Source organism: Triticum aestivum, chromosome 2A (assembly GCF_018294505.1).
Source record: "Triticum aestivum cultivar Chinese Spring chromosome 2A, IWGSC CS RefSeq v2.1, whole genome shotgun sequence".
Classification (NCBI taxonomy): Eukaryota; Viridiplantae; Streptophyta; class Magnoliopsida; order Poales; family Poaceae; genus Triticum; species Triticum aestivum.
In genome coordinates this window covers 175,144,418-175,216,506 of record NC_057797.1, presented here as the reverse complement: position 1 = coordinate 175,216,506, position 72,089 = coordinate 175,144,418, and the positions used below count along the sequence as shown (strand labels likewise).

Here is a 72,089-nt window from a genome sequence, read left to right as displayed (position 1 = left end):
GTCGTCAAGACGACACCAGAGGGCGAGACCTCGGCCGTCGAACACATGTGGGAGCAGATCCCCATGGAGACCGACGGTGGGGGTTATGTCCAATTCGCCCCCTAGCAGAATGTGGTCCCGGAGACCTATACGGCTCCGGAATCCGGCCAGCAGCCTCCTTCACTGGAAGGAGGTGTGCCCCTTCCACCGGTGACCTCTGTCCAACCAGAGGTGTCGGATACTCTACTGGAGGCGCTTCGAAGCGCTTCCATCGTTGAGGAACACCGTACCCTCATGGGTGCGATGATTGAGAAGATCCAGTTCACGAAGAGTGGACTGACTGAAGCCTGTGCAAGCCTTCTAACAGGCTTTGAGGTAAGCACTGCCTTTGTGTGAAAAGAAAGTTACAGTATAGACAGTAGCCCCTGAGACTATGTCCGGTGTTTGGAAAGAAAAGTCGAACAGAGGATCAAATAGCTATTCGCAGGAAACTAATCATACATGTCTTTGTGAATAAGCAGGCGTCGCTTCTGGCCGCGACTTCTCATGCTGCCGAAGTCTCCGGACTGAAGCGGAAACTAGAACGGACCGAGGAAGAGCTCGGCCGTGCGAAGAACCAGCTGGAGAATACCCAAGGTATATAATGATATTGTGTATCTCCGGAAGGGATGAATAATGTAAGCTGATCACAGTGCCATGACATGTATTAGGGGCGGGGACAGGTAGAGGCCCTCAAAAAGGCGTTGGGCGAGGCCGAGGAGAGAGCGGTAAATGAAAAGGCTGTCCGAGAAAAGCATGAGGCCAGGGTTGGTGAGGTCCATCAGGAGCTCCAGGATGCAATGGAGAAATGTGAGTCCTTGGAGCGCCAGAATGCGGACCAAGAGTCCGAACTCTCTAAGGCCCACCAAAGCGCGCAAGAGGCCCGAGACGAAGCCCAAGGCGCCCTCCGGGAGATCCAGGAGGCCAAGAAGATCGCGGCGGGTAAGGATTTCATTATGCAAAGCAAGTATGTGAGCCCGAGTCTTACTGACTCGGATTTGGAGTTCTCCAGGGGCGTTTGCGGATTTGCCCCGCAGTGTTTCTGACGCTGCGGAATTCTTTCGGAGCGAAGAGTGGAGCTCGATGGAGAAGTTGTTCTGGTCGCAATACCTTGCACCAGAACATCCAGTGCCCTTTAGCGACCAGCTAAAACAGCTGGTCGAGCTGCATAGGGTGGCCGAACTAGCCATGAAGGATGTAATAATCCGGCTGTGGCCTGCAGAAGTTATACCCGGCAGCTACTTCGGCCCCGTGAAGTGGCTGGTAAATGCCTGCCCGCGGCTTGATGCCATCAAACGGTCGGTCTGCATAGAAGGTGCGCGGATGGCCTTCGCCCACGTCAAGATGCAATGGGCGAAGATGGATGTCGTCAAGCTCACGACCAAAGGACCGCCTGCGGGCAAGGAGCACCGCATGCTCGAGCGGTATTTTGAAGATGTTCTAAAGGGATCCTGCATTGTGGCAGAGCAATGTGCTAAGGACATAATTTTTGAATGAATACATTCATGTAATCCCGCCCTGTATGATAAAAATAAGGCTTGATATGTAATATAATGCTTTGTTGTTTTGTTAAGTTAAAAAAATTACCTCTTGTGCGGCCGTTTTTATCAAATCTGAGAGTTGTCCAGTCGTCGGCTTCAGCCCCCACGTAGGTAGTACGGGGGTGTTCGGGATGAATCTAAACACGCTTTGTCCATGAGTTTGGTCCTCGAAGGAGGTGTTTAGCGCAATGAACCAGGCAATCGGACTATGTGGCTTTATTACCCTCACTTAGCCATAGGAGTTTGACAATGAAAATATAGGCTCAGCCCCTAGTGTCCAGATTAGGGTGTTGTAAACACCTGATGGGATGAGAACCGATTCGTCGCGTAATGCGGGAAAAATCGCTAAAGATTTGAAACCTCCGAAGAGCTGACCGGCTCACGCCGCTGACAGTCAGTCTTCGGCTTTCTTTACTGAGGTGCTCATCCGGGTAAACCGGGACACAATCGCAGTAGTTCTCCCTTTACTACCCTAGCCGATATAGCGGAACGTAAGGTAGTAAGCACAGGAGCCGGGCAACCCAACTATTGACCAAAGACATGATTCGGAGCCAATGCATATAATGCTAAATTCAGGGTGCTGAACTATACTGTAAAAGTGTTCGGGCTTGTTGCCATAGTGTGGGGCACAATAAAGCCCCTGGCGGATTATGGCGTACCAAGGTGTATGGATGCAAATTAAAATAGCAAAAAATAAAAATAAGGAAGAAGAAGGTGCCACGTATGTTGGGCCGCAAACTGTTTCCATTATAATTTTAAATAATACGTCAGAGCGTACGTGAACAAAAAAGTGCGAGAAGCAACAGTGGCTATTTGACATGCCAAGACCAAGGCGGAGCTGCGTACGGGTCCTGAAAACAGGTAGAGTGATCTCCATGAGGGACATCTAGAGATTCCCCCGAACGTCTGTGCTACTTGCCACCTTGGTGTGTCCGTTCTACGAAAGGACTGATTACAAGGCTGGGGAGAGGGACCTGCGGAAAGGAAACCTGAGGAGGGAAAAAATAAAAAGTGAAGGTATGTGTGTCCAGGGGAGGTCGAGCCTTATTGTGGATCACAATCTAGTTATGCCTCCGTCTATGCCCACGGTATTTTGAGTGCGTAGTTATGTACGTGTGGCGCGAACGCCGCCACTTGGTGTGGTCTGGGACGGAGGCCCAATTGCTAGTTGAGCTCTTGACAAGATGGGTTGTCCTGGCGCATGGTAATCCAGACTCGTTTGACAGGGTCCGGGAGTATGGCTGCCGAATTAAGGTTCTGTTTGCGGAGGGCGCTCTGTACTTCTGCTGCCAGGGTAGCGGTGTGCTCCCCGGTATGGAGAGAGCACTCTGTATTTCCATTGACTGTTATGACACCGCGTGGTCCGGGCATCTTGAGCTTGAGATAAGCATAGTGTGGCACCACATTGAATCGAGCAAACGCAGTTCGTCCGAGAAGTGTGTGATAGCCATTGCGAAAGGGGACGATATCGAAGATTAACTCCTCGCTTCGGAAGTTGTCCGGAGATCCGAAGACGACCTCCAATGTGATTGAGCCCGAGCAGTGGGCCTCTACAATTGGTATAACTCCTTTAAAGGTGGTGTTGGTGGGCTTGATCCTTGATGGGTCGATGCCCATTTTGCACACTGTATCTTGGTAAAGCAGGTTGAGGCTGCTGCCGCCGTCCATGAGGACTCGTGTGAGATGAAATCCATCCATTATTGTATCGAGGACCAGTGTGGCTGACCCGCCATGATGGATACTGGTCGGATGGTCCCTACGATCGAAAGTGATCGGGCATGATGACCATGGGTTGAGTTTTGGGGCGACTGGCTCTATCGCATTGACATCGCTGAGCACGCGTTTGGGCTCCCTCTTGGGGATATGGGTGGCATATATCATGTTCACCGTTTTGATTTGCGGAGGAAACTTCTTCTGTCCCCCTGAGTTTGGTGGATGGGGATCTTGGTCATCGTCCTTGATTTGTGAACCCTTCTCCTTGTTTTCGGCATTTAACTTACCGGCCTGTTTGAAAACCCAATAGTCCCTGTTGGTGTGATTGGCTGGTTTGTCAGGAGTGACGTGCATCTGGCATGGGCGATCGAGTATGCGGTCCAGGCTGGATGGGCCCGAATTGATCCTTTGGAACGGCTTCTTCCGCTGGCCGGACTTGGAGCCGCTGAATCCGGCGCTGACTGCCGTATCATCGGTATTATCACCGTTGTTTCGATGCTTGTGTCTGTTGTGTCAGGGTTTGCCGTTGCTATTTTTGGCTTCCACAGTGCCAGGTTCGCTTGCATTGTTATTGCTATGGGCTAGCCAGCTATCTTCACCCGTGCAAAAGTGGGTCATAAGTGTCGTAAGGGCTACCAGGGTCTTCGGCTTCTCTTGGCCGAGGTGTTGGGCGAGCCATTCGTCCCGGATGCTGTGTTTAAAGGCCGCCAAGGCCTCGGCATCAGGGCAGTCGATGATCTGGTTCTTTTTAGTTGGGAACCTAGTCCAGAGTTTCCTGGCTGACTCTCCGGCCTGTTGAATTATGTGACTTAAGTCATCGGCATCCGGAGGTCGAACGTATGTACCTTGAAAGTTGTCAAGGAAGGCTTCTTCCAAGTCCTCCCAGCAGCCAATAGAGTTTCCAGGCAGGCTATTCAGCCAGTGTCGGGCTGGCCCCTTGAGTTTTAGGGGTAGGTATTTGATGGCGTGAAGATCATCGCCACGCGCCATGTGAATATGGAGGATAAAGTCTTCAATCCATACCGCAGGATCTATGGTTCCATCATATGATTCGATATTGACTGGTTTGAACCCTTCTAGGAATTCATGTTCCATTACTTCATTAGTGAAGTAGAGGGGGTGTGTGGCGCCTCTATGTCAGGCCAAGTCGCGACGTACCTCGGATGGAGTGCGTCTGCAATTTTCGGCTCGGACGTGACTATACTTGCCACGTTCGGCTCGATAGCCGTCGTCGCGTGTCGGGGCAAGCCCCCGTGATACATAGATCAATCTGGCTAGACCTGCTTTATTCTTCAGGCCCTGTCGGAGATCATATGTGTATCTGTGAGCAGTTTTGTCTTTATGATGAGGTGATACCGGCTAGAGTTCGGCTTGGGTTGCAGCCTTGTCCGGACCACGTGGTGGTCGGTCAGCCACATTGTGCATTGATGGCACGGGCTCCAACGCCTCGTCATTGAATTGAGGTAATAATTTGCGCTTCGGGTAACTTCTGAGTGGTCGCTTGAGGTCGTACTCCTGAGCTTCCAGGACGTTAGTCCATTTATCATTGAGCAGGTCTTGATTAGCTTGAAGTTGTTGCTGCTTCTTTTTCAGGCTCCTTGCAGTGGCTATTAGCTGGCGCTTGAAGCGCTCGTGCTCGAGAGGTTCCTCAGGCACGATAAAATCCTTAGTGCCGAGGCTCACCTCATCCTCGGAGAGCGGAAGATAATTATTGTCCTTCGAGTCTTCGTGCGTGGCCTGTTCACCAGGGCTAACTTGCCCGTCTTCCCGTTAATTTTGTTCGGCAGTTGCCTTAATGGGGTCTTCATTCTCTTCGGCACCGTCTGGAGTGTTATCTTCTCATGTGTTGTTGTTGTTGTCTTTGCTGCGGCGTGACTTAGAGCGGCGCCGCTGACGCTGGCGCTTTGGTTGTATCTCGGGAGGTTTATCCTCAACTGGATCTTCCTTGTCATCGCCGCTATTCTCTTTTGGTGCATCCACCATGTATACGTCATACGAGGAAGTGGTCGTCCAGCGTCCGGTAAATGGTGGGTTTTGGGCCTCTTCTTCTCCGGCATCGTCGTCCATACCGTCGATGTCGTCGGAGCCGTAATCGAGCATGTCAGTTAAGTCTTTGACAGTGGCTATTAAGTGGGAGGGGGTGGGAATCAAAATTCGTCATCAGCCTTCAGTTCGAACCGGATATAATTCGGTCGTGAGTCCCCCGCTAAGGAGAGTGTTTTTAATGAGTTTAGCACATCGCCTAAAGGCGAGTGCCAGAAGATGTCTGCGGAGCTGAATTCGATGATCGGCGCCCAGTCAAGCTCGTTGTGCACGGATGCACATGCTTCAGATTCTGTAGTCGAAGGCGTGTCTGAGGTTCTCGCAACACAGATCTTACTTGTGGTGGGTCTATGTGCGGCTCCAACGCCGCTGAGTCTGCAGCCTCCGTGGCGGGGTTGAGCCTCCCGTCCTTAGATGGCATGACCTGCTCTAGATTTAGAGCTGGAGCAGTTGCGGGTTCTATCCCCTAGGTGTAGTTCCATGACAGATTTAGGCCATTTTCATCGTGGTGACAGGGAGCGGCTACTGCCGCGGTCTCGAATCCGTCGAAGATCAAGTCTCCGCGGATGTCCGCGACGTAGTTCAAGCTTCCAAATCAGACCTGATGGCCAGGGGCATAGTTATCGATCTGATCTAGATGGCCAATCGAGTTGGCCCGTAGTGCGAAGCTGCCGAACACGAAGATTTGTCCGGGGAGAAAGGTTTCTCCCTAGACACTATTGTTGTGGATGATTGACAGGGCCATCGAACCTCTTGGCGACGGCACAGCGGAACTCTCAATGAATGCACCAATGTCGGTGTCAAAACCGGTGGATCTCGGGTAGGGGGTCCCGAACTGTGCGTCTGAGGTGGATGGTAACAGGAGACAGGGAACACAATGTTTACCCAGGTTCAGGCCCTCTCGATGGAGGTAAAACCCTACGTCTTGCTAGATTAATATTGATGAGTATGGGGGTTACAAGAGTTGATCTACCACGAGATCGTAATGGCTAAAACCGTAGAAGTCTAGCCTATCTGATTATGATTGTCTGTCTCCTCTACGGACTAACCCCTCTGGTTTATATGGACACCCGAGGGGACTAGGGTTGTAAAGTCGGCTACATAGAAAGGAAATAATACATCTGGCCGCCTAGCTTGCCATCCACGCAAAGGAGAGTCCTATCCGGACACGGGAGAAAGCCTTCAATATTGTATCTTCATGGCCCAAAAGTCCGGCCCATGTCAACAGTCTGGACGCCCGAGGACCCCCTTGTCCAGGACAACCTCAGTCACCGCCTCCAAGGGCACCAATAGTGGTATCACGGCATCTCGCATTGTGTGAGGGCGTGAGGAGAATACGGTGGCCCTAGTGGCTTCTTGGGGAGCATTGTGCCTCCACACCGCTCCAACGGAGACGTACTTCCTCTAAAAGGGTAGGAACTTCAGTAACACATCATTGTCTCAACCGGCTCCACTTTTGGTTATCTCTTACCTCTACTTGCCCAATCTTATATTATGTTGCAGCCCTTGCTTCCTTGTGTGCTAGTTGTGGTTGCATCATATAGGTTGCTCAGCTGGTTGCATATCTAGACAACCTTTTTTGATGCTAAGTTTAATTTGATAAAGAAAAGCTAAAAATTGTTAGTTGCCTATTCACCCCCCTCCCCTCTAGTCAACCATATCGATCCTTTCGGAGGTTCATGAAGATAGTCAACCAAATAATGAAGAACCAGACAATGATGTTGAGATGGAACCTACAGTTGATCTTGATAACCCACAACCTAAGAATAAAAGATATGATAAAAGAGACTTTGTTGCTAGAAAACACGGTATAGAAAGAGAACCGTGGGTTCAAAAACCTATGCCCTTTCCACCTAAGTTAACTAAAAAGAAAGATGATGAAGAATTTGAACGCTTTGCTGAAATGCTGAGGCCAGTCTTTTTGCGTACTCGCCTGACTGATATCCTTAAAAAGCCTCCTTATGCAAAGTACATGAAAGACATCATCACCAATAAGAGAAAAATACCGGAAGCAGAAATCTCCACAATGCTTGCTAATTATACTTTTAGAGATGGAGTACCTAAGAAACTTGGAGATCCGGGAATACCAACTATACCTTGCTGCATCAAAAGAAACTATGTGAAAATTGGTTTATGTGATTTAGGAGCTAGTGTTAGTGTTATGACTTTCTCTTTATATAAAAGAATTGATTTGAATAAACTCACACCTACTGAAATATCTTTGCAAATGGCTAACAAATCAACTGCCATACCTATCTGTCTCTGTGAGGATGTGCCTGTTGTTGTTGCTAATGTTACTATTTTGACTGACTTTGTTATACTTGAGATGCCCGAGGACGACAACATGTCAATTATCCTTGGTAGACCATTCTTGAATACTGCAGGGGCTGTTATTGATTGCAATAAAAGCAAGGTCACTTTTCATATCAATGGTAATGAGCATACGGTGCACTTTCCGAAGAAACAATTCCAAGTGAATGGTATTAAAGTTACTGAAAAATCTCTGACAATCACTATGGAAGTTTTCAACGACCTCTACCTACTGTTAAAAATAAATATTAAATGCTTATTGTTGGGGATATTCATATCCCCATTGAGGTAACTTAGTGATTTACGAAAGTTCTTCGGTTTCATGCTAATCGAAAGTGGTTCTTAATAAGACTTGATCAACCTTATTTATGGATCATTTTTGAGAGGTATGGAGTTGATGAATTGAGTAAGCACTACCTTCTGTCCCTAATTTTTGTTTTTTGTTTGTATTAGTTAAATAAAATAAAATGCAATGTTTTGTCTGTTTTCTGAATTTCCCGTGCAATAAAAAAATGACCCAAAAATAAAAGTTCTCAGAATGCTCTGAAAATGTAATACGATTTTTTTCTGAATATTTAAGAATTTTTTGTGCACATAATATCAGAGGGAGGTGCACCAGGTGGGCACAACCCACCTGGGCGCGCCAGGACCCCCAGGCATGCCCTGGTGGGTTGTGGTCCCCACGTGGGCCCCCTCACTTAACCCTTCATACCACTTCATCACCTACCTCTAGAAAAAAATCACCATTGCTCTCTCTCTCCCGTGTTCTTGCTCTCAAACCCGCGGATTTCGATCTCTTTGCTCGAAGCTCCATTTCCAAAACTGTTTCGGGGGATTGTTGCTTGGTATGTGACTCCTCTATTTTTTCCAATTAGTTTGTGCTCTAGTGGTTGATATTTTGAATAATTAGCTACTCTTGGTGCTGTTGTAGATGAGCTTGCATGTTGAATTCTTAGAGTTCTAAGTTGTTTGAATACTTTGTATGGCCTCTGTTCATCCCTATGAGTAGTTGCCATCAATCTTGTAAAGTTCTATTGAGAAAATTTTGTGGACTAATTTTTTTAGAATTCTGTTCATAGGAAAAAGATAAGTATCTTTAGGAAGTTTGCTTCCAAGAAGAGCTCCAAGGGAGTTATTGGGGAGTCGTCTGACAGTGATCTTCATACCCAGAGATTAGCAGAAGTACGACCGTGTGAATGGCCACATGCCCCGTTCATCGAAGGGGCCGGAATCCTTCAAGAGTTTACACAATATGATGCTAATGCCGGCCTCACCGATTTCATCGCAGCCGAATGTGAAAAATATCATCTCCTCACAAACACCTTTGTGCAAAGTTTTAATTTTCTTCCTAGGAATAATCCTCCTGAAGTGCAGTTTAATTTATATGCCGAACCCCATCAGATACCACTTACTGAATTTTGTGAAATATGCTTGCTTCCTTCTGATGGTGGTTTGGTAGAGCCTAGGCCTGCAGAGTTTGAAGGCTTTTATCGTACTCTGACAATTGGCGATGAGAGAGGGGTGTTGAGTATCACTATCACTGGCTTGCATTTTCCTGCTGTTCATTATTTTGCTTTTTTATTACAAAATGCTTGTTCGCTAGAGAGAAGGTGGGTGCACTTAGTGCCCCAGACCTTGCTATTTTACGTTGTGCACTTGAAGGCGACAACACTCATAGCTTGGGAGCTATTGTGGCATGTCGCCTCCACATTAATAAATCCAAGGGTAAAATACATGGTGGTATTTACGCTACTCGTTTGGCGGCTCGCTTTAATGTTGAGATATGCCTGCATGATTACCCTTTGCCCAAGGTTTACATAGATCGCGCTGCTATGGAATACCACCTATTTATTATTATCGATTATCCTAACATCTCTATTCCGTATAACCTGGTTTTCAGTGTGAGAACTCTTGATATTATTCCATTGCTTGAACCTGCTTTGTTTGATCCTATTGCCAGGGGTGGATACAGGATTATGCCTGCGGATATCATCGCCTACCGGAACAACCAGGGTGCAGCAGAGGAGGAGCCTCAGCAGTGGGTCCACAGGTGCCCGCTCCTCAGCAGTTCGACATGAGACTCCATGGTTTCTTCGACTACTGACTGATTACCAAGTTAGGCCAAAAGCCTAAGCTTGGGGAGTACGTATTCCCATCGACATTACATTCATGCTCACACATCTCATTCCAGTTGTCGGTTCCACCCTTTTTCATTATATTATCCATGTTAAATTTATTCCCTCACTTTCTTCTTGTGTGTTTGAAAAACCTTGAGAAAATCCAAAAATATTTCCTGCTTCTTTTTTATTTTCTTTCTAGAGTAGTTAGCTGTAGCACTAAAAACAAAACCCAAAAAGATTTACTTGTTCTTCTTTTGCTTGTTGGGAGTTTTCCCGTGTAAATAGTTTTTCTCGTTTTTGCTTTTCCCTTTTACTTGCTTGTTCAAGAAAACCAAAACTCCAAAAATATTTCAGTGTGTTTCTCTGAATTTCTTTTCCTTTTATTTGAGTCATACCGAGGAGAAGACCACGATGAAAATGTTGAGTGGCTCCCATATGCATAATTGTTGATTTAACAAAGAGCCCATATTACCTTGTCTTCTCCTGTTGAATAAAATGTTTGCAGATTCTAGCTTAGTCCACGACACTCTTGCACTATTATTACTTTCATATCGTTTGGTCATGCAAGTGAAAGGCAATAATGACGATATTCGATGAACTGGCCTTGGCAGAGAGAAACGGGTATGAACTCAACTTGTTCTATTTTTGTAGATATGTTTAACCTAGTATCCATGATTCAACCCATTATGATTAAACATGTTTGCAATGACAATTAAAGATTATAGTTTGTCATACCATGCATAAGTAGCTAGGAGTGGATAATGATTTATCCTGGATATCAACATTGCGTTAAAATGATTGTGATGTAGTATGATGATATGGTATCCTCCTCTGAATGTTGAGTGGATTGACTTGGCACATGTTCATCAATGTAGTTGAATCAAAACCAACACAGCCTCTATGATATTTATGTACATGGTGTTCATATCCTACTCATGCTAGTGTCCAATGTTACTTATGCATAATGCATGTTCATGACCGTTGTTGCTCTCTAGCTGGCCGCTTCTCAACCTATTTGCTAGGATTCACCTGTACTAAGTTGGAATTCTGCTTGTTCATCAAAAACCTTAAACCCAAGTAATTCCAGATGAGTCCACCATACCTACGTATATGCGGTACTACCCTGCCGTCCTAAGTAAATTTGCATGTGCCATCTTTAAAAACTTCAAATAAATAGCATTTTTGTGTGCCTGGATCATTCATGGAACGATAGGAGGTAGTCGGTATCTTCCATGCTAAGCGGGTTATTCTCAGGATGAGCGTTTATTCACTCACCATCGCACGAGAAAAAAGGGCGGTAATAGGGATGCCCAGTCCCAAACTACAAACAGAAAAGGCTTACAAATAATCAAATAAAAACTCCAAACGGGGTCATAACCTTTACTTTATCGCTTGGGAACCGCCACTAGCGTGCTTAGCATGGAAGATACATGGTCGTGAAGTAAACAAGAAGGGTGCATGTCTCAAAATATCATTTACCTCTATTTTAAAAACTTGAGCTCTGGCATCGCTACAAATCATTGCTTCCCTCTGCGAAGGGACTTTCTATTTACTTTCATGTTGTGTCATCACCATCTAAAATAAGCGCCAGAACCTGAGAGCATTGTTGTCATGCTGATGCATTTGTGTGTAGCTAATGTTGGGTGCATCATGAGTGGATCTTTTCTACCATGAATTACAATGTTTAGTCGATGCTTGAACTTTGGAGGTGCTCTGCATTTATGTTTTGCGGTCTCGGAAAGGGCTAGCGAGATACCACTATTGTCATATTATATCATGGCTGTTTTCATAATGTGTTATTGTTTGAGATATCTTATTATGCTCGCTAGTTGATTATGTCATTGATATGAGTTAATATAATTTTTAAGAGTTATTGTCGGCATAGTTAGTTATAATATTGGCTGAAAACCTGGGTGCTGTTTGAGCTTATTTATGCAAACTGGAGCAAAAGAGTTCGTAAAAGTTTTTTCACTTTCAGTTTATCAACTGAATTGCTTGAGGACAAGGAAAGGTTTAAGCTTGGGGGAGTTGATACGTCTCCAACGTATCTACTTTTCCTAACGCTTTTCCTCTTGTTTTGGACTCTAATTTGCATGATTTGAATAAAACTAACCCCGGACTGACGTTGTTTTTAGCAGAATTACCATGATGTTGCTTTTGTGCAGAAATAAAAGTTCTCGGAACGGAACAAAACTTTGTGAGGATTTTTTATATCAATAAAGAGAATATCTGGAGCCCAGATCCACCAGAGGGGGGCACTTGGGTGGGCACAACCAACCAGGGCACGCCCCCTCTAGGCGCGCCCAGGTGGGTTGTCCCCACCTGGTGGCCCCGCATACCCTGAAACTGACACTATAAGATCACATTTTTCCAGAAAAAACAGGGAGAAGGAATTATCACGTTCCACGAGACAGAGCCGCCGTCACCTCCTGTTCTTCATCGGGAGGCCAGATATGCAGTCCGTTTGGGGCTCCGGAGAGGGGGGTCTTTGATCTTCGTCATCACCAACCCTTCTCCATCGCCAATTCCATGATGCTCCGAGTGAGTAATTCCTTCATAGGCTCGCTGGTCGGTGAGGAGTTGGATGAGATTCATCATGTAATCTAGTTAGTTTTGTTAGGCTTGATCCCTAGTATCCACTACGTTCTGAGATTGATGTTGCTATGACTTTGCCATGCTTAATGCTTGTCACTTTGGCCTAAGTGCCATGATTCCAGATCTGTACCATTTATGTTATCACCATTATATGCATGTTCTAGATCCGATCTTGCTAGTTATAGTCACCTACTACATGTTATGATCCGGCAACCCCAAACTGACAATAGTCGGGACCACTCCCGGTGATGATCGTAGTTTGAGGAGTTCATGTATTCACCGTGTGTTAATGCTTTGTTCCGGTTCTCTATTAAAAGGAGGCCTTAATATCCCTTAGTTTCCATTTGGACCCCGCTACCATGGGAGGGTAGGACAAAAGATGTCATGCAAGTTCTTTCCATAAGCACGTATGACTATTTACGGAATACATGCCTACATTGTATTTATGAACTGGAGCTAGTGCCGTATCGCCCTAGGTTCTGACTGTCACATGATGAATATCATCCAACAAATTACCGATCTAATGCCTATGAATTTATTTTATATTGTTCTTGCTAAGTTACCACTGCTATCGTTACTGTTGCACTTGCTACAAAACTATTGCTATCATTGTTATTGTTACTATTGCTATTGTCACTATTATCAAAACTATCGAACTACTTTGCTACTGATTACTTTGCTCCAGATAATTAATCTCTAGGTGCGGTTGAATTGACAACTCAGCTGCTAATACTTACAAATATTCTTTGGCTCCCCTTGTGTCGAAACTATAAATTTGGGTCGAATACTCTACCCTCGAAAACTGTTGCAACCCCCTATACTTGTGGGTTATCAGATGCGGACCAAGAGGCACATCAAGTGAAGTCACCGAATGCTACATCGGCTGGACATCCGGGCCCCTCCCTGGATTTTCGAAGACCCCAAGTCCAGGCCAAGCGCCACGGAATGGTGCCCGATGAAGATAGAGTGGCCGGATATCTGGCGCCCCATCGACCGGCTAGACATCTGGTGCCTCCCCGTAAATTCGACCGTGAATGTCCAAAAGCAGTGTGAATCAATCGACAACCTGTCCGGACATCCGAATCCTCACGAATGGGCGGACATCCGGCTCCTCACGAATGGTTGAACATCTGGCGTCCGGGCAGACATCCGACGCCTGTGCGCATAGCCACGGACCAAGAGGCCATGTAACCTCTCTCTCTCCTCCCAAGCTCGCCCCAGACTATAAATAGGCCATCCCCTTCCTCTTGCTAGGGTTAGCAAAGTATATGTGATGGACTAAAGAGCTTTGCTCCTGACCTATCTCTCCCATGGAGATCAAGAACTCCATGTGAGAAGATCCCTAGTGGATACAACGCCCTCTAAGAGGACATCCCTAGTGGCTACAAGGCCCCTCTAAGGGAAGATCCTCCATGGATACAAGGCCCCTCCCCTCCTACAGATTTAGGAAGAATTGTGATGAGGACATCCCAAGTTCACCTCGTTTATCATCTTCTCCTCATGAAAATCTCAGCTGTCAAATGAAGCTTCTACAAAGAAGACCTATTTGGGTCCTATCACAAGGAGCCATGCCAAAGAAATAAAACAAGAGGTGAATGCGTTCCTAGCTAATCATAATTCAGATATCCATGAGAATTTTATACTGCCTAAATCTTGTGTACTAAATTTACTTAGGTGCAATGTTGAGGACGACCAACAACTTTCAGCACATGAAGAAACAAGTTTAGCTCATGAAGAATTCTGAAGACCATACAACAAGTTTGAAGAGAACAAGTTTCAACTATGATGTAAACCATGTTTTGGTGACAAGGGCAACTACTTACACCTCAAAGAAGAATAGCAAGTCATCTCAACCATCTACTTTTGCATGCACGGTTCCAGAATTCTGGGATCCAGAATTCGTCCCAGAACTTGCTGCATCATGCCACATGAATATATTTGTTCCCAACACGTGTGGGAGTACAAAATGGACAACAAATAAAGTATACTTTCAGGGAAATCAAACTGTGCATCATTTGGAGTCCTGAGTCAAAGGATATGATAGTTCCGATGCAATATGTCCAAAGCAACAATTGCTGCGCGAGGCTCCATGTGTTTGCTCCCTTGCCCAGCTGATTAGCACGAGTTTGGGCCCCTCTTTTGGACTGGTTTCACACCTAAATTAGGAGGATTGTTCCTAGTATAAATACCCCTTTCCCAACTTCAGCCACAACTCTTTGGCAATTTGATTTTAGAATAGGTTATCTAAGTGCAATGTTTGAGAGGTCACTTCCTCAACTCTTGTAATCCTACCTTGTGAGAGGGTAAACTCACTTTGTGATTTTACAAAATTAGCCATTGAGGCGGCGACCAGTTCGTTCTCCCAACTTCGTGTGTGGTTGCGTGGATTGGAAACTAAAAGTGTGGTTGGGTGAATACTTGTTGTTGTTTGTTGCATATGCAGTAGCTTGCTTCGGTCTCGTCAGGTTGCACTAGTTATCTTTACCCGACAACGTTGTTGGCTGGGATTGAGTGTTCCCTTTGTACCCTTCAGGTGGCATTGATTTGTTTCATCAAGCAGATCCTCCGTGAAGATACGGCGACCCCATACCAAAGTATCTACCTCTTTTACTTTGCTCTTGTTGGATCTGGATCTTGAACCTTGTATGTGTATGTGGATTTAGTGGATGTGTGACCTTGGATTTTCTCTCTTGAGTGTTCTGTCGGATCACGGGTTCCGGCAAAAACCCTAAAGGTCCGAACTTTGGGGTGCACGCGAAGATCTCCCCCCCCCCTACCGATCCACGTCCTAGCTTTACTAAGATCTTACAGGCTAACTCGACGAACTCACAACACAAAGGACACAAGATTTATACTGGTTCGAGCCACCATTGTAGTGCAATATCCTACTCCAGTGTGGTGTGGTGGATTGCCTCTTGGGCTGAGGATGAATAGTACAAAGGGAAGAACAGCCTCATCTGGAGAGGTGTTCTTGTGCTTGGTGAACTTGTGGTTGTCCTGGTCTCTCTTGGTCCGACCGATTGATCCATCTACTATAGTGGTGGCTAGTCCTATTTATAGAGGCCCTGATCCTCTCCCCAAATATTGAGCGGGAAGGGAGCCAACAACGGCCAATTTGAAAGGGGGCAGTTAGTACAGCCTATCCTGACAAAAGCAGTCTTCGCCTGCAAAAGGCTCTGGTGGTGATGCCGTCTTGGGCTCCGCGGTGACCTCCGTCTTGCCGTCCTTCTGGTCTTGGTCTTGTTGCACTGATATGGAAACCTTTGCTTGACGCCTCGGTATTCCGCGCCTGCGCCTACTTCCTTAGCACCAAAGAGGAAACAAGGACACTGTGCGTGTTGGCGCCCGCCTGGCCTTGGTCGTCATGGCTCACGTCACTAGAACCTTGCGAGGTTCGCTTGGCCTTGAACTCTTCGCCCCTCGCGAGCCAGCCTGGTGAGGCCGCTCCTAAAGAGGTGTTGTGTCGTCCGCCTCGCGAGGCTTGGCCCCTTGCGAGGGTCTTGAGTCCTTGCTGGTGAAGATGGGACATACGGGCCCGCTCGCAAAGCCATGACGTGGGCCGCAGGCAGGCAAGTCTAGGGACCCCCGTTCCTAGAACGCCGACAGTAGCCCCCGGGCCCAAGCGCGCTCAGGCTTGGATTCAAGGCAAAGCCAAAGGGGCAAGAGCGGAGCTCCGCAGGGCCCAATAGCCTGCGGCCTTGGTCAACGCGTGGTGGTTGATTGGACGTGGGCGTCTCCGCTTCTGCACGCTGCCTTGCAATCCGCCCGGCTATGCGGCCACCGCAACCTACACAGTTATTCTTCCATCGCCTGCACCATACTCCTACAATTCCTCTGCTTCTCCCGGACTCCGCTCCTCTTTCCAATCTGACCTGAGCTCTGCTCACTCCATCGCCATGGCGCCGACGCAAGCAGATAAGTGGAAGAAGCCTCTGTCTTTGGCTTGTGCGCCCCCGGCCGCCGAGCCCGCAGTTGGCCGATCGCTGGTGCTCAACGATGAGGCCATGGGCAAGGTGCGCCCCATGCTTGCCTCCAGCTTCAATGAATGGGGAGGGACGGTGGCCTGGCCTGCATCTCGAGCTCGCATCGACCAGACGGCCATCGAGGTCCCGTTCTTCATCGACGCCCTTTGGGCTGGCTTGGTTCCTCCTTTCTCCGCCTTCTTCAACGCAGTGCTCGCCCATTATCAGATCCACGTGCTGCACCTTGATCCTCAATCAGTGACCCTTCCCGCCGTCTTCGCCTTTGTTTGTGAGGCCATGGTAGGCATTGCCCCTTTAGTGGCCCTTCTCCGCCACTTCTTCTCGCTGCACCTGATTGATCCCCGACAGAGCTCAGGATGCCTGAGCTTTCAGGCTGTGGTGGCGACGGCCGGCGCGGGGATTGACTTCAAGCTCCCACCATCCATGAGTGGGTTTCGGACATGATGGGTATTTATTGATGTCGGAGTGCCCAGCCCCCTGCTCTCTTCTCCGTCAGCGCCAGCTATTCCCAGCTCCGGTTGGTGCCACCAAAGGCTCACCGATTCGCGCCTTGCCCTATTTGGCTCAGGCTGAAGTGGCTCAAGGACCTTGATGTGACTGCGCCTATGGTGGTGAAGGAGTTCGTTCGGCGCCGGATCACCCCGCTTCAGCACCACTCTCAACCGATGTGGGCCTTGCTCAGCAGCAAGGACCATGATACGTCTCCAACGTATCTATAATTTTTTATTGCTCCATGCTATATTATCTACTGTTTTGGACTATATTGGGCTTTATTTTCCACTTTTATATTTTTTGGGGACTAACCTATTAACCGGAGGCCCAGCCCAGAATTGTTGTTTTTTGCCTACTTCAGTGTTTCAGAGAAACAAAATATCAAACGGAGTCCAAACGAAATGAAACCTTCGGAAACGTGATTTTCTCATCACATAAGATCCAGGAGACTTGGACCCTCCGTCAAGAAAGCCACGAGGCGGTCACGAGGGTGGAGGGCGCGCCCACCCCCCTAGGGCGCGCCCCCCTGCCTCGTGGGCCCCTCGAAGCTCCACCGACGTACTTCTTCCTCCTATATATATCCACGTACCCCCAAACGATTGGGGACGAAGCCAAAAACCTAATTCCACCGCCGTAACTTTCTGTATCCACGAGATCCCATCTTGGGGCCTGTTCAGGAGCTTCGCCGGAGGGGGCATCGATCACGGAGGGCTTCTACATCATCATCCAAGCCTCTCCGATGAAGTGTGAGTAGTTTACCTCAGACCTACAGATCCATAGTTAGTAGCCAGATGGCTTCTTCTCTCTTTTTGGATCTCAATACAATGTTCTCCCCCTCTCTTGTGGAGATCTATTCGATGTAATCTTCTTTTTGCGGTGTGTTTGTTGAGACCGATGAATTGTGGGTTTATGATCAAGTCTATCTATGAATAATATTTGAATCTTCTCTGAATTCTTTTATGTATGATTGGTTATCTTTGCAAGTCTCTTCGAATTATCAGTTTGGTTTGGCCTACTAGATTGGTTGTTCTTGCCATGGGAGAAGTGCTTAGCTTTGGGTTCAATCTTGCGGTGTCTTTTCCCAGTGACAGAAGGGGCAGCAAGGCACGTATTGTATTGTTGCCATCGAGGATAACAAGATGGGGTTTTTATCATATTGCATGAAACTATCCCTCTACATCATGTCATCTTGCTTAAGGCGTTACTCTATTTTTAACTTAATACTCTAGATGCATGCTGGATAGCGGTCGATGAGTGGAGTAATAGTAGTAGATGCAGGCAGGAGTCGGTTACTTGTCTCGGACGTGATGCCTATATACATGATCATACCTAGATATTCTCGTAACTATGCTCAATTCTGTCAATTGCTCAACAATAATTTGTTCACCCACCGTAGAATACTTATGCTCTTGAGAGAAGCCACTAGTGAAACCTATGGCCCCTGGGTCTCTTTCTCATCATATCAATCTCCATTACTTTATTATTGCTTTGCTTTTTACTTTTCACTTTGCATCTCTATACCGAAAATACCAAAAATAGTATTTATCATCTCTATCAGATCTCACTTTCGTAAGTGACCGTGAAGGGATTGACACCCCCTAAGCGTGTTGGTTGCGTTGAGCTATTGTTTTGTGTAGGTACAAGGGACTTGAGCGTAGCCTCCTACTAGATTGATACCTTGGTTCTCAAAAACTGAGGGAAATACTTACGCTACTTTGCTGCATCATCCTCTCCTCTTCGGGGAAATCCAACGTAGTGCTCAAGAGGTAGCAGACCACATGAGACTTCAGGAGTCCGGGCTTCCCCTCGAGGTGCGGCAAATGGTGCTCGAGGTCTTGACAGGTGTCCCGCTGCCAGATGACATGCCGAGGAAGAGTTGCCTCATGTACCGCTGCTTGAACAAGGCGACATTCGCGGAGCAGATGCCCGCCTTTAATGAGTGGGGGCTGCGTCCAGTCGGCCTCGTGGGGCCTCGTGAGAACCCCATTGTCGTGGTTCCACTTCCTATTGCTGGCACCAAGCTCGCCCCAAGTGTGGATGCAGGGGACGAGCACCGCTGGGGGCTGATGGTGAAGGTGCCGAGATGTTGATGCCGCCCAGGGCTCCTGAGGCGTCGTCCTCAGGAACTCACGACTCTTGCCCTGGGGCGGCGGTTGAGGAGGCGACACAACCCATGTCTCCCGAGGCCGGGGCTCCTAAGACCTCGGCAGGTCGCTGTGAGGCAGGGCCTGGTGGCTCCCCTCAGCTTGGCGCTTCTGAGACTGCCCCTTCGAGCGCTTCTCCAGTTGCGCCTCGCGTTGGCCGCCATGTGCAGCGCTTCGGCCGGCTCTGCATGGACTTCGAAGAGCTCCACAAGAGGAAGGGATCCCCAAGCAGCGGCACCTTCGGGCTGTTAAAGCGGAGAAAGTACATTGCCGTTGACGAGTAAGTACCTTATCTTGGTGATTCTTCGCGTGCTGCTTCCCTTCCTGACGATATCTCTTCAAGATATCTTCCGCCAAGGCGGCAAGATCTCCTGAGGAGAAGCCCCCTCTCGACTCGCTTCTCCTACTAGCCTCTATCCCTTCAAGCTTTGCTCACGGTGTGGAGTCAACCGGGGAAGCCGGCCCGTCGACAAGGTGTCTCGAGCCTGCGCCTTTGCCTTCTTTTCTTTGCGGCCTTGCTCGGAGCACAGCAAGCATGCCAAGGGTTCCTCCCCTGGTCGTGGATGGCGACTGGTTGGCTTCGATCCTGGGGTCTTCTGATAATCCCCAAGTGTAGGGAATCATCGTAGGAATTTCCAAAGATGGAAGTGATAAGTATGGAGTGTCGAACCCACAAGGAGCTAAAGGTAAGATCAATATTTTCTCAAGCCCTATCTACCACTAATACGACTCTACGTACATCGAACATTTGATTCCAACTAGAAACAAGAAATGAAACTACGTTGTGGGTATGAAGTGGATAACTTTGCATGATATCGGAAAGCTAAAATATGAAAGTAGGTGCTGTTATAATAAAGTTAGAATATATTACTAAATATTATAAATAGAGAGTGTGGAATAATGGTGGATCAGTGTGTGGGATTGTCCTAGGTAACTGTTAACAAGACCGGTAATCACTATTGCAGTTTCATATGAGGGAGAGGCATAAGCTAACATACTCTCTCTTCTAGGATCATATGCACTTATGATTGGAACTCTAGCAAGCATCCGCAACTACTAAATATCATTAAGGTAAAACCCAACCATAGCATTAAAGCATCAAGTCCTCTTTATCCCATACGCAACAACCCCCTTACTCGGGTTTGTGTTTCAGTCACTCACGCAACCCACTATAAGCGAATCATAAACGTATTGCAACACCCTATAGCGGGAATCCCTCACGCTTGCGCGACACGGAGGGCACCATAGGACAGCACCAAAGTAAAACATACAACTCATACCAATCTAGATCATTAATCAACCCAAAGACAAAGGATATCTACTCAAAACATCATAGGACGGAAAACACATCATTGGATCATAATATGTGGCATAAAGCACCATGTTCAAGTAGGGATTACAGCGGGGTGTGGGAGACTATACCGCGTAAAATAGATGAGGATGGTGATGTTGATGAAGGCGATCACCGCGGCGATGATTCCCCTCCCGATGGCACTCCGGTGCCACTGAGAGAGAGGAGGAGAGGTTCTCCCCCTTGTGCTTCCTCCTCCATGGCCTCCTCCTAGATGGGGAGAGGTTCTTCCTCTGGTCCTTGGCTTTCATGACGATAATGGCCCCTCCGGGATCCTCCTCCATGCCCTCCGGTGATGATGGCCCCCTCCGGCAGGGTGCCAGAGAGGGCCTAGATTTGTTTTTGGTGGCTAGAGAGGCTTCTGGCGGCGGAACTCCCGATCTAGGTTATTTTCTGGAGGTTTCTATATTTATAGGAATTTTTGGCGTCGGTCTCACGTCAAGGAGATGCCCGAGTCGTCCACGAGGCAGGCCCACGCGCCTGGGGGGTGGGCGCGCCCCCCCACCCTTGTGGACGGCCCGGGACTCTTCTGGCCCAACTCTTTTACTCCGGGGTCTTCTTTTGGTCCATAAAAAATCGTCAAAAATTGGCACGTCAATTGGACTCCGTTTGGTATTCCTTTTCTGTAAAACTCAAAAACAAGGAAAAACAGAAACTGGCACTGGGCTCTAGGTTAATAGGTTAGTCCCAAAAACCATATAAAATAGCATATAAATGCATATAAAACATCCAAGGTTGATAATATAATAGCATGAATACTTCATAAATTATAGATACGTTGGAGACGTATCAGCATCCCCAAGCTTAATTCCTGCTCGTCCTCGAGTAGGTAAATGATAAAAGAAATAATTTATGAAGTGTGAATGCTAGCAAGTGCATACGTTTCATCAATGATAGTTCCAATTACTTTTTCTAGCATCATTATATATCATAATAGTAGCTCATTTTCATAAAGCTTTTCATGATCAAGTAACAAGCTATTCACGTGTTAAAGTATCATAAACTTTCTTGAAACTTAACAAACTATATTCTCAGTCATCAAACAATTGCAATTCATCTTATTTTCAGGAAGGGTCTATGTCAGAGCTTTGATTTAGCAAACTCCACATACTCAACTATCATTTAATCTTTCACAGTTGCTAATACTCACGTGATATTTATGGGTTCAAAGTTTTAATCGGACACAGAGAAAGATAGGGGCTTATAGACTCGCCTCCCAACCTTTTACCTCAAGGGTAATGTCAACAATAATAGTTCATGACAACTTACATCCAATTGGATATATATATATATATATATATATCAGGATCTTTCCAACACAATGTGCTTGCCAAAGGATAAAATGTAAAAAAGGAAAGGTGAAGATCACCATGACTCTTGCATAAGGGTAGAAGATAAAAGTAAAAGATAGGCCCTTCGCAGAGGGAAGCAGAGGTTGTCATGCGCTTTTATGGTTGGATGCACAAAATCTTAATGCAAAATAACGTCACTTTATATTGCCACTTGTGATATGGACCTTTATTATGCAGTTTGTTGCTTTTATTTCTTCCACATCACAAGATCGTATAAAGCTTATTTTCTCCACATTAATAGATCATACATATTTAGAGGGCAATTTTTATTGCATGCACCGATGACAACTTACTTGAAGGATCTTACTCAATCCATAGGTAGGTATGGTGGACTCTCATGGCAAAACTAGTTTAAGGAATGTTTGGAAGCACAAGTAGTACCTCTACTTGGTGCAAAGAATTTGGCTAACATGAGGGGGGGAAACAAGCTCAACATGTTGGATGATCCAAGACAATATACTTTATTTCGGATATAAGAGAACATAACCCATTACGTTGTCTTCCTTGTCCAACATCAACCTTTTAGCATGTCATATTTTAATGAGTGATCACAATTACAAAAGATGTCCAAGATAGTATATTTATATGTGAAATCTCTCTTCCTTCAATATTATTTCATGAATTGTTCAAGTGACCAATTCTATGTTTGCTAACTTTCAATAAGTTTACTACTTATACTTATTCTATGTGAAGTCATTACTCCCCATTATATGAAACATATATAAATTCAGATTTATGATATTCAATTATTCAACCATTTACTCATAGGATATACGTGATGCACGTGAGTAAATGACAAACTACTCCAAAAGATAATAGTGAAGGACACTGAGTAGTCAAATAATTAACTAGCCATGGGAGGATTCTTTTTCATTTAATAATTCAGATCCAATGATTTTATTAAAATAGCAAGTAAAATTGAAAATACTCTCCAAGCAAAACACATATCATGTGACGAATAAAAATATAGCTCCGAGTAAGGTATACCGATAGTTTTGAAGATGAAAGAGGGGATGCCTTCCGGGGCATCCCCAAGCTTAGGTGCTTGAGTCTTCCTTGAATATTACCTTGGGGTGCCTTGGGCATCCCCAAGCTTAGGGTCTTTCCACTCCTTATTCTCCTTATATCGATATCTCACCCAAAGCTTGAAAACTTCAATCAGACAAAACTTAACGAAACTTCGTGAGATAGGTTAGTATGATAAAGAGTAAACCATTTACTTTGGTACTGTCAAATACAAGGTTCATAATTGTTCTCACACAATTCCTACTGTACCATATCATTTCTACAATTTATATTGAGGAATGTAAGTCATAGAAATAAGAAAACAAGCAAACTATGCAATGAAAACAGAATCTGTCAGGAACAGAACAGTCTGTAATGATCTAAACACTAACCATACTTCTGCTACTCAAAAAATTATGAAATAAATTGGTGGACGTGAGTAATTTGTCTATTAATCTTCTATAAAAAGAATCAGCACCAAAGCACTCTTCTGTAAAAAAAATGGCAGCTAAACTCATGAGCGCAAAGTTTCTGTTTTTTACAGCAAGATCACATTAACTTTCACCCAAGTCTTCCCAAAGGTCTTACTTGGCACTTTATTGAAACAAAAGCTATAAAACATGATTACTAAAGTAGCTTAATCATGTACACACACAAAAACAGTAAGGGTAAATATTGGGTTGTCTCCCAACAAGCGCTTTTCTTTAATGCCTTTTAGCTAGGCATGATGATTTCAATCATGCTCACATAAAAGATAAGACTTGAACATAAAGAAAGCATCATGAAGAATATGACTAGCACATTTAAACCTAACCCGCTTTCTATGCCTAGGTATTTTGTGAGCACACAATTTATGGGAACAAGAATCAACTAGCATAGGAAGGCAAAACAAGTATAACTTCAAAACTTTAAGCACACAGAGAGGAAAACTTGATATTATAGCACTCCTACAAGCATGTATTCCTCCCTCATAATAATTTTCAGTAGCATCATGAATGAGTTCAACAATATTACCATCACGTAAAGCATTCTTTTCATGAACTACGAGCATAGAAATTTTACTACTCTCCACATAAGCAAAATTCTCCTCATTCAGAATAGCGGGATCACTAGTTCCGAAAGTTGACGCTCTTCCAAACCCGCTTTAGATAATAGTATTATTCATACTCCAAAAGATATAAGTGAAGTTCATGGATCGTTCTACAATTAATATAGACTAACCAATATCAAAGCTCAAAATATATAAGTGAAGCACACGAAGCATTCTATAAAACCATACTCAAAAGATTTAAGTGAAGCTCAAAGAGCAATTCTATAAGATCATACTTAGAAGATATAAGCGAAGCACATGAAGTATTCTATAAATTTATGAAGGGACATCTCATACTATCATGGTTCTTAAAGAAAAAGACAAACACAAAGGACACAAATCATGTGAACAAAACAAAAACCGAGGTATACCGATAATTGTTGAAGAAGAAAGATGGGATGCCAACCAGGGCATCCCAAGCTTAGATGCTTGAGTATCCTTAGAATTTTTACTTAGGGTGCCTTGGGCATCCCCAAGCTTGATCTCTTGCCTCTATTTATTCTTCTCACATCGGTAACTCCTCGTTCTTCGAACACTTCATCCACAAAAAACTTTTAACAAAAACTTTGTGAGATCCGTTAGTATAATAAAGCAAATCACTACCTTTAGGTACTGTTGAAATCTCATTCTAATTTCATATTATAACTATATCTACTGTATTCCAACTTCTATATGGTTCATACCCTCCGATACTAGCCATAGATGCATCAAAATAAGCAAACAACACACGAAAAACAGAATCTGTCTAAAACAGGATAGTCTGTAGTCATCTGGAGGTTTAGTAAACTTCTGTAACTCCAAAAATTATGAAATAAATTTGAAAATTTGAACAATTTATACAGAAGTAATGTGAAAAAAGTTTCAGACCCATTTGACTTTCCATTAAAAAATGTAAAATCACGCGTTACAGACAAAGTTTCTGTTTTTGTTCTGCACATAGTTAACAAGCCATCTAATCATCCTAAAACCAAAGCTTGGCATATATATAAGGGGATAATTATTTACAGAGAAACTTCCATGGAAAATTCTACATTGTTTCCGTCAGCATGAACACGAGTGCTCAAGGTCGACCCTCACTTCTTCAATGCATAACTTTCCAATCACTTCTCTTTTTGAAAAACTTTTTAGGCATGAGAGGCAAGTAATTTTTTGTATTTTCATTATTTTAAAAAAATTGTATGTTTCACCCACAACTAAATAGAAACAAAAAAGGAAAAACAAAATCTACTTAGTGAAGAAAACAAACAAGCATACACAAGAATATCAACCCCACGATATTGCTCCCCGGCAATGGCGCCAGAAAAGAGCTTGATGATCCCCAAGTGTAGGGAATCATCGTAGGAATTTCGATAAGTATGGAGTGTCGAACCCACAAGGAGCTAAAGGTAAGATCAATATTCTCTCAAGCCCTATCTGCCACTGATACGACTCTACGTACACCGAATGTTTGCTTCCAACTAGAAACGAGAAATAAAACTACGTTGTGGGTATGAAGTAGATAACTTTGCATGATATCGAAAAGCTAAAATATGAAAGTAGGTGTTGTTATCATAAAGGTAGAATATATTACTAAATATTATAAATAGCGAGGGTGGAATAATGGTGGATCGGTGTGCGAAATTGTCCTAGGCAATTGTTAACAAGACCGGTAATCACTATTGCAGTTTCATATGAGGGAGAGGCATAAGCCAACATACTCTCTCTTCTTGGATCATATGCACTTATGATTGGAACTCTAGTAAGCATCCGCAACTACTAAAGATCATTAAGGTAAAACCCAACCATAGCATTAAAGCATCAAGTCCTCTTTATCCCATACGCAACGACCCCCTTACTCGGGTTTGTGTTTCAGTCACTCACGCAACCCACTCTAAGCGAATCATAAACGTATTGCAACACCCTACAGCGGGAATCCCTCACGCTTGCACGACACGGAGGGCACCATAGGACAGCACCGAAGTAAAACATACAACTCATACCAATCTAGATCATTAATCAACACAAAGAAAAAGGATATCTACTCAAAACATCATAGGATGGAAACACATCATTGGATCATAATATGTGGCACAAAGCACCATGTTCAAGTAGGGATTACAGAGGGGTGCGAGAGAGTGGATCGCGAAAAAGAGATGAGGATGGTGATGTTGATGAAGATGATCAACATCTCCCGATGGCACTCCGGTGCCATCGAGAGAGAGGAGAGGTTCTCCCCCCTTGTGATTCCTCCTTCATGGCCTCCCTCATGGATGGGGAGAGGTTCTCCCTCTGGTCCTTGGCCTTCTCGACGGTAATGGCCCCTCCGGGATCCTCCTCCATGCCCTCCGATGATGATGGCCCCCACTGGCAAGGTGCCAGAGAGGGCCTAGATTGGTTTTCGGTGGCTACGGAGGCTTCTGGCGGCGGAACTCCCAATCTATGTTATTTTTTGGAGGTTTCTGTATTTATAGGAATTTTTGGCGTCGGTCTCACGTCAACGGGATGCCCGAGTCGTCCACGAGGCAGGCCCACGCGCCTGGGGGGATGCCCCCCCACCCTCGTGGACGGCCCGGGACTCTTCTGGCCCAACTCTTTTACTCCGGGGTCTTCTTTTGGTCTATAAAAAATCGTCAAAAATTGGCACATCAATTGGACTCCATTTGGTATTCCTTTTCTGTAGAACTCAAAAACAAGGAAAAAACAGAAACTGGCACTGGGCTCTAGGTTAATAGGTTAGTCCCAAAAACCATATAAAATAGCATATAAATGCATATAAAACATCCAAGGTTGATAATATAATAGCATGAATACTTCATAAATTATAGATACGTTGGAGACGTATCATCTTCTTCAAGCAGCGGGACTTCACTTGTCCGGGCGCCTTGCGGGCCCGTCCCGCAATTGGGTGGATGCCAGCCCCCAGCCTCCTGCTGATAGGGGGCGAGCCGCTTCGGGCCCCGTCCGTGGTCCCAGCGGCGGAGGATGAAGTTAGTAGCATGCTCGAGTCGGTGTAAGAAAGGAGCGTCGTTCGCCATGAGCTCTTCCAGGAGGCGATGGATGCGATGAACCGGCTTGGTGAAGAGCTTGTGGATGTGGACGCGTGCCTCGTGGCCGAGGGTCTTCGGCTGGTGGAGGAGCGGCATAAGCTGAAGGTGGCCATAAACCTCGGGCGCCACCAGCGTGAGCTCGATAATGCGAAGGCCGAGGCTTCCCTCGCAGCCTCCCGTGAGGCCTGCTCCCAAGCTCTGGAAGAGGCTCGGGAAGCTGACTGCCGTCGCGAGGCCGCGGAGAAGCGCGCGTGGGAGCTCCAAGCCTAGAGCGCCATCTTGGATCAGCAAGTGGAGGCGCGCAGGGCCGCCTTTGCGTCATTGAGGGGGACACCCGCCGAAGAGGAAGTGATTCGGAAGCGCGAGGAGGCTCTAGCGCTGGAAGCCGTGGAGCATAGCCTTGAGCTTGAACGACTGGAGACAAGGGAGCATAAAGTTGCCCAGGTGGAGGATGCCGTTGGAGCGCGCAAGGCCAGGGCCCAGCAGGAAGTTGATCGTCGGGTGGCCGAGGCTCGTGCGGATCTCGAGAGCAGGTACGACCTGAAGCTGAAGCTCGTGGTAGCTAGGGCCGCTTGTAGGACTGCTGCCCTCAAGTCCAGGTTGGTCGAGGTGGAGCGGCGCGAGGAGGCCGCTGCAACCGCCCTGGCCTCGGCGCAGGCTGAGATGGCTTCCGCCCCTGCCGAGCTGCTCCCTCTTCGGCAGCGGGTCGCCGACGCTGAGTCCGTCGCGTGGCAGAACAAGGAAGAAGTGCTTCAGCGATGGACGCTGGAGCGTGTGCACGCCCCCATGCTCCAGGACCTCAGGAACAAGGCCAACATCGCCCTGGGCCATATCTGTGATGAGAATGCTCCTCATCCCCACGTGAATGACTATGCTAGCCACCTCCGCTTCTTCACCAACGTGGTGACGCGCTTGGAGAACCGTTCCGAGAGGGCTCGCCAACTTGTTTAAGAGAGGAGCCGCAGCCTGCTTGGGCGTGTGTTCTCCCGCATTTTCAGGCATCTCCAGAACGCTGACCCCAACTTCGACTTTGATGCCCCCATCGCTCCCGTGCCCGAGGCCATCCAGGGTGACCTGTCGCGATGGGTGGAGGACAATGTGGACGCGCTGGTCAGGGCCTTCACTTCCGATGACGATGGGGTGGTGGTCGCGGTGGACGTGGGCGACGTGGTCGACGACGGTGATGGCGACGCTAGTGGAGGTGATGGTGATGCCATCGATGGTGGCAGCTATGCCATCGATGGTGGCGGCGATGCCAGCGACGCGTCTTAGGGCGATCCAGGGGACGCGGCGAGCGACATGTCTGACTGATCCCTTGCTTCCCAGCTATTTGTCCTGCACACAGAAGCTCGAGCGTAGCCCGTGAAGTTGTAAGAGCATTTTTGGAGAGGAAGCCCCTCTTGTAAATTTGCTACTGCCTTTATCTTGTTAGGGCGAGTTCAATATGTATCTTCGTCGACTCTCATGCCCTGGAGCGAAGTTGCTGTTGCGGTTTACCTTAGCCTGGACGAGCCCAGACCGGCTCGTGAGGTTGAAAGCTCCGGAGGAACTCGCCGAGACGCCCGAAGGGGCCGCGTGATAAGCGAGTGCTAGCCAGGGTGCGACATGCGCGGGGCACGTGTGTGTCTTGCCCAAACTCGCTCACGAGGAGCCCACGAGGGGGGAGCAATAGGCACAAATTCTGAAATAAGGCAAGAACCAGACAGCAAGAAATCGCTCGAACGAGAAAAGGCACCCCCCGCGCGCATCAAATGAAAACTCAACTCCAACTTAAATCCAAAGCCAAAAGGCAGGGCTACAAAAAAGAGGTTAAAAGAAAATGGTTGTGTCCGGCGCCTAGTCTAGTCTTCTTGCCTTCAAGTCTTCTCACGAGCGCGGAGCTAAGTGCTGCCACTAGGACGTGGGAGGGAGCCCTCGAGGCCCGAGGGCAGCACTCCTGAGACTCCGGGGCATGTACAGCCCCACTCATTATTACTGAGAGTGTCATGGGTGGCGGTCTTCATAGGAGTGTGACTTACTTCATATCGCCGGACGAGGGCCCCGCCTTGTGCCACCCCCCACCAGCGTTGGGACGACCGGAGACCAGGACGGCACCAACGAGGGCAGAGGGGACACCAGCGGCGCCCTCGGCGACCACGTGTCCTCTGCCGGGGGTAGGCTCTGGAGCACCTCCTCGCATAGGGCCTACCTTCGGGGGACGCCTTGCTCCACGCGATGCGGGGAGGAGCCTTGCTCCTGGCCCCTTCCACGCAGCCCCCAGTGAGCTTCTCTTGGTGAGGCGGATACCGCCGCACCGGAACCGTCGCCTGGCGCTGTGACCTGATTCACTTGCGATTAATGGGTAGCGTAAGCCTGCCCTTGGGAGATTAGTGGTACCTGATGTCTACTACACAACCTACTTCTTGTAGACGTTGTTGGGCCTCCAAGTGCAGAGGTTTGTAGGACAATAGCAAATTTCTCTCAAGTGGATGACATAAGGTTTATCAATCCGTAGGAGGCATAGGATGAAGATGGTCTCTCTCAAGCAACCCTACAACCAAATAATAAAGAGTCTCTTGTGTCCCCAACACACCCAATACAATGGTAAATTGTATAGGTGCACTAGTTCGGTGAAGAGATAGTGATGCAAGTGCAATATGGATGGTAGATATAGGTTTTTGTAATCTGAAAATATAAAAACAGCAAGGTAACTAATGATAAAAGTGAGCGTAAACGGTATTGCAATGCGTTGAAACAAGGCCTAGGGTTCATACTTTCACTAGTGCAAGTTCTCTCAACAATAATAACATAATTGGATCACATAACTTTCCCTCAACATGCAACAAAGAGTCACTCCAAAGTCACTGATAGCGGAGAACAAACGAAGAGATTATGGTAGGGTATGAAACCACCTCAAAGTTATTCTTTCTGATCGATCTATTCAAGAGTCCGTAGTAAAATAACATGAAGCTATTCTTTCGGTTCAAACTATCCTAGAGTTCGTACTAGAATAACACCTTAAGACACAAATCAATCAAAACCCTAATGTCACCTAGATACTCCAATGTCACCTCAAGTATCCACGGGTATGATTATATGATATGCATCACACAATCTCAGATTCATCTATTCAACCAACACATAGAACCTCAAAGAGTGCCCCAAAGTTTCTACCAGAGAATCACGATGAAAACGTGTGCCAACCCCTATGCATAGGTTCATGGGCGGAACCCGCAAGTTGATCACCAAAACATACATCAAGTGGATCAATAGAATACCCCATTATCACCACGGGTATCCCACACAAGACATACATCAAGTGTTCTCAAGTCCTTAAAGACTCAATCAGATAAGATAACTTCAAAGGGAAAACTCAATCCATTACAAGAGAGTAGAGGGGGAGAAACATCATAAGATCCAACTATAATAGCAAAGCTCATGATACATCAAGATCGTACCACCTCAAGAACACGAGAGAGAGAGAGAGAGAGAGAGAGAGAGAGAGATCAAACACATAGCTACTGGTACATACACTCAGCCCCGAGGGTGAACTACTCCCTCCTCGTCATGGAGAGCACTGGGATGATAAAGATGGCCATCGGAGAGGGATTCCCCCCTCCGGCAGGGTGCCGGAACGGGTGTAGATTGGTTTTCGGTTGCTACGGAGGCTTCTGGCGACGGAACTCCTGATCTATTGTGCTCCCCGAAGTTTTTAAGGGTATATGGGTATATATGGGAGGAAGAAGTATGTCAGGGGAGCCACGAGTTGCCCTCGAGGATGGAGGGCGCGCCCAGGGGGGTGGGCGCGCCCCCCTGCCTCGTGCCTTCCTCGTTGCTTCCCTTACGTACACCCCAAGTCTTCTGGATTGCTTCCGTTCCAAAAATAAGTTCCGTGAAGTTTCAGGTCAATTGGACTCCGTTTGATTTTCCTTTTCTGTGATACTACAAAACAACAAAAAAACAGAAACTGGCACTGGCACTTGGCTCTAGGTAAATAGGTTAGTCCCAAAAATCATATAAAATAGCATACAAATGCATATAAAACATCCAAGGTTGATAATATAATAGCATGGAACAATCAAAAATTATAGATATGTTGGGGACGTATCAGCATCCCCAAGCTTAATTCCTGCTCGTCCTCGAGTAGGTAAATGATAAAACAGAATTTTTGATGTGGATGTCGGCGTTCTGGGAACGGGGGTCCCCAGACTTGCCTGCCTGCGGCCTGCGGAGTGGCTCAAGTGGGGGCCCAGCGCGGCCCATCTTCATCAGCTCAAGCTCAAGACCCTCGCGAGGGGCCAAGCCTCGCGGGGCGGATGACAGGAAGCTTCCTTAGAGGCAGCCTCGTCAGGCAGGCTCGCGAGGAGGCGGAGAGATCAAGGCAGGGGTACCTCGCGAGGAGCCCGTGACGCAAGCCATGACGATCGAGGCCAGGCGGGTGACAGGCGGGCGCCGGCCTGCGCAGTGTCCTTGTTTCCCCTTTGGTGCAAAGGGGGCAAGCACACGCCAAGCCATCGGGAAAAGGTTACCATTCCGGTTCAACGAGACCAAGACCAGCAGAGCGGTAGGGTGGAAGTCACCGTGGAGCCCAAGACGGCGTCATCACCAGTGCTTTTGGCAGCCGAAGACCACCTTTGGTCCAGATAACTTGTACTGGATGTTCCCCTTCAAAATGGCCAATTGTTGGCGCCCTTCCCGCTCATTATTTGGGAAGAGGCCCTGGGCCCCTATAAATAGAGCGAGCCACCACACCCGGAAGGAGGACCCAGGAGGGACATAAAGAGAGAGAGAGAGAGAGAGAGAGAGAGAGAGAGAGAGAGAGAGAGAGGCGACTGAACTCACCCAAGCAGTTCATCGCACCAGCTCAAGAACGCCTCTCGCGAGGCTGTTCTTCCCTTGTACTGTTCATCATCAGCCCCTGAGGCAATCCACCACACCACACACTGGAGTAGGGTATTACACCACAACGGTGGCCCGAACCAGTATAAACCTCATGTCCCTTGTGTTGTCCGTTTTTCCAGCTTAGATCACGCGAGGAGATTGGACGTGGATCGATAGGGGAGAGATCTCCGCGCACACCCCAGTGTTCGAACCTCTAGGGTCTGCCGGAACCCGAAATCCGACATTTGGCGCGCCAGATAGGGGTGCGCCGGAATCCTTCTTCCTCCACATCATGTCCTGTCGTCTCGCCGTTCAGATGTCAAGCGACCCGGCAGCCAACACCGACCGCTAGGCAGCATGGCTCGCCCACGCCGTGGCACCGGCCCAGGGCGACCTCAACCTTGCGCCTCAGGCAGCCCGTGCTCCGCAGGGCGCTGCAGGGCGCGGGCGACGCGGGCAGACGCTGCCTGCCCTCACACCACGGCAGGTGCGGGCCGCAGCAAGGGCCTCAGACCACGCCGCGACCACAGCGCAGTACACCCAACGGGAGCAAGCGAATTCCAGGGCCGCGCTCACGGTCGCCCGAGAGCTGCTATGGTGCCGACTGCTGGAGGGCGGCCGCGACGTGTTGTTGGAGCGAGTAGCTGAGCTCCTGGACGCCGCCGCCTCAGGAACACCTCCTTTCTGCGTCCAGCTGCCACCCCAGACCCAAGGCGGACCACATGGTGGCATCGTGCACATGCACGCAACTTCCAGTGGACTCCGGGGCCCGTCCAGCGCCAACACCTCCGCCGGCACCGGGCGACAAGTCACGCCAGCCCCCTCTCAGGCCAGCGAAGGGGTGCACGCTGCGGCCTTCGGCCTCGGCGGACCGCCACGCCATCACCCCCATGACGGCGCTCCAAGCCAGGCTACATGGCATACAGGGTGCTACGGCGAGGCGCACGAGGCAGTGGCCCCAGAAGCTTATGTGCCCCGCATGGTGGATCAGGGGTGCGCGCTGGAAGAAGATCATGGCTTATTCCTCAGGCCAGGCTGGGGCGAGGAGTCGCCAGAAGCTGAGCTCTTTTGGGAACCCCAGGAGAGCCTCGACAACCGCACCGGTGGCGGCAACTATCGGGTACCACTCATCCCTCAGGAGCAAGCTTATGCTAACCATGGGTCACAGGAGATACAGGTCTCCACAGCAGGTGGCTGCCCCAATTCTGCAACCTCATACCCCTCAGGAGGAGGGCGCAGGGGGCTGCAGTAGAGGGGCCGAGATTCGGGTTCGTCCCCGTGACGGTCGGAGCAAGGCGCTCTCAGGAGGTAGGCCCGCTGCCGGGGAGGTGCCCCAGGGCCTGCCCCGGCAGGGGACCCGTGGTCGTCAGGGGAACCACTGGCGACCGCTTTGCCTCATTGGCGTCGTCCTGGTTTCCGGTCGCCATCGATGGCGGCAGAGTGTGGCGCAAGGCGGGGCCCTCGTCTGGTGATATGAAGCAAGGCCGGTACCTGTGAAGAAGGCCCAGTGCCTGTGAAGCTCGCCGCCCGTGACACTCTCACGTAATAATGACTGGGGATGTACACGCCTCGGAGTCTCCAGAGAGCCGGCCTCGGGCCTCGGGGGCTCCCGCCCACGTCCAGTGGCAGCACTTAGCTCCACGCTGGTGAGAAGACGTCGAAGACTAGACTAGGTGCCGGACGCGGCCTTTTGCTTTTGCCTTTCCTTGTTGACAAGTTCTTCGATTTGGATTTAAGTTGGATTTGAGCTTGATGCTTGAGTGTGTTTGGGGGAAGGGGTGTTTAGTCTCGTTCGAGCAATCTCTCGTGCTCTGGTTTCGGCTTTGCATCCAAAGTTAGCATCGACTGCCCCCCCCCTCGCGAGCCCCTCGCGAGCTGGGCCCGGGCCAGGCACGTTTTACAGCCGGGACCGCTGTTACCGCACCCTCTCCGGAGGTCCTCATCGCGGAATCTACAAGTTAATCAGGCGACAGCCGAGGTACGGCGGCCCCCGCAGGCCCGCCCAAGACTCGTCGGGGTCGGAAGGTACACAAGTCAGCTGACTCATCACCAGGCCAGTTGCTAAGTTCACACGCAACGTTATACTTACCAGGGTACTAATTGCAAACCTTTACATGAGGGGCTACCCCTCCCAAAATGCTCTTACATTCTTCAGGGCCAAGCCCAAACCTTCTTCGTGCAGGATAAACAACAGTGACATGCGGTCACTCGGACATATCACTCATCGCGTCTTCTTGGGCATCCTCGGAGGCATCGCTGGCGTCGTTAACATTGTCGCCGCCGCCGCCAGCATCTCTGTCAGCGCCAGGCTCGTCCACAACACCGCCTTCATTGGCGGCCACGACCACGCCATCATCATCATACGTAAAGGCCCTGACGAGGGCGTCCACATTATCCTCAACCCATCGCGCCAGGGCACCCCGGACGGCTATGGGCACGGGTGCGATGGCAGCGTCCAAGTCAAAGTGGGGGTCCCTGTCAAGCAGATAGCTGAAGACGCGGGAGAATGCACGCCCGAGCAAGGCTCGGCTCCTCTCTCAAGCCAACGGGACCTTTCGGAGCGGTTCTCCAGAAGCGTAACCACATCGGTGAAAAATTGGAGGTTGCCGGTGTAGTTGACCTCGTGCGGCTCCTTAGCGGCAGCCTCGCAGATGTTGCCCAAAGCTGTGTTGGCCCTTTCTCTAAGCGTGTGAAGCATGGGGGCATTCTCACGCTCCAGAACCCGTCGTCGATGGATCTCGTCCTCATTCCGTTGCGCGATGGCCTCGGCGTCATCAACCCTCTGACGGAGAAGAAGCTGCTCGGCCCGGGAAGAGGACAGCTCCGCTTGTGCTGCGCTGAGGGCGGCTGTGGAGGATTCCGCACGCCGCCTCACTTCGGCCAGTTTGGCCCTGAGGGCAGCGGTCCTGCCCTCAGCCTCGGCCTTGATCAGCCCCAACCTTGTCTCGTATTCGTGCTCGAAGGCCGAGCGAGCTTCCGCCACGCGGCGATTGACTTCTTCCTGGGCCCGGGCTTCGCGCACGGCAACGTCATCCTCCGCCCGAGACACCAGGCGCTCCCTCGTCTCCAACCGCTTGAGATCAAGGTTGCGCTCAGCGGCCTCCAGCGTCAGTGCCTCCTCGTGCTTCAGAAGCTTCGCCCGATCGACAGGGGCCCCCTCCATCGACTCAAGGGCCGCCTGGTGCAGTTCCACTTGCTTCTCCAGGGAGTTGCCCCAGGCCAGGAGCTCCCATGCGCGCTCCTCCGCATCCTTGCGTCGTCGATTTGCTTCCCGAGCCTCCTCGACGGCCTGGGAGTATGCCTCGCGTGAAGCTGCCAGCGACGCTTCAGCCTTCGCGTTTTCGAGATCACGTTGGTGACGCGCGAGGGCGATGGCTACCTTTAGTTTGCACCTCTCCTCAACAAGGCGCAAACCTTCGGCCTCGAGGCGCGCATCCTCGTCAGCAAGCTCTGCCCCGATCCGGCTCACCGCATCCACCGCTCTCTGGAGGAACTCTCCGCGAAGGGCGCGTCGCTCCCGAGCGTGCCTGAGCACGTCTTCCGCATCACCCTCTTCCACTGGAGCATGCGGAGGGCCCCGAGGCGGCATGTAACGCCCTCGATGCGACTATATCTCCCACGTGTCGAAGCACGACTTAGAGACATAACCGCATTGAAAGCAATGTCGCAAGTGAGGTAATATTCACAAACAACCCATGTAATACAATAAGGAGAAATATACATAGTTGGCTTACAATCGCCACTTCACACAATTACATGAATAAAGCATTACATCATCCAAGTACAACCAGGGCCCGACTACGGAGCCAAAATAAAAGAAAAACCCCAAAAGCGACAAGGTCCCCGATCGACCCCAATTGGGCTCCACTACTGATCAACTAGAACGAAAAACACAAAGGACAAGATCTTCATCGAGCTCCTCCTTGAGCTTGGTAGCGTCATCTCCACAGTTCAACGGCACCTACAGGCTAGTTTTGGAAGTATCTGTGAGTCACGGGGACTCAGCAATCTCACACCCTCGCGATCAAGACTATTTAAGCTTATGGGTAAGGTACAAGGTATGAGGTGGAGCTGCAGCAAGCGACTAGCATATATGGTGGCTAACCTATTCGCAAAAGAGAGCGAGAAGAGAAGACAAAAGCACGGTCGGACAACTATGATCAAGAAGTGATCCTAGAACAACCTACGTCAAGCATTACTCCAACACCGTGTTCACTTCCCGGACCCCGCCGAGAAGAGACCATCACGGTAACACACGAGGTTGGTGCATTTTAGTTAAGGTCAACTTCAGGTTTTCTACAATCGGATATTAACAAATTCCCATCTTCCCATAACCGCGGGCACGGCTTTCGAAAGTTCAAAACCCTGCAGGGGTGTCCCAACTTAGCCCATGACAAGCTCTCACGGTCAACGAAGGATATTCCTTCTAGCGGGAAGACCCGATAAGACTCGGAATCCCGGTTACAAGACATTTCGACAATGGTAAAACAAGTCCAGCAACACCGCCCGAATGTGCCGACAAATCCCGCCCCTGGTGGCCACCGGCGGCTGACAGTTTGGACCAACACTAAGAGGAGCACTGCCCCGGGGGGTTAAAATAATGATGACCCTTGAGTCTGCAGAACCCAAGGGAAAGAAAAGGCTAGGTGGCAAATGGTAAAACCAAGGTTGGGCATTGCTGGAGGAGTTTTATTCAAGGTGAACTGTCAAGGGGTTCCCATTATTACCCAACCGCGTAAGGAACGCAAAATCCAGGAACATAACACCGATATGACGGAAACTAGGGCGGCAAGAGTGGAACAAAACACCAGGCATAAGGCCGAGCCTTCCACCCTTTACCAAGTATATAGATGCATTAATTAAATAAGATATATTGTGATATCCCAACAAGTAAACATGTTCCAACAAGGAACAACATCTCCATGTTCCAACAAGGAACAAACTTCAATCTTCACCTGCAACTAACAACGCTATAAGAGGGGCTGAGCAAAGCGGTAACATAGTCAAACAACGGTTTGCTAGGACAAGGTGGGTTAGAGGCTTGGCTTAACAATATGGGATGCATGATAAGCAAGTGGTAGGTATCGTAGCATAGGCATAGCAAAAGAGCGAGCAACTAGCAAGTAAAGGTAGAAGTGATTTCAAGGGTATGGTCATCTTGCCTGAAATCCCGCAAGGAAGAAGAACGAGTCCATGAAGAAGACAAGCGGACGTAGTCGAACGAATCCACACAAACGCGACGTTATCGAAACTAACCCGAAGAAGCAACACCAAAAAGAAGCAAACAACATAGTAAACAACCATCACAAAACATGGCATGATGCACAAACAAGTATGATGCATGTCCGGTTTAAATATGCATGGCATGACAAAGTGCACAAACAATCCTACAAATTAAGTGGAGCTCAATATGCAACGAGTTGCATATTGACGAAACACCACGTGACTTATTTAGTTCTCTCCCGTTTATGTACTCAACCACATTACATGTTGATTAACATGGCAAGAGGTGAAGCAAAAGAAAACTACCTATCTAGGCAAGTTTAAATGAGGCCAGAACAACAAACAACAAGTCCGGAAAATCCTCATGTGCATATTAAGAATTGGTATTGTTCTGTCCTAAACACAATTTTATAGTTGTTAAACATGCAAAGTGATGCCACCAAGTTAAACTAGGCATTTTTCTACCCCACTTACATATAAAGTTTGTTTAAAATGGAGCTACGGTTATTTAGTAGTGATTTAAATCATTTTAGCATGGCATTTAAGCAAATTTACTCAAACAACATTTTAAACATTTTAACAAGGGTGAAAGTTGCATACTGATAAAGAACATGAAAATCTAAGCAAGATGCATATATGGCAAGTTTCATTTGGATGCATGGATATTTAGCTACAAATAATGGAAAACAATGGCAATCCTTTAAATATGCAATGCAGTAGACAAATAGCAAAACGCATGACTGATAAAAAAAACACGATCGGGCCGAATTGCAGGATCCTGCAGCGGCCCAATTTGGCCCGAGTGACGGTGTGTGCAGAACGGAAAATAGTGCAAAAACTAGGCGCCTGGGACTCGAACCCAGGACCTACTAGATGAAAGCACAAATTGAAGACCACTAGGACAGGGGCGTGTTGGTGGTAACAGAGGAGCTCAGCTGAACATGAAGAGTCAAGAGCTTGATCTGGGTGAGCCAAATTGATGTAAAAGTGTTGTGCCCGTGGGGATTTGATCCCTGGTCGTCTGGGTACAGCTCTGTAGCCAGAGCCACTCCGCTGCTGCTGCCTATGTGAACACGGAGAAGCGTTTCTATTGTTGAAGTGACAAAAGCCAGGCCTTCTTCCCCATGGACGCACGGTGGACATGGCCGGCGACGGGAGCCAACACCAGTGGCTGCAGGTAGACGGCGGGGCCGCGGAAACATGCATGGGTATGCGCGTACATGTGGGGAGCAGAAGAAAGAGGCCGGACCTCGAACGTTGAGCTGGAGCTCGTCTCGGCTACGGCGCACAGCGATGCATGGGCGAGCATGGCGCGGCGAGCGAGCGGCAAGCAGGCAGGGTGTGCGCGCGGGTGCAGATGCATGCGGGGGCTACGGGCGCGTGCGTGTGTGGTGCAACAAGGAGCGGTCGGAGAACCCAAGCACAAGCATTGGAGCCTGCTTCCATGGAAGCCATGGCATGTGGGCACGGACAGGAAGGCTACTACGGCGAGGAAAACAGACATGGTTACGAGGCTTGGGGAGCGGCTGCTCACCACAGGGGTGCCGACGATGATAGATCGGATGGATAGGCGACGGAGGCGATGAGGAGCTCGCTGAACTTGGCGTTTCTCTGATCCGTGAAGAAGACGAAGCAGAGGAAGAAGGGGACGTCGTGGAAGAAGCTGCGTGGACTGGGTGGACGCGGGCGAGGTAGCAGCAGACGGCGGTCGCCGAGGAGGTCACCCTTGCGTCGACTAACGGACGAGGAAGGCTTTGAACAGACCGGGCTCAAGCTTGAGCTCGGCACGGCCATGGCGTCGGCAGGGCGCGTGGGATCCTTACCTGGCGGCGGCAGGGGCGTGAGAGGGGTGGAATGGAGGGAGGAGGAGGACTAGGGCACCGGGGCTTGTTATATAGGGCCTAGGGGGGTGCTCTCCGGCCGTCAAATCACTCGGGAGCTCGACGTGGCATGCGTGGATGCCCTGCCGTACAGGAGGTAGAAGAAGAACAGAAGGGATCGGTTCAGGTGGGCTAGCTGGGCTGAAAAAGGTAAGTGGCCTGCGGCGGTGGGCTTCTCTCTTCCTTTCTCTCCTCATATTTTTTCTTTAACTCCTCCAGACAGAATAAAAAATAGTAGAAATGCACAGGAAAAGAGGAAGGAAGCAGGCTGAGACAGAAATAGATCTAAGATCCTGGATTTAAGCCCTATTTGAATAAAATAGTTTGGGCATTTTTAGAGATATAAAAATAATTCAAGTTTGAATTAAATTCAAACTTGAGCCATTTTTGAACCCAACCAAAACAACTTCAAATGATCTGAAATTTGACAGAGGGGTTAAAGGGAAGGTGTATGGTTTATAGGAAAGGAATGAACATTTATGGATGACAGAAAAATGGCACTTGCAAAAAATGAAAGGAATAAGAAGAAAGAAGGCGGTGTTGATACAGGGGTAGATTAGAGAGAGATGGGAAGGGGTTGATACATATGACAAGAATAGAGCAACACAACATCATGAAGAATGCAATGCACATGGTGATTATGTTGAAATGCAAAATGGCAAGAGACACAATGCAATGCAAACAATGATGATCGTGAAGCAAGAAGCAAAAATAATAATATGACAAGGCACTCAACATGATCATGACATCAACATATAGGAATGAAATATGCAAACCAATTATGATAATGCAAAAAAAACAATAAACACAAGACAACAACTAAAATATATGGAAGGCATCTGGCGCATCGGACTCGGGGCGTTACATGGCAGGCCCCCTCCCGGCGTGGGGCTGGGGGCTGGCGCCCTAGCCATCGCCGAACGGACCTCTCTGGGAATCCGGCCCGGTGTCGGTCCACCCACGGAGGAGGAGCCAAAGACAGACTTCAGCCATTCACCATCTATGATCAGAGGAGGAACGCAGGGCAAGCCTGATGTGCCCCAGAAGGACTCATGAAGAAAGGACAGCGGGCGCGCAGGCTCGAGGTGCCCTATGAAACGGACCACTCCATCAACTGATCTGGCAGCAGGGGTGCCGCTCGAGCTCGGCGAGCCCAGGGACAGCGGAGAAGGCGAAGCTTGGGGGGATGGCTCCCGAGCTGGCTCAGCGGGTTCCGCAGGGCAGGGCCTGAAAGGGCCACAATCAGTCTCAGGGATAGCAAAGTAAACGAGTAAGGAAAGAAGAAGACTTACTCGTCCATGGCAAAGTACTTCCTGCGCTTCAACAAGCGGTAAGGGCGGTCGTTGCCACCCAAGGCCTCCTTCCTCTTGCGGAGGGCCTCGAAGTCTACGCGGAACCGACCTAAGCGCCCGACGTAGGGGTCGACCATTGGTGCGGAAGAAGCGTCAAGATGATCAGCGCTGGAGGAGTCAGCCTGGGGGGCGCCGTCAGGAGTCAGCCTGGGGGGCGCCGTCAGGCGTCGCCTCGCGAGGAACGGCTGGGGGCTCAGGAGCCCCGGCCTTAGGAACCACAGGCCGCAACTCCGCACCTGCCACCGCTCCAGGGCGGGTCTCGGGAGATGCCGCCTTCGAGGCTTCTCGCGGCATCAGCTACTCGACATCGGGCGCCTCAACTCTCGCTGGTTCTCGTCTCCCCGCCCTGTAGCCCGAGGAAGGACCGCTGTGGGCGGCAGGAGAAGCAACCACGGTGGTTGGGTTCTCGCAGGGCCCCGTGAAGCCAGCCGGACGCAGTCCCCACTCATCGAAGCTGGGCATCTGCCTCACAAAATCGGCCCTGCCGGAGCAAAGATACAAGAGGACACCATTACTCCGAAGGCTGCCTGGGGAAGGATCGTCAGTCAAGGCCCTGAGCACCGTCCGCAGCACTTCAGGCGCCAAGTCCTCCTCCTGAAGCCGCATGCGGTCTCCATGCCCTGCAAAGTCCCACATCAGGCGAGAGTGGCGCTGAAGAGGAGCAATGCGACATTGGAGGAACTCTTTCACCACCTTGGGCGCTGTCACGTTGAGCGCCCTCAAACTCTGGAAGCGGCGCCAGACGAAGGCGAGCCGGGGGCTCGCGAGCACCTCATGGTCCCAACCCGCGTGAGAAACAGCAGGCGAGGTCGAGTACAAGAGCAGAGGGTTGGGCACTCCAACGTCCACGTACAGGCCGAAGTCGATCCCTGAAGCGGTCGTCTCTGGCACGGCTAGGAAGCTCACACACCCTGAGCACTGAGTGGGATCGCTTAGGCGCAAGGAAAAGAAGTGGCGCAACAGGGCCACAGAAGGAGGAATGCCTATCATCGCCTCGCAAACAAAAGCAAAGACAGCTAGAAGAGTAATGGACTCCGGCCCGAGGTGCATCATGCGTATCTGATAATGGGAGAGCACCGCGTTGAAGAAGGTGGAAAAGGGGGGAACCAGACCCGCCCATAGGGCATCGGCGAAGAATCGGACCTCCGTGATGATCCTATCAAGGGAGGCACGGGACGCAGGCCAGGCCGTGGTCCTGCCGCACCCGTTGAAGATAGTTGCAAGGGCGGAGCGGATGTAGGATCGGAAGTATGTCTAGAGGGGGGGTGATTAGACTACTTGACCAAATAAAAACTTAACCTTTTCCCAATTTTAGTTCTTGGCAGATTTTAGCTAATTTAGGACAAGTCAAGCAATCGTCACATAATTCAAGCAAGCATGCAAAGAGTATATAGGCAGCGGAAAGTAAAGCATGCAACTTGCGAGAATGTAAAGGGAAGGGTTTGGAGAATTCAAACGCTATTGGAGACACGGATGTTTTTCCCGTGGTTCGGATAGGTGGTGCTATCCTACATCCACGTTGATGGAGACTTCAACCCACGACCGTTAACGGTTGCGCGAGTCCACACAGGGCTCCACCCAAGGGCAACGGTTGCGCGAGTCCACACAGGGCTCCACCCAAGGGCAACGGTTGCGCGAGTCCACACAGGGCTCCACCCATGAAGGGTCCACGAAGAAGCAACCACCCACAAAGGGTCCACGAAGAAGCAACCTTGTCTATCCCACCATGGCCATCGCCCACACAGGACTTGCCTCACTAGCGGGAGATCTTCACGAAGTAGGCGATCTCCTTGCCCTTACAAACTGCTTGGTTCAACTCCACAATCTTGTCGGAGGCTCCCAAGTGACACCTAGCCAATCTAGGAGACACCACTCTCCAAGAAGTAACAAATGGTGTGTAGGTAATGAACTCCTTGCTCTTGTGCTTCAAATGATAGTCTCCCCAACACTCAGCTCTCTCTCATAGGATTTGAATTGGTGGAAAGAGGATTTGAGTGGAAAGAAACTTGGGAAGGCTAGAGATCAAGATTCATATGGTAGGAATGGAATGTCTTGGTCTCAACACATGAGTAGGTAGTTCTTTCTCAGAACATATGAGTTGGAATGGTGTGTGTGTTCTGATGGCTCTCTCATCGAATGAGAAGGAGGTGGAGGGGTATATATAGCCTCCACACAAAATCCAACCGTTACACAGTTTTCCAATCTCGGTGGGACCGAATCAATAAGCTCGGTCAGACCGAAAATGTAAACCTAGTGACCGTTAGTGATTTTCGGTGGGACTGACATGCAACTCGGTAGGACCGATATGGTTAGGGTTTTGGCATAACGTAATCTCGGTGAGACCGATTACACAGACTCGGTGAGACCGAATTTGGTAATTAGCTAACCAGAGAGTTGGTCAGGCAAACTCGGTGGGACCGATTTGCTCTTTCGGTGAGACCGAGTGGAACTCGGTGAGACCAAAAAGTTACAAAGGGGAAACACTGAGTTTACATTGCAATCTCGGTGGGACCGATTCGCTCTAGTTTGGCGGGGACTTGCTACGGCGGCAACGGCGGGGCAGAATTCCCATTGACGGCGACGGATACCAGCGACTGGAGGCTGCTGGCGGCGAGAAGACGATCCGGAGACCTCGAGGGCAGAGCATGCTATCGCGCGGGCGAAGGGGTTCGGAGAAATTTCCAAATTTTGCCCGTGACTATATATAGCCCGACCCTGTCGGTGTGACTGAGTGGAACGACTCGGTGGCACCGAGATTCATAACTGCGTGCAGTTACTGAAACTCGGTGTGACCGAAAAGTTCAAATCGGTTGCACCGAGATCGAAAACCTAGATCAACTTAATGATCTCGGTAGGACCGAAAGTGGAGTATCGGTCAGACTGAGAATCATAAAGAGGTTTTGGAAGTTTAAGTCTATGACGAATCGGGGACTCCGAGCGCTCCTCACATAGAGTGGTTCGAATCTGACTTGATCAAATTTTGTGATGCAGCATGAATAGAGTTTGAGATGAGAAAAGCATAGATGGCTAGAGGAGGTTCTTAGGCATTCTTGTCCATCCACTTGGCAAAAAGAAATAAAACCGAATAATCAAAACAACAAGTGGATGTCCTTGAACGAGTAAAATATGCAACCAGCATGCTCACACAATAAGATGGCAAATGAAATATGTGGCAACGCATGCACAACCAATACTAGCATCTATCAAGCAATTTGCGATGACTAGGTCATCTATGTATGAGTATATTGACTTAGGAGTCAAGTGAGAACACTTGATCATAGGTCATACTCATCGTTTAAGCCCAAGTGGGGTTACCACTTTTACATAAGCATTGTTGTGTTCACATCTTTAGAGTTGCTTTAGCTCAAGTCTTAGAGTAAAGCTCCCCCTAGATGTGATATCCCCCCATAAGAGGGATGAACTAAACTTGGGTTTTGTCGATGATGACTTCATGTAGATATTGAAGATGTGGATGCTCAATGTTGATGTAGATCTCTTGGAGCTATCCATTTGAGTGAATTGCACTTTCAATGCCTACATGGGTTAGTCCCACAAGGAACAAACAAGGATATCCATAGACATAGAGTGATGCACACAAAAGATGATGTCCATGAAAACTTTTAGGTTACCTTGTCCCTTGTCTTACCAACAAGAGGGTTTGTGACTCCTTGAACTAGTGCAAGATGTGGAAGTTGATTGCACTTGTTCTTGCCAAAATGATAAGAGTGAAGTATGTTGGCGGAGTCACCCTCAAGAACTCTCTAGTTCTTCTTCTTTTGGATCCACATCATCTTGATGGGAATCCTTGGAGTTGTAGTCGTACTTGATGAAGTGGAGCTTGAAGTAGTCTTGGGTATCCACTTGACTAAGGTCTTCGGAGCTTCTTCAAATGCATCAATTTCCTCTTGAAGCTTGTCCTTGCCTTTTTGCTTGTAGTCTTGTGGTGGAAGATCATCTTGAGCTTGTGTCCCCATGAAAGAAGTATCATACTTCTCTTGTTGAGGGACAAACTTTGTCTTGGGGTATTGATCTTCTTCCCACTCAACTCCATTGGCATTGAACTTTTGTTCAAACCCAACACCTTGATTCTTCCGGTGCATTCCTTGCTTGCGCACCATTTCCTCAAATTGCTTACTCCCGGCAAGGCTTTTGTACACTCCTTTCTCTATAATTCCCTTCAATAAACTATTTTCTTGCTCAAGTGTAACTTGGCTAAGAGAATCATTAGTGGAATCAAGAGAACTACTAGAAGCAACAATATTGGATTTAACATGATCATTGTTACTGCTAGAGGAAGAATCTTTCTTGTTAGACTTGACTTGAGGCATGTAAGTGGATAAGAGTAAACGCTTGGCAATGTAAGAAGAACTTTTCTTGCGGAGATCATCATTGATTGCTTTTAAGAACTCATGCTCTTGCTCAAGATTGAGCTTTTCAAAGCGTAATTTCTCATGAGCTCTTAAAAGTTCTCGATGATCTTCGAAGATAGTGTCATGAGCTAACTTAAGAGTTTTTAGTTCTTTAGTTAGAGCCTCAATCTTCTCCTTATCATTGTCATTCGTTTTATCTTGATTAGCATGTTTAATTGACACTTCATCATAGTATTCATCACTAGAGTTGTCAACAAGCAAATCATCACCTAACAAGTCATCTTCATCACTATTGAAATCAACATACTCGGGGTGTGTTACCTTAGGACCTTTGGCCATGAAGCATCTTCCAATTCCTTCATTTGGTGAGTCAAATATGTCGTAGGAGTTGGTTGACACAAGTGCTAGACCGGCAACACCTTCATCTTGAGTATCTTCGGAGTCGGAGTGATAACTTTTCTCGGAGTGGCTGTCGGAGTCGGATACCCATTCACCAACATGAGCTTGATGTCTTCGTCTTGTGTAGCTCCTTGATGATTTTCCTTCCTTTCCGAATCCTTGCTTCTCCGTGAGTATCTTCGTTCATAATGATCATCTCTACTCCTTCTCTCTCTTGGTGATGATTCTTTGCTTCTTCTTTTTGGAGAATCTTCTCTTCTCTTGTAGGGAGCCGTACACTCATTGGAATAGTGTCCGGGTCTTCCACAATTGTAACAATTTTGCTCTCGACTAGAAGATCTTTTTTCATTGTAGGACCTTGACTTGGAGCTTCTATCTTTGCTTCTACTCTTGTAGAACTTGTTGAAGTTCCTCACCATTAAGCTCAATTCTTCATTGAAGTCTTGTTTCTCACTCGATGATGTAGGGGCTTCACATGAGGCTTTATAGGCACCACTTGATTTGTTGTGAAGTTCCTCTTTATCCTTAAGTGACATCTCATGAGCAACAATTCTTCCAATCACCTCCGTTGGCTTGAGATCTTTGTAATTTGGCATCATTTGGATCAACGTGCACACGGTATCATATCTTCCATCCAAGGCTCTTAGAATCTTCTTGATGATGAATCTATCGGTCATCTCTTCACTTCCTAAGCCGGCAATCTCATTTGTGATGAGAGCAAGCCTAGAGTACATCTCAGCGACACCTTCACCATCCTTCATCTTGAACTTGTCAAGTTGGCTTTGAAGTACATCCAACTTGGATTCCTTGACGGAGTCGGTACCTTCGTGCATATCAATCAAAGTGTCCCAAATTTCCTTTGCATTCTCAAGGCGGCTGATTTTGTTGAATTCTTCGGGGCACAATCCGTTGAAGAGAATATCACAAGCTTGAGCATTGTATTGCAACATCTTCAACTCATCCGCGGTAGCTTCACGGTTTGGTTCTCTCCCATCAAAGAAGTCACCTTGCAAACCAACACACACAATAGCCCAAACGGCGGGGTTATGTCCAAGAATATGCATTTTCATTTTATGCTTCCAACTAGCAAAGTTAGTACCATCAAAGTAAGGACCTCTACGGTGATAATTTCCCTCGCTAGACGCCATACTCTCCTAGGTTGTGAAACCAAGGCTATGACCACCAAAAGCTATGGAGATCAAAGCAAATGGAGACCAAAGCTCTGATACCACTTGTAGGATCGGAAGTATGTCTAGAGGGGGGGTGATTAGACTACTTGACCAAATAAAAACTTAACCTTTTCCCAATTTTAGTTCTTGGCAGATTTTAGCTAATTTAGGACAAGTCAAGCAATCGTCACATAATTCAAGCAAGCATGCAAAGAGTATATAGGCAGCGGAAAGTAAAGCATGCAACTTGCGAGAATGTAAAGGGAAGGGTTTGGAGAATTCAAACGCTATTGGAGACACGGATGTTTTTCCCGTGGTTCGGATAGGTGGTGCTATCCTACATCCACGTTGATGGAGACTTCAACCCACGAAGGGTAACGGTTGCGCGAGTCCACACAGGGCTCCACCCAAGGGCAACGGTTGCGCGAGTCCACACAGGGCTCCACCCACGAAGGGTCCACGAAGAAGCAACCACCCACAAAGGGTCCACGAAGAAGCAACCTTGTCTATCCCACCATGGCCATCGCCCACACAGGACTTGCCTCACTAGCGGTAGATCTTCACGAAGTAGGCGATCTCCTTGCCCTTACAAACTCCTTGGTTCAACTCCACAATCTTGTCGGAGGCTCCCAAGTGACACCTAGCCAATCTAGGAGACACCACTCTCCAAGAAGTAACAAATGGTGTGTAGGTAATGAACTCCTTGCTCTTGTGCTTCAAATGATAGTCTCCCCAACACTCAACTCTCTCTCATAGGATTTGGATTTGGTGGAAAGAGGGTTTGAGTGGAAAGCAACTTGGGAAGGCTAGAGATCAAGATTCATATGGTAGGAATGGAATGTCTTGGTCTCAACACATGAGTAGGTGGTTCTTTCTCAGAACATATGAGTTGGAATGGTGTGTGTGTTCTGATGGCTCTCTCATCGAATGAGAAGGAGGTGGAGGGGTATATATAGCCTCCACACAAAATCCAACCGTTACACAGTTTTCCAATCTCGGTGGGACCGAATCAATAAGCTCGGTCGGACCGAAAATGTAAACCTAGTGACCGTTAGTGATTTTCGGTGGGACTGACATGCAACTCGGTAGGACCGATATGGTTAGGGTTTGGGCATAACGTAATCTCGGTGAGACCGATTACACAAACTCGGTGAGACCGAATTTGGTAATTAGCTAACCAGAGAGTTGGTCAGGCAAACTCGGTGGGACCGATTTGCTCTTTCGGTGAGACCGAGTGGAACTCGGTGAGACCGAAAAGTTACAAAGGGGAAACACTGAGTTTACATTGCAATCTCGGTGGGACCGATTCGCTCTTTCGGTGGGACCGAAAAGTTACGAAAGGGAAACAGAGAGTTTGCAACCCCATCTCGGTGAGACCGAGATCCCTATCGGTAGGACCGAATTGCTAGGGTTTGGCAGTGGCTAATGACAAGTGAAACTCGGTGGTGCCGGATAGGAAGAATCGGTAGGACCGAGTTTGGCTTAGGGTTTAGGTCATATGTGGATATGGGAAAGTAGTTGAGGGTTTTGGAGCATATCACTAAGCACATGAAGCAAGAGGCTCATTAAGCAACACCTCATCCCTCCTTGATAGTATTGGCTTTTCCTATGGACTCAATGTGATCTTGGATCACTAAAATATAAAATGAAGAGTCTTGAGCTTTTGAGCTTGAGCCAATCCTTTGTCCTTAGCATTTTGAGGGTTCCACTTTCACATCCATGCCATGCCAATCATTGAGCTTTCCTGAAATAATCATCTTGGAATAGCATTAGCTCAATGAGCTATATGTTGTTATGAATTACCAAAACCACCTAGGGATAGTTGCACTTTCAGCGGACCTTGTCCAATGCTTCTGGATTGAGTATGATGACCGGGCGACGGCGGGGGTCACCGCCGGAGGTGTGCGAGGCGAAGGCGCGGGCTTCTTTCCCCTTCCTTTCTTCGTCGGCGCCATGGCGGTGAAGAAGAGGAAGAACTCAAGCCGAATTGGCGGCGGAGGCTGGAGCTCAAAGAAGGAAAGGTAGGAGGCGGGCGAGCAGCGGAAAGGAGGAACAACTGTGTGCAACTGCAGGTCCGCTTAGCCGGGCGCGTAACAAGGCGTCGTGGGGAAGCACAGACGTCCACGTCCAATCAATCGCCACGCGGCGCCCAAGGCCGCAGGCTATTGGGGCCCATGGCGCTTCGCGCTTGCCCCTTCGCTTCCCTGCTAGGCCAAGCCCGGGCGCGCCTTGGGCCCGGGGGCTACTGTCGGCGTTCTGGGAACGGGGGTCCCCAGACTTGCCTGCCTGCGGCCTGCGGCGTGGCTCAAGTGGGGGCCCAGCGCGGCCCGTCTTCATCAGCTCAAGCTCAAGACCCTCGCGAGGGGCCAAGCCTCGTGGGGCGGAGGACAGGAAGCTTCCTCAGAGGAAGCCTCGTCAGGTAGGCTCGCGAGGAGGCGGAGAGATCAAGGCAGGGGTACCTCGCGAGGAGCCCGTGACGCAAGCCATGACGATCAAGGCCAGGCGGGCGCCAGGCGGGCGCCGGCCTGCGCTGTGTCCTTGTTTCCAGTGCAAAGGGGGCAAGCACAGGCCAAGGCATCAGGCAAAGGTTACCATTCTAGTGCAACGAGACCAAGACCAGCAGAGCGGCAGGACGGGGGTCACCGTGGAGCCCAAGACGGCGTCATCACCAGTGCTTTTGGCAGTCGAACACCACCTTTGGTCAGGATTACTTGTACAAGATGTTCCCCTTCAAAATGGCCAATTGTTGGCGCCCTTCCCGCTCATTATTTGGGAAGAGGCCCAGGGCCCCTATAAATAGAGCTAGCCACCACACCCAGAAGGAGGACCCAGGAGGGACATAGAGAGAGAGGCGACTGAACTCACCCAAGCAGTTCATCGCACCAGCTCAAGAACGCCTCTCGCGAGGCTGTTCTTCCCTTGTACTGTTCATCATCAGCCCCTGAGGCAATCCACCACACCACACACTGGAGTAGGGTATTACACCACAACGGTGGCCCAAACCAGTATAAACCTCGTGTCCCTTGTGTTGTCCATTTTTCCAGCTTAGATCACGCGAGGAGATTGGACGTGGATCGGTAGGGAAGAGATCTCCGCGCGCACCCCAGTGTTCGAACCTGAAGGGTCTGCCGGAACCTGAAATCTGACATCCTACCTAACATATTTATCCATGTAGTTCTCTTTATTGTGGTAAGAATTTTCAGATCCATGAGATTCAAGACAAAAGTTTAATATTGACATAAAAATAATAATATTTCAAGCATACTAACCAAGTAATCGTGTCTTCTCAAAATAACATGGCCAAAGAAAGCTATCCCTACAAAATCATATAGTCTTGCTATGCTTTATCTTCACCACACAAAATATTTAAATCATGCACAACCCCGATGACAAGCCAAGCAATTGTTTCATACTTTTGATGTTCTCAAACTTTTTCAATCTTCACGCGATACACGAGCGTGAGCCATGGACATAGCACTATAGGTGGAATAGAATGGTGGTTGTGGAGAGGACAAAAAGGAGAAGATAGTCTCACATCAACTAGGCGTATCAACGGGCTATGGAGATGCCCATCAATAGATATCAATGTGAGTGAGTAGGGATTGCCATGCAACGGATGCACTAGAGCTATAAATGTATGAAAGCTCAACAAAAGAAACTAGTGGGTGTGCATCCAACTTGCTTGCTCACGAAGACCAAGGGCATTTTGAGGAAGCCCATCATTGGAATATACAAGCCAAGTTCTATAATGAAAGATTCCCACTAGTATATGAAAGTGACAACATACGAGACTCTCTATCATTAAGATCATGGTGCTACTTTGAAGCACAAGTGTGGTAAAAGGATAGTAGCATTGCCCCTTCTCTCTTTTTCTCTCATTTTTATTTTATTTTATTTTATTTGGGCCTTTTCTCTTTTTATGGCCTCTTTTTTTATTTTATTTTTATTTTTCGTCCGGAGTCTCATCCCGACTTATGGGGGAATCATAGTCTCCATCATCCTTTCCTCACTGGGACAATGCTCTAATAATGATGATCATCACACTTTTATTTATTTACAACTCAAGAATTACAACTCGATACATAGAACAAAATATGACTCTATATGAATGCCTCCGGTGGTGTACCGGGATGTGCAATGACTCAAGAGTGACATGTATGGAAGAATTATGAACGGTGGCTTTGCCACAAATACGATGTCAACTACATGATCATGCAAAGCAATATGACAATGATGAAGCGTGTCAAAATAACGGAATGGTGGAAATTTGCATGGCAATATATCTCGGAATGGCTATGGAAATGCCATAATAGATAAGTATGGTGGTTGTTTTGAGGAAAAGATATATGGTGGGTTTATGGTACCGGCGAAAGTTGCGCGGTACTAGAGAGGCTAGCAATAGTGGAAGGGTGAGAGTGCGTATAATCCATGGACTCAACATTAGTCATAAAGAACCCACATACTTATTGCAAAAATCTATTAGTTATCGAAACAAAGTATTACGCGCATGCTCCTAGGGGGATAGATTGGTAGGAAAATACCATCGCTCATCCCCGACCGCCACTCATAAGGAGGACAATCAATAAATAAATCATGCCCCGACTTCATCACATAACGGTTCACCATACGTGCATGCTACGGGAATCAGAAACTTTAACACAAGTATCTCTCAAGTTCACAACTACTCAGTAGCATGACTCTAATATTACCATCCTCATATCTCAAAACAATTATCAAGTATCAAACTTCTCATAGTATTCAATGCACTTTATATGAAAGTTTTTATTATATCCCTCTTGGATGCACATCATATTAGGACTAGTTTCATAACCAAAGCAAACTACCATGCTGTTCTAAAGACTCTCAAAATGATATAAGTGAAGCATGAGAGTTAATTAATTTCTATAAAATAAAACCACCACCATGCTCTAAAAATATATAAGTGAAGCACTAGAGCAACAACAAACTACTCGAAAAGATATAAGTGAAGATCAATGAGTAGTCGAATAATTATGAAACTATATGAAGACTCTCTAAAATTTAAGAATTTCATATCTTGGTATTTTATTCAAACATCAAGCAAAAAAATAAAAAAATTGACGCTCCAAGCAAAACACATATCATGTGGTGAATAAAAATATAGCTCCAAGTAAAGTTACCGATGAACGAAGACGAAAGAGGGGATGCCTTCCGGGGCATCCCCAAGCTTAGGATTTTGGTTGTCCTTGAATATTACCTTGGGGATCCTTGGGCATCCCCAATATTAGGCTCTTGCCACGCCTTATTCCACAGTCCATCGAATCTTTACCCAAAACTTGAAAACTTCACAACACAAAACTTAACAGAAAACTCGTAAGCTCCGTTAGTATAAGAAAATAAATCACCACTTAGGTACTGTTGTGAACTCATTCTAAATTCACTTTGGTGTAATATCTACTGTATTCCAACTTATCTATGGTTCATACCCTCCGATACTACTCATAGATTCATCAAAATAAGCAAACAACACATAGAAAACAGAATCTGTCAAAAACAGAACAGTCTGTAGTAATCTGTATCAAACGTATACTTCTGGAACTCATAATATTTTCAAATAAATTGGTGGACCTGAATAATTTATCTATTAATCATCTTCAAAAAGAATTAACTAAATCCCGTGAGCGCTAAAGTTTCTGTTTTTTACAGCAAGATCGCAAAGACTTTCCCCAAGTCTTCCCAAATGTTCTACTTGGCACAAACACTAATTAGAAAAAACCACATCTAAACAGAGTATAGATGAATTATTTATTACTAAACAGGAGAAAAAAGCAAGGTACAAAAATAAAATTGGGTTGCCTCCCAACAAGCGCTATCGTTTAACGCCCCTAGCTAGGCATGATGATTTCAATGATGCTCACATAAAGGATAAGAATTTAAACATAAAGAGAGCATCATGAAGAGTATGACTAGCACATTTAAGTCTAACCCACTTCCTATGCATGGGTATTTTGTGAGCAAACAACTTATGGGAACAATAATCAACTAGCATAGGAGGGCAAAACAAGCATAACTTCAAAACTTTAAGCACATAGAGAGGAAACTTGATATTATTGCAATTCCTACAAGCATAAGTTCCTCCCTCATAACAAATTTTAGTAGCATCATGAATGAATTCAACAATATAACCATCACCTAAAGCATTCTTTTCAATATCTACAAGCATAGAGAATTTATTATTCTCTACATAAGCAAAATTCTTCTTAATCGGAATAGTGGGAGTATCATAAGAGACTCGAATACTATAAATTGTTTCCACATTAAAAGAGTAATGTTCAGAAAAAGGGTAATCATAATCATGACAAGTTTTATAAATATAATCATCACTACTTTTTATAGCATATGTATCATCACAATAATTATCATAAGTAGCAACTTTGTTCTCATCATAATCGATTGAAACCTCTTCCAAGATAGTGGAATCATTACTAAATAAAGTCATGACCTCTCCAAATCCACTTTCATAATTATCACAATAAGATTCAACATCCTCCAAAATAGCGGGATCATTACTTCCTAAAGTTGACACTCTGCCAAACCCACTTTCATCAATATAATCATCATAAGTAGGAGGCATGCTATCATCATAATAAATTTGCATATCAAAACTTGGGAGACTACAAATATCATATTCATTAAATGTAGCATCCCCAAGCTTGGGACAAACATTAATTGCAGCAAATATATTCTCAAAAACATCATCTTCATCAAACATAGCATGCCCAAGCTTGGGCATTTTCATATCATAAGCATAATCACTCTCATCATCAATAGTATGGATAGCACCGATAGTATAGGAATTATCATCATCACAATGAGTAATAGGAGCAACATTATTTGAGAGAGATACCTTTCTACCTTTGCTTCTCCGTCTTTTATTTTTCTTCTTCACATCATGTGTGGGTTTAATCTTCTTTTTGGAGCTCCTTATTAATGAGATTGGTTGAATGGAAGGCTCCTCCTCGTTACCTGGTTCATCATAAGAAATAATAGGAGGATATTGGGAGTCTCTTCCCTTTAATTAGTATTCTCTTCATCCTCTATTTGTTTTATTTTCTTTATGTAATTTGCAATATAAGGGTTTTCAATGCAATTCACCGCACAATACATGTAAATTTCCTCTAGATCAAAATCAAGAAATTTATCGAGATTAAATTTTGGAATACCCTCAGTTATACGTTTCATTTCTTCATAACCCAAAAAAAGACTAAGCTCTTTATGATGCTCAAGGGTAATCAATTTATCACAATTTTTGGACACGACTTCATCAAGAAACAAATAGCATTGGAGCTTTAAATGACCATGTTCATTGCAAAGTTCACAAGGATGGTGATAAATATTGAATCTTTCAGCACAAACATCTAGCCTTTCTTGCAACAATTTAGTTTCTAAATGCTTATGCCTCTTGCAATATCTATCTTCCCTATTTGGTGTGTACTTGCAAACCCAATTCACTCCACAAAAATTGACATGTTTATAGGAGACATTTTCATCATAACTAGTGCAATCATCAATAGTACTATGGATATTCAAGGAGTTCATACTAACAACATTGCAATCATGCTCATCATTCAAAGATTTAGTGCCAAACATTTTAATGCATTCTTCTTCTAACACTTTGGCACAATTTTCCTTTCCATCATGCTTACTAAAGATATTAAAAAGATGAAGCGTATGAGGCAGACTTAATTCCATTTTTTAATTTTCTTTTATAAACTAAACTAGTGATAAAACAAAAAACTAAAAGACTCGATTGCAAGATCTAAAGATATATCTTCAAGCGCTAACCTCCTCGGCAACGGCGCCAGAAAAGAGCTTGATGTCTACTACATAACCTTCTTCTTGTAGACGTTGTTGGGCCTCCAAGTGCAGAGGTTTGTAGGACAGTAGCAAATTTCCCTCAAGTGGATGACCTAAGGTTTATCAATCCGTAGGAGGCGTAGGATGAAGATGGTCTCTCTCAAGCAACCCTACAACCAAATAACAAAGAGTCTCTTGTGTCCCCAACACACCCAATACAATGGTAAATTGTATAGGTGCACTAGTTCGGCGAAGAGATGGTGATACAAGTGCAATATGGATGGTAGATATAGGTTTTTGTAATATGAAAATATAAAACAGCAAGGTAACTAATGATAAAAGTGAGCGTAAACGGTATTGCAATGCGTTGAAACAAGGCCTAGGGTTCATACTTTCACTAGTGCAAGTTCTCTCAACAATAATAACATAATTGGATCACATAACTATCCCTCAACATGCAACAAATAGTCACTCCAAAGTCACTAATAGCGGAGAACAAACGAAGAGATTATGGTAGGGTACGAAACCACCTCAAAGTTATTCTTTCTGATCGATCTACTCAAGAGTCCGTAGTAAAATAACATGAAGCTATTCTTTCGGTTCAATCTATCCTAGAGTTCGTACTAGAATAACACCTTAAGACACAAATCAATCAAAACCCTAATGTCACCTAGATACTCCAATGTCACCTCAAGTATTCGCGGGTATGATTATACGATATGCATCACACAATCTCAAATTCATCTATTCAAACCAACACAAAGTACTTCAAAGAGTGCCCCAAAGATTCTACCGGAGAGTCAAGAAGAAAATGTGTGCCAACCCCTATGCATAGGTTCATGGGTGGAACCCGCAAGTTGATCACCAAAACATACATCAAGTGGATCAATAGAATACCCCATTGTCACCACGGGTATCCCACGCAAGACATACATCAAGTGTTATCAAATCCTTAAAGACTCAATCCGATAAGATAACTTCAAAGAGAAAACTCAATCCATTACAAGAGAGTAGAGGGGGAGAAACATCATAAGATCCAACTATAATAGCAAAGCTCGTGATACATCAAGATCGTACCACCTCAAGAACACGAGAGAGAGAGAGAGAGACAGAGAGAGATCAAACACATAACTACTGGTACATACCCTTAGCCCCGAGGGAGGACTACTCCCTCCTCGTCATGGAGAGCACCGGGATGATGAAGATGGCCACCGGAGAGGGATTGCCCCCTCCGGCAGGGTGCCGGAACGGGTCTAGATTGGTTTTCGATGGCTACAGAAGCTTCTGGCGGCGGAACTCCCAATCTATTGTGCTCCCCGAAGTTTTTAGGGTATATGGGTATATATGGGAGGAAGAAGTACGTCAGGGGAGCCACGAGGGGCCCACGAGGGTGGAGGGCGCGCCCCCCTGCCTCGTGCCTTCCTTGTTGCTTCCCTTACGTACACCCCAAGTCTACTGGATTGCTTCTGTTCCAAAAATAAGTTCCGTGAAGTTTCAGGTCAATTGGACTCCGTTTGATTTTCCTTTTCTGCAGTACTCTAAAATAAGGAAAAAACAGAAACTGGCACTGGGCTCTAGGTTAATAGGTTAGTCCAAAAAATCATATAAAACAGCATACAAATGCATATAAAACATCCAAGGTTGATAATATAATAGCATGGAACAATCAAAAATTATAGATACGTAGGAGACGTATCAGTACCCTGTAGCTGTTGTTGACGATGTGGCTGGTGAGGCTCTCGGGCGGCTCCTGGAATGCCTCAGCTCCTAACGCCTCCTCTCCCCAGCCCGGCTTAAGGAACGAGCCGGGGTCATCTTCCGGCGTGTACTCCTGGTTCATCATGAGGGGCACGTAGGCCTCCGAGGTTGTTGCCCCGAAGACCTCGCCGAAGTGCCCCACGTTCCATGTCGCCCGACCTAGTGCACCGCCTCGAGGATGGTAGGGTTGCATCCCGCTCAGACCGTAGGTGACAGCGCTCGTGCCCGCGCCATGTGGAGGTGGCGCGGGTGCGAGCGGTCATGCTGCTCCGTTGGTTGCGCCGGCGTCGATGAAGTCTGGTCGTGCGCCTGTAGGCACGCGGGCGCGGCGTGGCCCGCCATGCGATCTGACCGCAGCTTGCGGCATGAGCAGAGAATAGAAGGGCGGCGCTCCTGAAGCCGCGGCGTCCAGCAGCTCGGCGACACGTTCCAGCGGTGCATCCCGGCCGCTCTCCATCAGCCGGCACCGCAGCAGCTCCCGTGCCACCGTGAGTGCAACTCGCATGTTTGCCTACTCCCTTCGGGTGTGCGGCGCCATTGCCACGGCGTGGCTTGCGGCCCTTGCAGCAGCTCGCACCTGTTGTGGGGTGAGGGCGGACAGCGCCAGGTCGCGCCGCCCGTGCCCCACAACGTTAGGTGGCGCTCGTGCCGCCTAGAGCGCGGGTTGAGATCTTCTTGGGCAGGCGCCGCCGCCCGGGCAGGCAGCGCTGCCCGGGCCGGCCAGGCTGCCCAGCGGTCGGCGTTGGTCCTTGAATCGCCGGGCATCGGAACTGCAGAGCATCGGTGAATCGGCTGGCGGGAGAGAAGCTCTGGCGCACCCCTACCTGGCATGCCAAATGTCAGATCACGGGTTCCGGGAAAAACCCTCAAGGTTCGAACTCTGGGGTGAGCGCTAAGATCTCCCCCCTACTGATCCACGTCCTACCTTTACTAAGATCTTACGGGCTAACTCGACGAACTCACAACACAAAGGACACAAGATTTATACTGGTTCGGGCCACCGTTGTGGTGTAATACCCTACTCCAGTGTGGTGTGGTGGATTACCTCTTGGGCTGAGGATGAATAGTACAAGGGGAAGAACAGCCTCCTGAGGAGAGGTGTTCTTGTGCTTGGTGAACTTGTGGTTGTTCTGGTCTCTCTTGGTCCGACCGATTGATCCCTCTACTACGGTGGTGGCTAGTCCTATTTATAGAGGCTCTGGTCCTCTCCCCAAATATTGAGCGGGAAGGGAGCCAACAACGGCCAATTTGAAAGGGGACAGCTAGTACAGCCTATCCTGACAAAAGCAGTCTCCGCCTGCAAAAGGGTCTGGTGGTGACGCCATCTTGGGCTCCACGGTGACCTCCGTCTTGCCGTCCTTCTGGTCTTGGTCTTGTTGCACAGATATGGAAACCTTTGCTTAACGCCTCGGTATTCCGCGCATGTGCCTGTTTCCTTAACACCGAAGAGGAAACAAGGGCACTGTGCGTGCTGACGCCCGCCTGGCCTTGGTCGTCATGGCTCACGTCACTAGAATCTCGCGAGGTTCGCCTGGCCTTGAACTCTCCGCCCCTCGCGAGCCAGCTTGGTGAGGCCGCTCCTGAGTAGGTCTTGTGTCGTCCGCCTCGCGAGGCTTGGCCCCTCGCGAGGGTCTTGAGTCCTTACTGGTGAAGATGGGTCGTACAGGGCCGCTGGTTGGAGGTTGTCTAAGCACCCCTTCCCCCGCGCCCAACTTTTAGACCAGCATAACACATTTCACCTAACTAGAAAATATTTCTTCAATTCATTATGGCACTGGGAGAAAAATCTGAATATAAAGTAGTCCCTATCAGCTATAAAAAAACTTTCGTTAGGTGGAACAAGGACTTGTATAAAATCATATTATTGTTTAGAATGGAATTGATCAAAACTAATCGTCCCATTCATCTTAATGGGAAAAAGCGTGCAACACTATTACTTTAAACTAAAACCATGACATGTACTCTCTCCGTTCCTAAATACTTGTCTTTCTAGAGATTTCAACAAGTGACTACATACGAAGTAAAATGATTGAATCATCATTCCAAAATATGTCTACATACATCCGTATGTTGTAGTCCATTTGAATGTCTAGAAAGACAAATATTTAGGAACGGAGGAAGTATTATGGACGGAGAGAGTTCATGTTTTAGAAAAAAGAATTCCTAGGGATCACAACATCCCATGATAGGTCTAAGAATCGTGACAAGTGACAGCTGTAGGATTCAAAGGAATGAAAGCGAGAGAAAGTGACACATCTGTTGAGTAGATGAGACCATAGAGCACCAGGACATGCAATGGAAAAGTAAAAGAAGTGGCGCATCACACGACATGATCATTCGGGCTTGACGATTCAGAGCGCCAAGCAGCAACAAGATAAAAAAAAAGAGCAAGACTACCACCACTCCGGATAAATAAGAGAGAATACGTATTTGGGAGATGAATGATCTTGGTTGACGAATTTACGTCTTAGATAGAAGGTGGTGATGTTCGATCGATCATATGGTCGTAAATTAAATAAGTATGAAAAAGGAATGTATGCAAAATCCAAAATGCCATGAATGCAATGTTACAAAATTGCTCATGCATGATAAGCTATCAAAAATAACAACTTATGTTTGAACCTAGAAGTTGTTCAAATAAGATGATGGCAAACAAAGATTGAAAGAAGAGAAATTGTGAACAGTCTGATGAAAAAAGACATTGAAAACAATAAAAATGCCATGGTCCAAATAATTCATTTGCCATGGTCTAAAAGAGGAACAAAAATTAGGCATGGTCCAAAAACAAGCAAATGTGCCATGGCCCAAACAATAAATTTTCCATGGTCCAAATTAATTTGTCGGGATCTGAAGAGGAACAAAATTGATGTGGTAAAAAAAATCTAATTTGCCATGTTTTTTTGCCATGATCAAGTAATCAAATTTGCCATGGCGCAGTAATAAATTTGCCATAATATACTTCAAAAAAGAATGACATCAAAAATATTGGCAAATGTGGAAAATTTTATGACATGGTAAATTCTAGAAAAGCTATGGCAAAAAATTGGTTCTCTAGACGCATGGAGAATTTGGATAAATACATTGCCATCAAAAATGTATCTTAAGTTGCAATGATATCACATTTCTAGTTGCCATGGAAAAACCAAATTTGAAAGATGCCATGACAAAAATATTGAGCAACCATGACAACAATCTTCGAATAGATACAACAAAGACACTACAAAAGTGGCCAACATGGCAAAGTATGTTTTTATTTTGTAATGGCAAAACATCCATAAAAATTAATGAAATTAGATATGCTTTTAGTTGCCAAGGCAAACACATCATGACAAAAAAAGGTATTTGCCATAGTCCATAAAAAGAAATTTGCCATGTTCTCAAAAAATAAAATATAATGGTGCAAAATAAATAAATTTTCCATGGTCTTTTAGTTAAAATTGCCATGCCTTGCATTGAAATTGCGATGCAAAACAGAATGAAACAGTATAAACACAAATTATGAACAACAAATTGAATGGTAGATTTATATTAAAAATTGACATGGTATTTCAACTGAAATTGCCATGTTTTGTATGAGGAATTTTTCATGCATAAATTATGAACAAAATTGCCATGGCAAATTCAGATTGGAATTGGCCTTTATGTTTTAATTAATATTTTTCATGCTTTGTATGGAAATTGCCATGAAAAATAGAGTGAACATTGCAAACATAAAATTATGAACAATTTTCCCGAGCAAAAAAAGCATCTTAACTTGCCATTTGGATATAGTATGGGTTGGCATGGTCTGGGAATAAAACTATTGCATTATTACAATTTGAGAAAACTAATTTGCCATCGTAACATATCTTCAGTTATTGTCGTGGGCAAAAATAATAACTTCAGTTGCCATGGCAATACTTGTTTAGTTGCTGCGCAAAAGTTAGATTTTAGTTGCCATACTTCAAAACTGTGCACCAAAAAACTCTTCTTGTTGCCATGGCAAAAAAAGAAGAACCTGTTGTCATGGCATAAAAGGTATGTTCTGTTGACAAAAGAGCTAATCTGCCATGATGTAGGCATACTTATAAAAATTGGCATGCTACTGTAAATTTGGTTATATGGCTATCAACAGATAAAATTCAGTGACGAGGATGATACGGTAAGAAGATAATTTGGGTGCGCCTATGTGTATATCATAGATGTGTTCACTCTTTGAGGAGGTTCTTCACAATCTTGCTGTTGTGGACGTCTCTGACCTCGCCAACGGGACGGTTGGAAGCCATTTTTGCGCTGCTGCTACCTGAGCAGATGAGACACCGGAAAATCACATCGAGACAGAGGAGCAGATGAGACGCAGGAATGCACACGACTCAGATAGATCTCCTTCATTACAGCACAGGCTAGCTCGGGGGTGACTCGGGGGGCGACTCCGAGCATCCCCAGCATTCCCCCCCCCCCCCCCCCCCCCCCCCCCCCCCCCCCCCGATGGGAGGCGGCATGTTGGAGGTCGGTTCTGGGCGTTGGCTGATGACGGTGCTGGGGATTCGGAGGACGACGACGGCGACTCGGAGGGCGGGGAGATGAAGTCAGCGTCGCCAACGCCATCGGATGCGATATGTGAAGCTTTTAGGGTCGGGTACCACGACGAGGAGGTGGCGCTGCTCGTGGATATGGCGACTCCACCCGATGATCCAGCGAGGCTGGGTCTGCAAGCAGCGGATAAGGTCGAGATCGTCTGGCGTGTGGTTCATCGACGTACGGCGGCGACGGTGATCCGGCCTTAGCGGGGACCTGTACCTAAGGTTAGTCTTCCTAAACTAACTTTATCAGATTACTTAACGGAAGGATCCTGGAAGCTCATTGAATGAAAGAAGAAGCGGCGGCCTTCGGCGGTGCAGCTGCCGGCGCCGGCGGCTGGCCGGTCAGGCGAGATCCGCGAGGTGTGGATCCGGCGTTTGAATTGCCTGTTGGGCCCAGAGGGGCTGCATGTGGGCGCGGTGTGTGTGGGCTCGCTTGAAACTGGGCATTCGGCCCAAAGCGATTTGAATTCGAGTGGGCCAGGGTTAGCTGGGTATGAGGCCCACGCTAAAACAGACTCTAACTCGGACGACAATGTTGACTCATGCACGGGGGCGCTTGATCATCGTAATCGAAATCATGCTCCACCGCCGTCTAGGGTTCTTCGTCGTTGTGCGATGCCTGGTTTCCCTGCTTGCAAACCAGGCCGCGCAGCGCGCATTCCTCTCCTTGCGGCGGCCATGGTAGGTTTTGGAGGTGGCGGACCGTCGGGGCCTCGGCCTACGGCTCCCATGCCGGCTGCTGCGGGGCCTTGGTCGCAGCCGCCCATGCATCAGCCGCCGCCCCGTGCGGGGGTTGCTCCACCAATGCAGGCGCGAGTGTAGAAGCCCAAGGTCGCGCCGCCGCCACAGAACCGGGTGGGGACGGTGCAGGTGGCGCACATCCCGTCGCCACAGAATGCGGGCAGCCACCCGTGGCTAGGGGTGGCGGAGGCACGGGTCATCCTCGCTTCCCGGCAAACCGTGGCAGAGAGGCAGTTCATGCTGGTCGTGGTCCGCCCCGGGGCCAATGGGGTGATGACGATTATGACACGTATGGTGAGGGACAGCACCGAGGTTCATCGTCGACGGGCGGCGGGCGCGGTTATGCTTGGCAGAGTGATGGGACGACGGAGCGTCCGTTCTACGGCCCTCCGGGAGGTTTTGTTGAGGGGGCATCTTGCCCGAACTACCGACAAAGAGGTGGATACCGAGGTTTTCGTGCTGGCCGCGATGGCAGGAACTGCAACCGCCAGCCTCCATCGCCCGCCGCTACCATTTTTGATGTCGCTGAGCCGACGGTGTCCTCGGAGGTAGTGGTTGTGCAGACACCGACGTTATCTGGTCAGGTCATGGCCGCGGTGACGGCTCTGGCTAATGCCGCAGTTCCCGAGGCTGAGCGCTCGGTGACGGGTACTGTTGGCGCACTCGACAAACCAGATGGTGATAGAGCTACCAAATGGGCCCGTAAAAAAGAGAAGATGCTATGATATCGCCATGGTGAGCAGGGGCACTTCATTGCTGAATGCGTTACTGAGCCATGCAACACTTGCCTCAAGCCAGTGCATGCTACGGGGGAGTGTCCGTTATTGTGTGAACCGATGCCGGGAGTTACCATTTATGGTGTGTGCTGCGCCGAGTTGATGTTTTTTGAGTCTCCTAGTGCTATGGAGATCCCAGAGGTTTAGCCTTTGCAGGATCTGTGCCTCAGACAAGTCACCTTTAGTCACTTTGACCACCCCCGTGGTCGCGCTCTGAGGCGCGAGTTGGCTCCAGGTAACTTTCAGTGGGATCTTATTAGACTCAAGGCCAATATGTACAAGGTTGACTTTCCTTCAGCTAAGGACTTGCAGCGGCTCCTGAGTTTTGGGTTGTGTAGAGTGCTTGGCACAGAGTGCATCCTCGAGTTTCACGAGTGGAAGAAGGTTGAGCCGAAGGGCAAGCCTCTTACTCGGGTTTGGTTACGTTTCTCGTGAGCACCATCGAAGCCGCTGAACGTGTTGGGGAACGTTGCAGAAAACAAAAAAAATTCCTACATTTCACCAAGATCAATCTATGGAGTCAACTAGCAACGAGAGGAGAGTGCATCTACACACCCTTGTAGATCGCGAGCGGAAGCGTTCAAGAGAACGAGGATGATGGAGTCGTACTCGCCGTGATCCAAATCACCGATGACCAAGTGCCGAACGGACGGCACCTCCGCGTTCAACACACGTACGGAGCGGATGACGTCTCCTCCTTCTTGATCCAGCAAGGAGGAAGGAGAGGTTGATGAAGATCCAGCAGCACGACGGCGTGGTGGTGGATGCAGCAGTGATCGCAGCAGGGCTTCGCCGAGCTTCTGCGAGAGGGAGAGGTGTAGCAGGGGAGAGGGAGGCGCCAAGACTTGAGGTGTTGCTGCCCTCCCCCCTTTATATAGGCCCCCTAGGGGGTGCGCCGGCCCTAGGAGATGGGATCTCCTAGGGGGGGGCGGCGGCCAAGGGGGTGGAGTACCCCCACGACAAGTGGAGGCGCCCCCTCCCCTAGGGTTCCCAACCCTAGGCGCAGGGGGGCCCAAGAGGGGCGCACCAGCCCACCAGGGGCTGGTTCCCCTCCCCACTTTAGCCCATGGGGCCCTCCGGGATGGGTGGCCCCACCCGGTGGACCCCCGGGACCCTTCCGGTGGTCCCGGTACAATACCGGTGACCCCCGAAACTCTCCCGATGGCCGAAACTGCACTTCCTATATATAATTCTTCACCTCCGGACCATTCCGGAACTCCTCGTGGCGTCCGGGATCTCATCCGGGACTCCGAACAACTTTCGGGTTACTGCATACTCATATCTCTACAACCCTAGCGTCACCGAACCTTAAGTGTGTAGACCCTACGGGTTCGGGAGACACGTAGACATGACCGAGACGGTTCTTCGGCCAATAACCAACAACGGGATCTGGATACCCATGTTGGCTCCCACATGCTCCTCGATGATCTCATCGGATGAACCACGATGTCGAGGATTCAAGCAACCCCGTATACAATTCCCTTTGTCAATCGGTACGTTACTTGCCCGAGACTCGATCGTCGGTATCCCAATACCTTGTTCAGTCTCGTTACCGGCAAGTCACTTTACTCGTACCGTAATGCATGATCCCGTGATCAACCACTTGATCACTTTGAGCTCATTATGATGATGCATTACCGAGTGGGCCCAGAGATACCTCTCCGTCATACGGAGTGACAAATCCCAGTCTCGATTTGTGCCAACCCAACAGACACTTTCGGAGACACCTGTAATGTACCTTTATAGTCACCCAGTTACATTGTGACGTTTGGTACACCCAAAGCACTCCTACGGTATCCGGGAGTTGCACAATCTCATGGTCTAAGGAAATGATGCTTGACATTCAGAAAAGCTACAGCAAACGAACTACACGATCTTTGAGCTAAGCTTAGGATTGGGTCTTGTCCATCACATCATTCTCCTAATGATGTGATCCCGTTATCAATGACATCCCCATGTCCATAGCCAGGAAACCATGACTATCTGTTGATCAATGAGCTAGTCAACTAGAGGCTCACTAGGGACACATTGTGGTCTATGTATTCACATATGTATTATGATTTCCGGATAATACAATTATAGCATGAATAATAGACAATTATCATGAACAAGGAAATATAATAATCATTTTATTATTGCCTCTAGGGCATATTTCCAACAGTCTCCCACTTGCACTAGAGTCAATCATCTAGTTACATTGTGATGAATCGAACACCCATGGAATTCTGGTGTTGATCATGTTTTGCTCTAGGGAGAGGTTTAGTCAACGGATCTGCGACATTCAGGTCCGTATGTACTTTACAAATTTCTATGTCTCCATTTTGAACACTTTCACAAATGGAGTTGGAGCGACGCTTGATATGCCTGGTCTTCCTGTGAAACCTGGGATCCTTGGCAAGGGCAATAGCTCCAGTGTTGTCACAGAAGAGAGTCATCGGCCCCGACGCATTGGGTATGACTCCTAGGTCGGTAATGAACTCCTTCACCCAGACTGCTTCGTGTGCTGCCTCCGAGGCTGCCATGTACTCCGCTTCACATGTAGATCCCGCCACAACGCTTTGCTTGCAACTGCACCAGCTTACTGCCCCACCATTCAAAATATACACGTATCCGGTTTGTGACTTAGAGTCATCCAGATCTGTGTCGAAGCTAGCGTCGACGTAACCCTTTACGACGAGCTCTTCGTCACCTCCATAAACGAGAAACATGTCCTTAGTCCTTTTCAGGTACTTCAGGATATTCTTGACCGCTGTCCAGTGTTCCTTGCCGGGATTGCTTTGGTACCTTCCTACCAAACTTACGGCAAGGTTTACATCAGGTCTGGTACACAACATGGCATACATAATAGACCCTATGGCTGAGGCATAGGGGATGACACTCATCTCTTCTATATCTTCTGTCGTGGTCGGACATTGAGCTGAGCTCAATTTCACACCTTGCAACACAGGCAAGAACCCCTTCTTAGACTGATCCATATTGAACTTCTTCAATATCTTATCAAGGTATGTGCTTTGTGAAAGACCTATGAGGCGTCTTGATCTATCTCTATAGATCTTGATGCCTAATATATAAGCAGCTTCTCCAAGGTCCTTCATTGAAAAACTCTTATTCAAGTAGGCCTTAATGCTGTCCAAAAGTTCTATATCATTTCCCATCAAAAGTATGTCATCTACATATAATATGAGAAATGCTACAGAGCTCCCACTCACTTTCTTGTAAACGCAGGCTTCTCCATAAGTCTGCATAAACCCAAACGCTTTGATCATCTCATCAAAGCGAATGTTCCAACTCCGAGATGCTTGCACCAGCCCATAAATCGAGCGTTGGAGCTTGCACACCTTGTCAGCATTCTTAGGATCGACAAAACCTTCCGGCTGCATCATATACAATTCTTCCTTAAGGAAACCATTAAGGAATGCCGTTTTGACGTCCATTTGCCATATCTCATAATCATAGAATGCGGCAATTGCTAACATGATTCGGACGGACTTCAGCTTCGCTACGGGTGAGAAAGTCTCATCGTAGTCAACCCCTTGAACTTGTCGATAACCCTTAGCGACAAGCCGAGCTTTATAGATGGTCACATTACCATCCGCGTCTGTCTTCTTCTTAAAGATCCATTTATTTTCTATGGCTCGCCGATCAACGGGCAAGTCAGTCAAAGTCCATACTTCGTTTTCATACATGGATCCTATCTCGGATTTCATGGCTTCCAGCCATTTGTCGGAATCTGGGCCCGCCATCGCTTCTTCATAGTTCGAAGGTTCACCGTTGTCTAACAACATGATTTCCAAGACAGGGTTACCGTACCACTCTGGTGCGGAACGTGTCCTTGTGGACCTACGAAGTTCAGTAGGAGCTTGATCCGAAGTATCTTGATCATCATCATTAACTTCCTCTCTAATCGGTGCAGGCACCACAGGAACATTTTCCTGAGCTGCGCTACTCTCTGCTTCAAGAGGCAGTACTTCATCAAGCTCTACTTTCCTCCCACTTACTTCTTTCGAGAGAAACTCCTTCTCTAGAAAGGATCCATTCTTGGCAACGAAGATCTTGCCTTCGGATCTGAGGTAGAAGGTATACCCAATGGTTTCCTTAGGGTATCCTATGAAGACGCATTTTTCCGACTTGGGTTCGAGCTTTTCAGGTTGAAGTTTCTTGACATAAGCATCGCATCCCCAAACTTTTAGAAACGACAGCTTAGGTTTCTTCCCAAACCATAATTCATACGGTGTCGTCTCAACGGATTTCGACGGAGCCCTATTTAAAGTGAATGCGGCAGTCTCTAAAGCATAGCCCCAAAATGATAGCGGTAAATCGGTAAGAGACATCATAGATCGCACCATATCTAATAGAGTGCGATTACGACGTTCGGACACACCATTACGCTGAGGTGTTCCAGGCGGCGTGAGTTGTGAAACTATTCCACATTTTCTTAAGTGTGTGCCAAATTCGTGACTCAAGTATTCTCCCCCACGATCTGATCGCAAGAACTTGATTTTCCTGTCACGTTGATTCTCAACCTCACTCTAAAATTCCTTGAACTTTTCAAAGGTCTCAGACTTGTGTTTCATTAAATAGACATACCCATATCTACTCAAGTCATCAGTGAGGGTGAGAACATAACGATAGCCACCGCGAGCCTCAACACTCATTGGACCGCACACATCAGTATGTATGATTTCCAATAAGTTGGTTGCTCGCTCCATTGTTCCTGAGAACGGAGTCTTGGTCATTTTACCCATGAGGCATGGTTCGCACGTGTCAAATGATTCGTAATCAAGAGACTCTAAAAGTCCATCTGCATGGAGCTTCTTCATGCGTTTGACACCTATGTGACCAAGGCGGCAGTGCCACAAGTATGTGGGACTATCATTATCAATCTTACATCTTTTGGTATTCACACTATGAATATGTGTAGCATTACGCTCGAGATTCATTAAGAATAAACCATTCACCATCGGAGCATGACCATAAAACATATCTCTCATATAAATAGAACAACCATTATTCTCGGATTTAAATGAGTAGCCATCTCGAATTAAACGAGATCCTGATACAATGTTCATGCTCAAAGCTGGCACTAAATAACAATTATTGAGGTTTAAAACTAATCCCGTAGGTAAATGTAGAGGTAGCGTGCCGACGGCGATCACATCGACCTTGGAACCATTCCCGACGCGCATCGTCACCTCGTCCTTCGCCAGTCTCCGCTTATTCCGCAGCTCCTGCTTTGAGTTACAAATGTGAGCAACCGCACCGGTATCAAATACCCAGGAGCTACTACGAGTACTGGTAAGGTACACATCAATTACATGTATATCAAATATACCTTTCGTGATGCCGGCCTTCCTGTCCGCTAAGTATTTGGGGCAGTTCCGCTTCCAGTGACCACTTCCCTTGCAATAAAAACACTCAGTCTCGGGCTTGGGTCCATTCTTTGGCTTCTTCCCGGCAGCTTGCTTACCGGGCGCGGCAACTCCCTTGCCGTCCTTCTTGAAGTTCTTCTTACCCTTGCCTTTCTTGAACTTAGTGGTTTTATTCACCATCAACACTTGATGTTCCTTTTTGACTTCTACCTCTGCTGATTTCAGCATTGAATATACCTCAGGAATGGTCTTTTCCATCCCCTGCATATTGAAGTTCATCACAAAGCTCTTGTAGCTCGGTGGAAGCGACTGAAGGATTCTGTCAATGACCGCGTCATCCGGGAGATTAACTCCCAGCTGAGTCAAGCGGTCATGCAACCCAGACATTCTGAGTATGTGCTCACTAACAGAACTATTTTCCTCCATCTTACAGCTGAAGAACTTGTCGGAGACTTCATATCTCTCGACCCGGGCATGAGCTTGGAAAACCATTTTCAGCTCTTCGAACATCTCATATGCTCCGTGTCGCTCAAAACGCTTTTGGAGCCCCGGTTCTAAGCTGTAAAGCATGCCGCACTGAACGAGGGAGTAATCATCAGCACGTGTCTGCCAAGCGTTCATAACGTCTTGTTCTGCAGGGAAAGCAGGTGCTTCACCTAGCGGTGCTCGTAGGACATAATCTTTCTTGGCAGCTATGAGGATGATCCTCAGGTTCCGGACCCAGTCCGTATAGTTGCTGCCATCGTCTTTCAGCTTGGTTTTCTCTAGGAACGCGTTGAAGTTGAGGACAACGTTGGCCATTTGATCTACAAGACATATTGTAAAGATTTTAGACTAAGTTCATGATAATTAAGTTCATCTAATCAAATTATTTAATGAACTCCCACTCAGATAGACATCCCTCCAGTCATCTAAGTATAACATGATCCGAGTTAACTAGGTTGTGTCCGATCATCACGTGAGATGGACTAGTCAACTTCGGTGAACATCCTCATGTTGATCGTATCTTCTATACGACTCATGCTCGACCTTTCGGTCTTCTGTGTTCCGAGGCCATGTCTGTACATGCTAGGCTCGTCAAGTCAACCTAAGTGTTTGCATGTGTAAATCTGTCTTACACCCGTTGTATGTGAACGTTGGAATCTATCACACCCGATCATCACGTGGTGCTTCGAAACAACGAACTGTCGCAACAGCGCACAGTTAGGGGGAATACTTTCTTGAAATTATTATGAGGGGTCATCTTATTTACTACCGTCGTTCTATGTAAACAAGATGCAAAAACATGATAAACATCACATGCAATCAAATAATAGTGACATGATATGGCCAATATCATATAGCTCCTTTGATCTCCATCTTGGGGCTCCATGATCATCTTGTCACCGGCATGACACCATGATCTCCATCATCATGATCTCCATCATCGTGTCTCCATGAAGTTGCTCGCCAACTATTACTTCTACTACTATGGCTAACACGTTTAGCAATAAAGTAAAGTAATTTACATGGCGTTTCTCAATGACACGCAGGTCATACAAAAATAAAGACAACTCCTATGGCTCCTGCCGGTTGTCATACTCATCGACATGCAAGTCGTGATTCCTATTACAAGAACATGATCTCATACATCACATATATCATTCATCACAACTTTGGCCATATCACATCACATGACACTTGCTGCAAAAAACAAGTTAGACGTCCTCTAATTGTTGTTGCAAGTTTTACGTGGCTGCAATAGGGTTCTAGCAAGAACGTTTTCTTACCTACGCCAAAACCACAACGTGAATTGCCAATTTCTATTTACCCTTCATAAGGACCCTGTTCATCGAATCCGATCCGACTAAAGTGGGAGAGACAGACACCCGCCAGCCACCTTATGCAACTAGTGCATGTCAGTCGGTGGAACCGGTCTCACGTAAGCGTACGTGTAAGGTTGGTCCGGGCCGCTTCATCCCACGATGCCGCCGAATCAAGATAAGACTAGTAACGGCAAGCAAATTGACAATATCGACGCCCACAACTACTTTGTGTTCTACTCGTGCATAGTAACTACGCATAGACCTAGCTCATGATGCCACTGTTGGGGAACGTTGCAGAAAACAAAAAAATTTCCTACGTTTCACCAAGATCAATCTATGGAGTCAACTAGCAACGAGAGGAGAGTGTATCTACATACCCTTGTAGATTGCAAGCGGAAGCGTTCAAGAGAACGGGGATGATGGAGTCGTACTCGCCGTGATCCAAATCACCGATGACCAAGTGCCGAACGGACAGCACCTCCGCGTTCAACACACGTACGGAGCGGATGACGTCTCCTCCTTCTTGATCCAGCAAGGGGGAAGGAGAGGTTGATGAAGATCCAGCAGCACGACGGCGTGGTGGTGGATGCAGCAGTGATCGCAGCAGGGCTTCGCCGAGCTTCTGCGAGAGGGAGAGGTGTAGCAGGGGAGAGGGAGGCGCCAAGACTTGAGGTGTTGCTGCCCTCCTTCCTCCCTTTATATAGGCCCCCTAGGGGGGTGCGCCGGCCCTAGGAGATGGGATCTACTAGGGGGGCGGCGGCCAAGGGGGTGGAGTACCCCCCAAGGCAAGTGGAGGCGCCCCCTCCCCTAGGGTTCCCAACCCTAGGCGCAGGGGGGGCAAGGGGGGCGCACCAGCCCACCAGGGGCTGGTTCCCCTCCCCACTTCAGCCCATGGGGCCCTCCGGGATGGGTGGCCCCACCCGGTGGACCCCCCGACCCTTCCGGTGGTCCCGGTACAATACCGGTGACCCCCGAAACTCTCCCGATGGCCGAAACTGCACTTCCTATATATAATTCTTCACCTCCGGACCATTCCGGAACTCCTCGTGGCGTCCGGGATCTCATCCGGGACTCCGAACAACTTTCGGGTTACTGCATACTCATATCTCTACAACCCTAGCGTCACCGAACCTTAAGTGTGTAGACCCTACGGGTTCGGGAGACACGTAGACATGACCGTGACGGCTCTCAGGCCAATAACCAACAGCGGGATCTGGATACCCATGTTGGCTCCCACATGCTCCTCGATGATCTCATCGGATAAACCACGATGTCGAGGATTCAAGCAACCCCGTATACAATTCCCTTTGTCAATCGGTACGTTACTTGCCCGAGACTCGATCGTCGGTATCCCAATACCTTGTTTAGTCTCGTTACCGGCAAGTCACTTTACTCGTACCGTAATGCATGATCCCGTGATCAACCACTTGATCACTTTGAGCTCATTATGATGATGCATTACCGAGTAGGCCCAGAGATACCTCTCCGTCATACGGAGTGACAAATCCCAGTTTCGATTCGTGCCAACCCAACAGACACTTTCGGGGACACCTGTAATGTACCTTTATAGTCACCCAGTTACGTTGTGACGTTTGGTACACCCAAAGCACTCCTACGGTATCCGGGAGTTGCACAATCTCATGGTCTAAGGAAATGATACTTGACATTCAGAAAAGCTACAGCAAACGAACTACACGAACTTTGAGCTAAGCTTAGGATTGGGTCTTGTCCATCACATCATTCTCCTAATGATGTGATCCCGTTATCAATGACATCCCCATGTCCATAGCCAGGAAACCATGACTATCTGTTGATCAACGAGCTAGTCAACTAGAGGCTCACTAGGGACACATTGTGGTCTATGTATTCACACATGTATTACAATTTCCGAATAATACAATTATAGCATGAATAATAGACAATTATCATGAACAAGGAAATATAATAATCATTTTATTATTGCCTCTAGGGCATATTTCCAACAGAATGATGTTCGAGTCGCGGTTAGCTTGGGGACACTGGTTGGGAAAACCGATCGAGAGGGTGGACATGCCCTTTACCCGAGCAAACGGGGTGGCCAGATTGCTTTTGAGTATTCTAGATATTGAGTATGTACCCGATGTGGTTAAGTGGACACATAAAGGCATGATATACAACCTCGAGATTGAGTTTGAGGACACCGATCTTTTCACTGAGGCCTTGGCAGGGAATGATGTTTATATGCTCGATAAGGATGATGGCTCGGGCAACAAGGAGGTGCGAGAGGATGATCGTGGGCGAGATTTGTCCAACATCCCGGGTTCCGCCACGCCGGCGACCGAGAAAGGGACTATACCATCCACTACGGCACCCATGAACACGTCGAGATTTGGGTCATTTGAGCCTGTTTCTGCTCCTCCTAGACTATGGAGCGATCGGGTGGAGTGTGATGATTTGCTAGAGCACATGCTTCCTCCCCTGGATTTTGCTGCTACTGACACATCTGTGGGTGGGTGTTCGAATGAGTTTGTTGCTGAGATGACCTCGGTGGAGTGTGCACCGAATTCAGCGGCAATGATCGGTCTGGGTTCTAAGCTTCGTCTCGATGGTGGGGAGGATCATGGGCAGGCGGCCCTCCGTTCCCCCACTCAAAGTGTTGCTTCACCACCGGCGAGGAGTCCGGTGATGGCTAGCGAGGTGTTGGCCGTGCCGCGAGCCAGTTGAGGGGCCGGATCGGGAGGGGGCGTGGGAACGAGGCCTCCGCCCCTGCCTCTCCCATGGCGCCCTTGGTTGTGGCGGCTCCCGCAGGGTCCCCTGGCTCAGGGCGCTGGACGACGCCCACTCGGTGAGCTGCTTCACTGCAGGTGACGAGCCCGGCAACGGCTGGTTCGGTGATGGTCGTGCCACCATCCAGTGGGGGCCGGGTCAGGAGGGGGCGGGGTAGGTGGCCTCCGCCCCTACCTCTCCCTTGGCACCCTTGGATGGAGCGGTTCCCGCTGCGTCCCCTGGCTCCGGACGCTGGCTAATGCCACTGGGTGCGCCGAGAGCTTCACCGGTGCTTACGACGTCACGCGGCAGTACCCTGGCTACTTCAGCTCGGTTGAGCCCTGTTGGGGGTTGGGCAGGAGGCCTTACCCCAAACGGGGCCACTCGGGATGAGATCATTGCTTTTGGAGGGATCCTGGACTCTGTATCTGAAGGTCGACGGATGAGCTGTCGCCTCCAGG

General features: G+C 47.8%; 1 protein-coding gene across 2 annotated transcripts; it reads right to left on the bottom strand.

The window, feature by feature from the left end:
- Positions 1-33,346: 33,346 nt before the first annotated feature.
- Positions 33,347-38,716, bottom strand: LOC123188199 (translation initiation factor IF-2). Of its 2 annotated transcripts, none has more exons than XM_044600237.1 (2): positions 38,401-38,716; positions 33,347-35,611 (listed from the first exon to the last, which is right to left on the bottom strand). In XM_044600237.1, exon 2 carries the CDS (start codon positions 35,230-35,232, stop codon positions 34,072-34,074), a length of 1,161 nt encoding a protein of 386 aa, XP_044456172.1. In that variant the 5' UTR covers positions 35,233-35,611; positions 38,401-38,716; the 3' UTR covers positions 33,347-34,071. The 2 variants fall into 2 exon arrangements, 1 of the variants encoding a protein (XP_044456172.1); XR_006494366.1 differs by lacking the exon at positions 33,347-35,611 and adding an exon at positions 36,801-36,894.
- Positions 38,717-72,089: the final 33,373 nt, after the last annotated feature.

Coding starts and splice junctions, on each gene's coding strand:
- LOC123188199 (XM_044600237.1), bottom strand. CDS start 35,232: ATGCCGCCTCGGGGCCCTCCGCATGCTCCAGTGGAAGAGGGTGATGCG.